The sequence below is a fragment of the Tamandua tetradactyla genome, chromosome 8 (assembly GCF_023851605.1).
Source record: "Tamandua tetradactyla isolate mTamTet1 chromosome 8, mTamTet1.pri, whole genome shotgun sequence".
NCBI classification, from domain to species: domain Eukaryota; kingdom Metazoa; phylum Chordata; class Mammalia; order Pilosa; family Myrmecophagidae; genus Tamandua; species Tamandua tetradactyla.
In genome coordinates this window covers 13,829,197-13,901,285 of record NC_135334.1, presented here as the reverse complement: position 1 = coordinate 13,901,285, position 72,089 = coordinate 13,829,197, and the positions used below count along the sequence as shown (strand labels likewise).

The following is a 72,089-nucleotide window of genomic DNA, read 5'->3' as shown; positions in this document are numbered from 1 at the left end:
AGAAAATTGTCCTCTCCCATATGATTTTGTCAAAGATGGATGAACTTCTTGAGGGTAGAAATTACTGAGCCTGGGTTTACATCCTGTATCATAGAGCAGGCTCCTCTAGGACTCAGCATGCTGCTCAGCTTTTTCTTCACTTGAGGAATTTCTAATCACCAGTGCAAAGAATGAATTGTCCTCTTGGTCTCTCTCCTCCATATGCCCTAGTTCATAAGCATAGCTCTAAAGAAGGTCCTGGGGTATAATCACTGCCATTTCTAGTTCTTTCTTGCAAGTTGCTGGGATTACATGAATAAAATATTAGATTGAGGACAATGCAACGGTGGCTTAGTGGCAGAATTCTTACCTGCCATACTGTAGACCCGGGTTCAATTCCCATTGCCTGCCCATGCAAAAAAAAAAAATGTATATATATATATATATCATTTACGTATATATAAAATATATATATTAGATTATTTCAACACCATATATGGTTGGGGATTTCAACTCATTAAAGTGATATAATGAAATTGTTAATCAGACTGAATTTAATGCACACTTCTCCACCCTCTGACTGTGGGATTTTGATGAGTTTTGGAACTCCCCTGAACTTTTCATCACCATCTGCAAAAAGAGGCTGAAAAAGAGCTGTCTAATAGGGTTATGTGGGTATTAAATGAGGTATTTACATAAAGTATTTGAACCAATTCTGGCAAATTAAAAGAGCCTGATAAGTCTTAGCTCCCCTTTCCTTTCTCCTCTGACACATTCATATATATAAAAAGATTCTGAACCATGATATATATGCATTTTGGACATGAAAAATCTCTGTTGTAGTGGGCTGTCTTCATATTTTATGAAGCACAGATTCTTGCTTCTATCCATTAGATGTCAGTATTCTACCCCTTACCTCATAGGGAAAACTCTGTAATATCTTTGTAAAATCTTTGCTAGGCAAAGATTTCTAATATAAAATACCAAAATCACAAAACATCCCAAAAAAGACCATTTTAAATGCTTAAATTAGACGTTATCAAAATGTAAACATTTTCCTCCAAGATAACATTAAAGAATGAAAAAAAACAGCAACAAATTGGCAGATAATATGTCCCAATCATATATCTGATAAAGAACTTGTAACCATAAAATATAAAAAACACTTAAAACTCATGAATAAAAAAAAATCAACTGCCCACAAATTAAATGAGCAGGGGATGTGAGCACATTAACTGACAAAGATATATGGGAAGGAGATGGAAAAAAAACACACACACGAAGAGCTGTTCAACATCATTATTCATTAGGCAAATGCAAATTGAAACCTCAATGAAATCTTATTGCAAACCTATTAGGCTGAGTATTGGTATGTCCCAATTTGAGGTTGGCATGGGAAACAAGGTAGCCATGCAAATTTTAGGTCCCTGCAAATTTCAGGAGGCAGGGGATGATGGTCTGTGCCCCACCTCTGTTGGCCCCAAGTTTTCTCCTAATAGCCCATTCGTGACTGTGCCTTAGGTTGTTCCTGAGGAATCCAACCTGTCTTTGGCTAACCAGCCATCCTCCAGGGCCAAGTAGGGTGATGTGAGGGAGGGGCAACACTCCCTGAGAGGGTCCAATCTGTTCCTCAACAGCCTATGCCCCCTGACTTCCATGCCCAGCACCTACCTTGGGATTTCCTTACCTGCTGATAAGGCCCCCACTCTGGTCACATGTTTTGGGGAACCCAGGCTTTTTTCCTCCAGTGAGGGTCCAGCTCATAGCTTTGGGCAAGACAAACTGCATGGCACCAGCTCCAGGAGGCCTCCACCTCAGCACAGCCAAGAGCTCCCCACTGATTTCATATGCATTGTATTACCAGGAGGACTGCACCAGGAAAAGTGTCAGATTCAGTGGGGGGTAAAGCTGCACATGTGTTGAAGGCCAGGTGGACTTGGGAAATGTTTCCCTTTCTAGGAGTTATGGTGATAGACTTGACATCCCAGAGTAGCAAAAACAGCACTACTAAACCTGGCGAGGTGGGATTATAGCATATTGGGGGACCTTGCTTTAGGGTACATACAGAATAATGCAGGTCTGAGAACTGCTCTGGCATGAATACTGGTTATGGTTTTCACCTTTTCCCCAACATAGGTGGTCTTGAGGCATGCTGGCAGGTGTCATTCCCCTTGGAAGGGTTTATGGCCATGCCAAGCAGAAACAGAGGAGTGAGGTACATGGTGCTGGCTATGGGGAGTGCTACCACGTGAATGTTAGATTAGCCCCAGGGAAGGAATGGAGACACACACACACTCTGGACAGCAGCTAGGAAGGGGGGAGTTACCTGGGTAAGAGGGATCCCACCAAATTAGAATAAAGTTGGTTTTAGGGAAGAATGCCAGCCAACCTATTTCCAGGAGAACTAAAACTGCTAAATGAAAGACAAATGCAAAAAGCAAAAAAAGACAATTAGTCCACAGGCTGCAAGCTGGCAAGTCCATGCATCGATTCCTTAATCTTCGGCCATGTGTTGACTAGCTGCATCTGGTGAGCTAGAGCAGGGCAACGACGGTCATTTACTCCTCAGGTGCAGGTTGGTCAGCTGATATCAGCTGGGATGGAGAAGGGTGTAGTGGCTTCTGGGGAATGATGTGACAGGTGTTCAGGATCAGGGGTGCACTCCCAGGGGTCATCTGCGGTGGCTGTCCTGACCCGAGAGTGGTGAATATTCAGGATGACCTCCGTGACTCTGACAGCTGTTGGGGTTACTAAAGCAACACAGCAAGGACTTTCCATCTGAGGCTAGAGGGAGCCTTTTTTTCCAGTCTTTTGCCCACGCCAAGTTCCCTGGCTTAAACTCATATAAGGGAGGGTAGATGTTAAAGGGTTTGGATACTGCTTTCAACTCCTTCCCATTTAGTTCACCTAAAACTTTTCCTAACTTTGACCATAATTTCCTTTTCCACAAACTTGCAGCAACTTACTATATTTGTTCAGGCTTCATCTTACATTTTCCTTATTCTGTAATAGCCATTTATTTCATCTTAGGACAAAACTACTTTTTTCTTTCAGTACAAACACATTCTTTATATCCTTCATACTCAAGTTACTACTTCAAACAAACATTTCACTACATATAATTACCATCAAAATTGAATTTGTCAGAATTATGCTAAATACTTAAAAATGCTTTAGTCAATGCATATTTGAAACATCAATATACATTTTTTTAATAAGAATTAATGGCACATATCAAGACTTACTCAAAAAACTGTTAGGATAAAACTTGCAAGCAAGAAGCTTCTCAATATTAAACAGTTCCCCAATTTAAAAATATGAAATATAAAACCAAAGGGGAGCCACAAATTTAGAGTCAATGATAATGGGATTTGGCCTAATCCCTTTGTCTTGAAGAAAGGGATTAAATGAGGGCACAGCAGTGCCAAGGGAGTTGGACGCAGGTCTCCTGCCTTGCCAAGAATAGGAGCACTATTCACTTTTGATTATAATTTGGTTTAAATTTTTCTTCATATAGTCTCTTCATCTCATTATTTGACAAAACGTTAATACTTTTTCTGTTGACCCCAGCTTCCAGTAGGGCTTAGAACATGTCTCTGTGGGAAATCCTTCACTGGTATTGGAGAACCTTTTCCCATTATATCTTCTGGCCTTTCCTTCCCCTGTATTTCAGTCTCCCAGATCTATCATTTAATTAAGATACTGTTAAGTGGATTGCCTTGTTTCTCCTAATAACAAAGTCATTATTAAGTGTTTATATGCTGGGGTGCTGCCTTAATGAGAGCATTTCTCTGTGAAGCATTGACAGGGAGGAGTTGGTATGTGTCGGCCTCTCCCAACACAATTGCTGACTTTATAGCTTCCTTTTATTAATTTTTTGCATAGCATCTTGCAAAGTATACCAAGGTTGATTAATAAAGCGTTACATATTCAGAAGAATACAGTCCATATCTTCTGCACAAATATTCTGAAGTTCGTTTTACTGACCTTTACCATTATGAAACCACGCTGAAATGTGAATCCTGTTCACAGTGCCAATTTCATCACATGAAAGACAACATGATATTTGTGGCCATTTGATTTATAGGTTCAGATTTGTGGACAACAAAGACTTCAGTGATATAAAAACAGATTTTTTTAGGAAAGTAATTGAAGAAAATAATTAAAAGATAGTAATTAAAAGAGTCTTCAAAAATAAAGCGTAGTTGCATCACCAGATAAGATGGCACCAACGCCTGAAGAGAAGAGCTGAAGCAGCATTGTAACTCTCATTAATGAAAATCCACAGCAGTCTTGGGGACAGCATTCAGAGTCTCCTTAGTTAAAATCCACAGCAGAGCATAAGATTCTGATGCAGTGCTCTTCCTCTCTCATAAGATTCTTTTCTCTCTTCTCTTAAGTTTTTCCTCTTTCTTTCTCTGGCTGCTTGCGTGCAGTTTTTTTTTTAATTTCCTCTTTTTATGATATCTTCACATAATAGTGGCCAAATTCCAATTAGCTTATGTGACCGGGTCCAATTTGGTCCTCTGGGAACTGGCTAGGGACCAAGAGGAGCTTCCTGGGACATAGATATTTTTATTAAAGTACACCTCCTTCTAGGAGGATAGTCAATCCTCCCAGCTAGAGTGCAAATTTCAACTGTTTTCTTCTAAAGTCACACAACAGCAACATCAGTTGTACAGAACAGACTTTCTTAATGAGATAAATTTTAAAACTCATACACAGATGTTCTTCTCTTACTCTGAAATGTGAAAATTTTCATTTATAAAACAAATTAATGATAAACTGTAATATAAGAGAATTTATTTTTATCCTCCCCAAAAGTGGTCCACTTTAACTCACTCAGTTTCCTAAGTTGGCCAGGGATCAGCCTGACTCCCCAATCAAGTTTTCTTAAAGTGAGACACCATGCACCACAACAGTGTCCTACTGATTTCCCCTCCCATTTTGGTGGCACCACTGATGAGGGAGAGGGCTTACAGACAAACAGCAAAGGGTTTTGAACAAACTGTCACTGCATTCGGTCTGGCCCTCCCCTAGCTGGATGTTGGGCATGTCTTGGCTTTGGTGGTCTGGTATAACCCCCCAGCTGCCCCCCCTCTTTCAAAATTGCCCACCCTGAGCCATATGAGGATCACCATGAACTCACAGAATCCATACTCACTCGTGGCCTGATGCACGGGCTTCTGTGGCCTAGGACTTCCTTTCACTCATACAATCACACACATGGGCTCCAACACCCCTTCTGCTCTGCCCTTCCCAAAACCAGACGTGAAGACTTCCATTTCCCCTGGTCCTCCCACAGGACACTGGTACTTGGAGAGTTTCTGGGAGGTCATCAGGCTCCCCTTCCACTCAGGCTACTAGCCTTTTACAAATGGGCTGAAACTGATGCACTTGGGTGCTTATGAGTCAGACAGGTGGTGCTGCCAGGAACCTGATTCCAGAAACTGTTCCAGATCCATTGCTGCCCTGGGAGTGATGAGTTCCCTGGCCAGGGAGGTCAAGAATCTGAAAGATGAGGAAAAGTCCCATAGCTGGCACTGGACTCCATTGGGTCTCTGGTTCAGACACCGCAACTGCTGCCACAGGCAAGGGAGGTGAAAATATCACCAGCCTCTTGATTCAGATGAGCCCCCAAAAATGTTGTGTGAAACCAGGAACAAGGCTGCAAGCTTCCAAGAACATTAAGCGGAAAGAGAACAAACCAGGGCCGAGGCTCTGAAGTTTCAGGTAGTAGGTTTTATTCATCCATGGCCATAGGGCTCAGCCGAGTAGCCTCTGAAAGTCTGAGTGCCGAACCAGGGCTGACACAAGATTTTATAGACAAAATGGCTCATTTGGGAGAGGATTTTTCCCAATATGATGACTGGTGATGCTCGAGGGAGATGATTGGCTGTGTGCCAGTGATCAGACCCAGAAGGATTGCAAAGCTGGGTTTACAAAAGCAGGTGAGTGGTTATAGGGGAGGGGGCTTCACAGGGACTTCTCTTGTCCTGCCTATTGACCGTCCTCAAGGTCTGGGAGATTTTTAAAACAGGGAATGGCCCAAGTAAATAGGGTTCTGTCTGCTGCAACAAGAAGTGGCTTTAACAAATGGGGACTGCGTGTGAATGTAAGAGTCTAGAATAGGCAGAAACAAATATATTGATATAAGCTGTATTAATGTTTACTCAAGGATAGATTGTAAGGATTCACTGCCAAAGGAGGAAGTTTTGTAGTATGATGGAAGGACTCTACAACATATTCTTAGTAGAAACTGGATGGATGTTTATTTGAAAGTGTACATTTTACTACATGTAAATTACAAAAAAAAAAATTAAATTTACCAGCTTAAAATTTTTTCAGCTCAATGGTTTGAACAGCTTATTGTTCAAAAGAGCTATTGGGAAACACTATGAAAAATTAATATGTTTTTGAAAACACATCTCTAATTTCTAATATTGACATCACAGGGATACCTACACCCTCAGATGCCATCATCAGAGCACAACACTGGGATAAATGGATCAGGAGTTTTATGTAGGATAGGATTCTGGCATTTCCAAACCAAGAAAAAAAAACCTTTCTGTCTTTTATTAAGTCCACTTCTAAAACCTGAGAAAACCAGCAAGCTGAGGGAAACACAGAGAAGGAATTCAAAAAAGAGTCAAATAAATTTCAGGCACTCATATCTTCCCATCTATGCATTTGGCCCATGTATACCACCAATTTCTACCAACAACTAAGAATAAGTATACATTTTTAGAAAGACAAGGGCTAAAAATTATAATTACCCCTATTCCATGAACAAAATGTAGGAGCCAAGAAATGGAATGCTTTTCATTGTATCCAGGATCAAATATTTTAAAATTCTGAGGTAGTATAATATAAATAACTGAATTTTATATTCCTTATATATAGCAAAACTGTAACTCTGAAAGAAGTGTAAAGGGTAGAACATATTAGTGCCTTCAAGTAGCCATCTACATAGAATACCACAGGAAGATGTACCCTTAAAATTATAAAGCATGTTTTCCTTTTAACATTCTAAATTTGCTTTTTCATTTTTTCAATGGATTTAAATAAGAATTCTTGTTTATCTTCTTTTTTCAAGCAAAAGATAACTTGTAAATGTAAGCCATTGTTTTTACTGATTCATGCTACATAATGCAAGCAAATACATACATGTCAAAAGTGCACATCAAAGCCACAATTAGAGAAAAGACATACTGTGAATAAAATCGGCACTTAGAAAAAGCTGCTTAAATAAAGTGTTTTCTTAAGATAACAACCCAAATTATTTCCCTGGATTCAACTGAAGTCCTACCCAGATTTCAGATGATGTGATCAATAACTCAATTGTCTTGCTCCTTTCTGGCCCTGCTTTCTCAGTGCAGCTTCCGTTTAATCAGTTGTCCATGATGCTCATTTGATGACCATCCACTTCCTTGCCAGCTTCTCTCAAACAAAGGGAAAAGACTGAAAATCCTTAGATTTGGGGCCTGTTAACCAGGGTCAGGTAGAGACATTCCACTCACTAGGATTCAAGAAGCATAACTCTCCTTTTTGAAAAATTCCATCAGGTGGAATCTTTGGAAGAGAAACAGCAGATAGATTCAGTTCAGAAATTAGAAAATTTCCATTTAGAAGGAGGGATAACTGGAATATGTGACAAAATAGACAAGCTAAAATTATTAATTCTAAGCAAATATGGAACATGCATGAGATAGCAATAAGACAAATTCAGAGTACTTGGGTAGAAAAGAACCTTTCTAGCATTGGCTAATATTTCTCCAGGTTTCTTTTGGAAAGTGCAACATGAAAATGTTGCTGTAAAGTGAAAAAAACAATAATAAAAGTTGGGTCCTGGACAGCCAAAGATGGGTAACAAGGTATTCTGTGTGAGCAGGTTAGTGGTTCGGGTATAGAAATCAAAGGCAGATAAATCCAAGTACGTGAGGAAATTCATAGTGAAAGAATATGGACTATCTCTACCACTCTCTCATCACATCTAGGTATCTTCTCCCAAAAGATATCATACACAAAATTAAATGATTTTGGGTAAAGTTAAAATAAGGTTATGAAAAATTTAGTGGTAGAAAACCTGTGAAAGTGGACAAATATTCAGAATCTTATTACTAACATTGTAAAAATCTGCTCAAAGAAATATTTCTTCAACCATTAAGACAGTCACCAAAATTTGAACTATATATTGAGTGTACCTACACCACTTACCACAGTTTGGGACAAAAAGGCTATTTAACAGCTTACTTATCTGGTATAATTGGGCTAGGCTATTGGTACCTAAACATACAAACACACACAAAAAAAAACAGATGAAGATATTGAATTAAATATTTTATCGATATATTACTCTGTGACCTGGCTGAAGAGTATATTGAATTTTGTGTTACTTTTTGAAATATAGAAATATGTTTTGTGAAATTTTCAATGTTTCTATTATATTGTGATGGCAAAATATAAAATTCAATATTTTCACTATACAGCATATTAATGTAAATTAATCAAAATTTAGGATTATATGCCACTTGTACTTAATTTTATTTCTTTTTAAGTGATTAATACTTATTGATTAGATTTCAAAATAATGCATCTTCATAATCTTAAATTTGCATTTGTGTCTTGAACTTAATTTTTACATCAGACTTTGTGAATTAAAAAGTCTATTGCCTTCCCAGATCATGCACTTCCCAAAAATATATATATTGCCACTCCTAATCAAGAATTCTTAATGATTACAATTGCAATTTTTAAAATATCACCAACAAGAAGCATCGAATGCAAAAGTATTGAAAATCAAATTGAAAATCCACAAGTTTACAACAATTGAAATTATATTTAAGTAAGTTAAGAATACTTTTTTCCATTCACAAATTTAATGTTGACCCAATTTATAACCAAAATCAATTTTCTTTTTTAAATATTTCAAAACAACAAAGAAGCCCTAATTTGAAGACTGGCTTGTGCATTATGGAACTGTCATGCAGCAGCTGGTTCAGATGCCATTACAAGGACACATCAGCATGAAAAGGACAGAAGGCCTGATACGGGGAGACAGAGATGGGAACTTCCACCTGGAGCAGAAATAATAAGGATCCTTGGCCTGGCTCCACCACCACAGCCAGCAGGACTAAGACTGTGAACTCTGCTCCCTGGGCATCTGAAACACTCTAATCCTGCAGCCCCACTGAATTGAATCATGCACCCCACAGAGTCATGTTCAAGTCCTGTGGATCAGAACTCATTTGTAAATAGGATCTCCAAAAAGCCTATCAAAAAGTGACCAAACTGAATCAGGGTGGGTCTTAATCCAATAGGATTTGAGTCTTTATAAGCAGGGAAATTTTGAACAATAGTAGACTTTAGAAGCTGACAGAAGTACACGGATGGCCAAGGGTAGAAGGAGAGAATGTGTCATAGAATGCTGGCAGTCAGCACCAGGATGCTGCAAGCTTCAGAGAAAGCATGTCCCCAGGACAGTTTCATTTTGGACTTTTTCTGGCCTCCAAACCTTGAGACATTACATTTCTGTGGTTTTATTCACCTAGTATGTGGTATTGGTTAAAATAACACCAGTAAACAAACGCAATTTTGTGTACTAAGTAGTAGGGTGCTGCTTTGATAAATACCTGGAAATATGAAATAGATTTGGAATTCAGAAATGGGTACAAGTTAGAAGAATTTTGAGTCACCTGATAGAAAAAGTTTAGACTGTCTGGCAGAGACTGTCACAGAGACATAAACTATAAAGCAACTCTGATGAAGGCTTAGGGAGAAGTAAGGAAAGCTACAGAGAAAATGTCTATTGTTTTAAAGGATACATGTAACACCATAAAAAGAATGGTAGAAATATGAATGGCAAAGGTGCTCCTGGTGAGACTGTAGAAGGAAAGAATGAATGTGTGATTGGAAACTGGAGGAGAGGGAATAGATTGTCCTCTGGCTCTGATGCAGATCTCAAATCTTCAGGTCTCAGTTTACCATCAATTTGGGGAATATGCCTCTCTCTCTCATCCTCTATTTCCTGGATCACATTTGCCCCAGTTTTTTAATTTTCTTACTCATTTTGATGTAACGTGTCACCTTGATTCTTGAGAAAATGTGCCTGAAATGCATACTTTAGTGACCATGTTTGTCTGAAACTTCCTTAATTGTACCTTTGTATTTATTGGATCTTTGCATGGGAATAGATTACTAACTTGTAAGTAATTTTCACCTCAATATTTTGAAAGCGTTGATCCAATAATGATAAGGTCAAAGTCAGTGCATAAAATAAATTAAGAATGGCTATATTGGACTTCCGGAGAAGATGGCGGCTTAGTAAGGTGCACGCGTCTTAGTTCCTCCTCCAGAACAACTACTAGATAACTAGAAACAGTACAGAATAGCTCCCAGAGCTGCAACAGAGACCAGACACACAGTGTACCCCAGTCTGGGACAGCTGGACTGGCTAGGAAACTCCATTGCAGTGAGGTCCCCGAGCGATGCGCACTTCCCTGGGCCCCGGAGGCTGGTGGCCGAAGTCCCTCCCTCCCTCCTTCCCAGGCTGGCTGGGAACTTCAGATCAGCTGTTCCCCAAGCTGCGGTGCCCAGTGCCCCTCCCCCACGAGCGGCTTCCTGGGCCGGATGGGAGCCTCGGATCAGTAGTTCCACCAGGCCATGGCGGCCGGCGACCAGAGCCCCTCCCACACACGTGGCTTCCCGGGCCGGCTGGAAGCCTTGGATCAGCAGTTCCCCAAGCCACGGCGGCTGGCGCCCTTCCCCCACAGGTGACTTCCTGGAGGGAAAGGAAAGAGTCTCCAACAGTAGTAGAGACTGAGCCCAACCTAACACCAATAGTGGCATTAATGAACAACTTCTGACTACTAAAAACAGGCCCTCAGCTCAGGTGAAACTGATCAAGGCAGAAGTCGCCTATTGGGCTAACTGAAAAAGAGGAAAGGGGGTGAAACAGAGCCTTCTGTGGCTGTTCCTATGGAGGCTTGGTTGCCTCTGGGCTCAGCGCTGGGATTACACAGGTTGCAACTGGCCCAAACGCAGAAACAGGCTGCTTTCAGGGCTCTCTACCACCTGAATCTTCCCCGCGGGAGAGGTGAAATGTAACTCAGGTGGAATTCCTCTCTCAAGGAATTCAGATCCCAGGACTTCACAATTTGAAGCCATTAAAACCAGCCTACAATCTTTCCTCTGTCTCCACCATACACCCAGCAGCGAGAGTCTTCCAAAGTTAAAGGAGCCACAACATCATTTGCTGGTGGGACCCACAGACAGACAAGCACCACATACTGGGCAGGATAAGAAAAACAGAGCCCAGAGACTTCACAGGAAAGTCTTTCAACCTGCTGGGTCCAACACTCAGGGAAATCTGAATAAATGCCCAGACACCAGCAAAAAATAACAAATCACACTAGGAAAATTGAAGATATGGCCCAATCAAAGGAACAAACCAATAGCTCAAATGAGATACAGGAGCTGAGAAAACTAATAATGAATATACGAACAGAAATGAAAAACCTCTTCAAAAACCAAATCAATAAATTGAGGGAGGACATGAAGAAGGCATGGGATGAACAAAAAGAAGAAATAGAAAGTCCGAAAAAACAAATCACAGAACTTATGGGAATGAAAGTTGCAGTAGAAGAGATGAAAAAAACAATGAAAACCTACAATGGTAGATTTCAAGAGACAGAGGCAAAATTAGTGATCTGGAGGATGGAACATCTGAAATCCAAAAAGAAACAGAAACTATAGGGAAAAGAATGGAAAAATTTGAGCAGGGGCTCAGGGAATTGAATGATAATATGAAGCACACAAATATACGTGTTGTGGGTGTCCCAGAAGGAGAAGAGAAGGGAAAAGGAGGAGAAAAACTAATGGAAGAAATTATCACTGAAAATTTCCCAACTCTTATGAAAGATCTAAAATTACAGATCTAAGAAGTGCAGCACACCACAAAGAGAATAAATCCAAATAAGCATTCTCCAAGACACTTACTAGTTAGAATGTCAGAGGTCAAAGAGAAAGAGAGGATCTTGAAAGCAGCAAGAGAAAAACAATCCATCACATACAAGGGAAACCGAATAAGACTATGTGTAGATTTCTCAGCAGAAACCATGGAAGCTAGAAGACAGTGGGATAATATATTTAAATTACTAAAAGAGAAAAACTGCCAACCAAGACTTCTATATCCAGCAAAATTGTCCTTCAAAAATGAGGGAGAAATTAAAGCATTTTCAGACAAAAAGTCACTGAGAGAATTTGTGACCAAGAGACCAGCTCTGCAAGAAATACTAAAGGGAGCACTAGAGTCAGATACGAAAAGACAGAAGAGAGAGGTATGGAGAAGAGTGTAGAAAGAAGGAAAATCAGATATGATATACATAATACAAAAGGCAAAATGGTAGAGGAAAGTAATACCCAAACAGTATTAACACTAAATGTTAATGGACTGAATTCCCCAATCAAAAGACATAGACTGGCAGAATGGAATAAAAAACAGGATCCTTCTATATGCTGTCTACAGGAAACACATCTTAGACCCAAAGATAAACATAGGCTGAAAGTGAAAGGTTGGGAAAAGATATTTCATGCAAATAACAACCAGAAAAGAGCAGGAGTAGCTATACTAATATCCAACAAATTAGACTTCAAATATAAAACAGTTAAAAGAGACAAAGAAGGAGAATATCTACTAATAAAAGAAGCAATTAAACAAGAAGACATAACAATCATAAATATTTACGCACCGAATCAGAATGCCCCCAAATACGTGAGGAATACACTGCAAACACTGAAAAGGGAAATAGACACATCTACCATAAGAGTTGGAGACTTCAATTCGCCACTCTCATCAATGGACAGAACATCTAGACAGAGGATCAATAAAAAAACTGAGAATTTGAATATTACAATAAATGAGCTAGACTTAACAGACATTTATAGGACATTACACCCCACAACAGCAGGATACACCTTTTTCTCAAGTGCTCATGGATCATTCTCAAAGATAGACCATATGCTGGGTCACAAAGCAAGTATTGACAAATTTAAAAAGATTGAAATCATACACAACACTTTCAAGGATCATAAAGGAATGAAGTTGGAAATCAATAATAGGCAGAATGCCAGAAAATTCACAAATACGTGGAGGCTCAACAACACACTCTTAAACAATGAGTGGGTCAAGGAAGAAATTACAAGAGAAATTAGTAAATATCTCAAGGCGAATGAAAATGAAAACATAACATATCAAAACCTATGGGATGCAGCAAAGGCAGTGCTAAGAGGGAAATTTATTGCCCTAAATGCCTATATTAGAAAAGAAGAAAGGGCAAATAATCGAGAATTAACTGTCCACTTGGAAGAACTGGAGAAACAGCAGCAAACTAACCCCAAAGCAACCAAAAGGAAAGAAATAACAAAGATTAGAGCAGAAATAAATGAAATTGAGAACATGAAAACAATAGAGAAAATCAATAAGACCAGAAGTTGGTTCTATGAGAAAATCAACAGGATTGATGGGCCCTTAGCAAGATTGACAAAAAGAAGAAGAGAGAGGACGCAAATAAATAAGATCAGAAATGGAAGAGGAGACATAACCACTGAACTCACAGAATTAAAGGAGGTAATAACAGGATACTATGAATAACTTTACGCTAATAAATACAACAATGTAGATGAAATGGACAAGTTCCTAGAAAGGCATGAACAACCAACTTTGACTCAAGAAGAAATAGATGACCTCAACAAACCAATCACAAGTAAAGAAATTGAATCAGTCATTCAAAAGCTTCCCAAAAAGAAAAGTCCAGGACCAGACGGCTTCACATGTGAGTTCTAACAAACATTCCAGAAAGAATTAGTACCAACTCTGCTCAAACACTTCAAAAAAATTGAAGTGGAGGGAAAGCTACCTAATTCATTCTATGAAGTCAACATCACCCTCATACCAAAACCAGGCAAAGATATTACAAAAAAAGAAAACTACAGACCAATCTCCCTAATGAATATAGATGCAAAAATCCTCAACAAAATTCTAGCAAATCGTATCCAGCAACACATTAAAAGAATTATACATCATGACCAAGTAGGATTCATCCCAGGTATGCAAGGATGGTTCAACATAAGAAAATCAATTAATGTAATACACCATATCAACAAATCAAAGCTGAAAAATCACATGATCATCTCAATTGATACAGAGAAGGCATTTGACAAGATTCAACATCCTTTCCTGTTGAAAACACTTCAAAGTATAGGAATACAAGGGAACTTCATAAAAATGATAGAGGGAATATATGAAAAACCCACAGCTAATATCATCCTCAATGGGGAAAAATTGAAAACTTTCCCCCTAAGATCATGAACAAGACAAGGATGTCCACTATCACCACTATTATTCAACATTGTGTTGGAGGTTCTAGCCAGAGCAATTAGACAAGAAAAAGAAATACAAGGCATCAAAATAGGAAAGGAAGAAGTAAAACTATCACTGTTTGCAGACGATATGATACTATACGTCGAAAACCCGGAAAATTCCACAACAAAACTACTAGAGCTAATAAATGAGTACAGCAAAGTAGCAGATTATAAGATCAACATTCAAAATTCTGTAGTGTTTCTATACACTAGCAATGAACAAGCTGAGGGGGAAATCAAGAAACAAATTCCATTTACAATTGAAACTAAAAGAATAAAGTACTTAGGAATAAATTTAACTAAAGAGACAAAAGACCTATACAAAGAAAACTACAAAAAACTGTTAAAAGAAATCACAGAAGACCTAAATAGATGGAAGGGCATACCATGTTCATGGATTGGAAGACTAAATATAGTTAAGATGTCAATTCTACCTAAATTAATTTACAGATTCAATGCAATACCAATCAAAATCCCAACAACTTATTTTTCAGAAATAGAAAAACCAATAAGCAAATTTATCTGGAAGGGCAGGGTGCCCCGAATTGCTAAAAACATCTTGAGGAAAAAAAACGAAGCTGGAGGTCTTGCACTGCCTGACTTTAAGGCATATTATGAAGCCACAGTGGTCAAAACAGCATGGTATTGGCATAAAGATAGATATATCGACCAATGGAATCGAATAGAGTGCTCAGATATAGACCCTCTCAGCTATGGACATTTGATCTTTGATAAGGCAGTCAAGCCAACTCACCTGGGACAGAACAGTCTCTTCTATAAATGGTGCCTAGAGAACTGGATATCCATATGTAAAAGAATGAAAGGGGACCCGTATCTCACACCCTATACAAAAGTTAACTCAAAATGGATCAAAGATCTAAACATTAGGTCTAAGACCATAAAACAGTTAGAGGAAAATGTAGGGAGATATCTTATGAATCTTACAATTGGAGGTGGTTTTATGGACCTTAAACCTAAAGCAAGAGCACTGAAGAAATAAATAAATAAACGGGAGCTCCTCAAAATTAAATACTGTTGTGCATCATAGAACTTCATCAAGAAAGTAGAAAGACAGCCTACACAATGGGAGACAATATTTGGAAACGACATATCAGATAAAGGTCTAGTATCCAGAATTTATAAAGAGATTGTTCAACTCAACAACAAAAAGACAGCCAACCCAATTACAAAATGGGAAAAAGACTTGAACAGACACCTCTCAGAAGAGGAAATACAAATGACCAAAAGACACATGAAGAGATGCTCAATGTCCCTGGCCATTAGAGAAATGCAAATTAAAACCACAATGAGATATCATCTCACACCCACCAGAATGGCCATTATCAACAAAACAAAAAATGACAAGGGCTGGATAGGATGTGGAGAAAGAGGCACACTTATTCACTGTTGGTGGGAATGTCAAATGGTGCAACCACTGTGGAAAGCAGTTTGGCGATTCCTCAAAAAACTGAATATAGAATTGCCATACGACCCAGCAATACCATTGCTAGGTATCTACTCAAAGGACTTAAGGGCAAAGACACAAATGGACATTTGCACACCAATGTTTATAGCAGCGTTATTTACAATTGCAAAGAGATGGAAACAGCCAAAATGTCCATCAACAGACGAGTGGCTAAACAAACTGTGGTATATACATACGATGGAATATTATGCAGCTTTAAGACAGAATAAACTTATGCAGCACGTAATAACATGGATGGACCTAGAGAACATTATGCTGAGTGAGACTAGCCAAAAACTGAAGGACAAATACTGTATGGTCCCACTGATGTGAACTGACATTAGAGGATAAACTTGGAATATGTCATTGGCAACAGAGACCATCAGGAGTTTGAAATAGGGTAAGATAATGGGTAATTGGACCTGAAGGGATACAGACTGTGCAAGGGGACTGGATACAAAAACTCAGAAATGGACAGCACAATACTGCCTAATTGTAATGTAATTATGTCAAAACACTGAATGAAGCTGCATCTGAGCTATAGTTTTTTTGTGTGTGTTTTTTTATATATTTTTATTTTTATTTTTTTCTCTATATTATCATTTTATTTCTTTTTCTGTTGTCTTGCCATTTCTTTTTCTGAATTGATGCAAATGTACTAAGAAATGATGATCATACATCTATGTGATAATATTAAGAATTACTGATTGCATATGTAGAATGTAATGATTTCCAAATGTTGTATTAGTTAATTTTTTCTTAATTAATAAAAAAATAAAAAAATAAAAAAAGTAAAACTGCAATGCAATGATGACCAAGGGACAAAAAAAAAAAAAGAATGGCTATATTTTGGCAACTTATTGGATAGTATAAATATTAACCCTCCCAAATTGCTTATCTTTCATTCATTATTGATGTAGTCATTTATTTATTATTTTATGTTACTAATAATTATTTGAAACTATAAATCTTTCTATGTTATTAAAATAAGATAACAAAATTCAACAAGTATGTCTTGCCCATGCAGTATCTCTGACACTCTAAATATTCAAACTGCAAAACACATTAGAGAAATAAAATAGTCCTTATCATCTAGAGGTAAGGACTTGTTAAGATTGAGTTTAAGAAAGATCACAAAGTTTTCTAGGAACATAGCTTATTATCATTAATATATATCTTTGTTTCATGATAAATCTCATTTAAAAGAAAAACAATGGCTAAAATATTTCTTCTAACTTAATGTGAGCTATTTCTTTTTAAATGCCAAAAAATTCACAGTAAACAGTATATGCTCTTTTTCAAAAATTTAATGTTATTTTAGATTACAATTTTTATAATGTAAACCATCCTCCACACTTATTGGGAACATGAGATACATGTGATGTCTCCACAGATACATGCTATTATTATTTACAATGTAATATCTTATTGTTGTTATTGAAATGAGATTACACAATTAAACAAGTGTTTCTTGACCACCCTGTGTTCTAAATATACAAATGAGCAAAGCATCAGTCAACTAAAAGTATAGCTTCAACTCTAAAGATGTCTATTGTAGTATTGGTGAGACAGAAGTTAAGTAAGTTCACAAAGTGTTTCTAAGAACATTGTTAATTATCATTAATATACACTAATATAAACATACATTAATATACACATTAATATTTGTTTCATGATAAGTGTAAACAAGTAAAACTTTGAATCAAGTAAGTCAATGGCTAAAATGATTTATCTACCTTATTGTACAATATTTTTCTTATTTAGAGACAGTTTTTTTTAATAGGTAAACAATTTTATCAAAAGAGACAGAAAGGAAAAGAAAACTCCAGACTAGGCGAGCCATTTTCTAAAAATAGAGGTTATATAAATATATGTAAATACATATTTTAAAATATATAAAAGGAAGGCATGTTGTCAATGGGGATGGGAAAAGGGGAATGAAATGAAATGTTTGCCCATTTGTCATATTTATCGAAATAAAATTAACAAGATAAAGTGGAAGCAAAATATAATAGAAGCAGCAATAAACATAAAATGGGGAGGCTATGTCCAGGCTTTTTCATTGAGAAGCTGTGTGACTAACTCATTAATACACTGGGCTCTAGTTTCCCCTCCAGGAAATAATCTAATATTGACTATTTATTATGCACTTGTTTGGGTGTTCAAAGATGAATAGGCAGTAGATTAGTTCACTCATTTACACCTCCTAAGTGGGATATAGCTGATATACAAGTGTCCTAGCCCCTCCCTCCAATGACAAAGTTTTATCCTAGACATAGTTTACTTGATTATTTGGAGAATCATTCATTTTTTCAAGGAGAAATAAAAAGTTCAAGCTGACGAGGAAAAAAATAGTGGTAATGAATTCTTTCCTTGATGTTGTGTTTAAGAGGACAAAAGTTATGTCCTCTTAAGAAATGTGTGTATATATTGAGGAAAGGAGAAATACCTATTTACTTTTTTTCCATAAAGTAATAATATTTTTGCATAGTTTTAAGTGCCACCAGCAGTCATAAATGTGATATATTTTTTTAAAAAGTCTTACATTCATTTCATAGTTACTTTCTTTAAAAGGAAAACATACAGGACTCCAAATATTATATATTCTTGGATATGATATATATTTAAGTAAGCCATGATCATAATTCTAAACATTTGGGAGAGCCAACTCAAAGTATATAATTTAGTACCAGTTTCCTCAAATATTTATGTACTACTATGTATTTGCTTGCATCACAAACTACTATTCATTCATTCAGAAATCTGTATTGAAATATTATACATGTATCTTCTTATAAAAGTCAAGCACATACTCAGGAAATAAACCTGATACAATGAAAGCCTATTATAGTATTAAAGAATTTGAGTAAATCTACCTGCCATAAATAGAATTTTCTTTTAGTTTTACAAGCAATGCTTTAAACTAATGCATAGAAGAGAATATATCCTGTAGCTCAAATAAATCACAACATGAATTATTAGTCATGTTGGTTACTATGAAAGTAAAACGCAATTCCATGACTTAAAGTTATATAACTCAATCTACTTACATTTTATTCTTTTTTGTGAAAAGTAACATTACAAACAAGCAATAAATCTCAAAGCACATCACAACAATTAGTGGTAGAACCGATTTCAGAGTTTGGTATGGTTTACAATGAAACAATTTTAGGTTTTTACTTCTAGCTTCTTTAACATATTAGAGGCTAAAAGAAATATGAATATAATGATTCAACAATCATATTATTTCCTGAGTATGTGCTTGACTTTTATAAGAAGAGATAATATTTGTATAGTATTTCAATACAGATTTCTGAATGAATTAATAGCCTACCTTCTTTGTATAACTCCACCATCACCTTTCATCTTTCTCCAAACTCTTTAGGGGTATTTGGGCTATGTTCATTTTAACTTTTTCATGTTGGAAGGGGCTGTTGATAATATAGCACAGAGGCATGGAACTAGTTGATGTTCTGGAGGCTGTCCCCTCTGCATTTCAGGACTTACCTGGTCCAGGGGCAGATCTAGAGGTTGCAGGTTTCTGGAAAGTTACCCTAGTGCATGGAACCTTTGTAGAATCTTATATAATGTCCTAGGTGTTCTTTAGGATTGGCTGGAAAGGTTTTGGTTGGGGATTGGCAAGTTATGATAGGTAGCAATGTCTAACTGAAGCTTGCATAAGGGTGACCTCCAGAGTAGCCTCTCAAATCTATTTGAACTCTCTCAGTCACTGACACATTATTTGTTACACTTCTTTTCCCCCTTTTGGTCAGGAAGAGAAAGACTTGTTTATAAAAGTGGAAATAAATCTCCCTTGTCATGATAAGAAATAAAGAGGATGTAAAAGGTGGCACAAAAAGTGTTGTAATTATAAACATACTATTTCCCTGTCTTGAAACTACCTGGATAAAGAAAAAACAGATTCTGATTAAATCATTCTTCTTTTCAGGGTTTTCCTTAGGGCAAGAATTACATCTTTATTTCTCAAGCTGTAGATTAAGGGGTTCATCATAGGAACAACAGTGGTGTAAAACACAGAAGAGATTTTTCCCTCATTCATAGACCTGGCAGAAGATGGTTGGAGATACATAAATGCACAGGATCCAAAGAACAGAGAAACAGCCATTATGTGGGAACTGCAGGTGCTGAAAGCTTTGAACTTGCCCTCAATGGAATTGATGCGGAGGATGCTGCAGAGAATGAAACCATAAGAGATAAAGATGGTGAGACTGGGTATGATGATGCTGATAACTGACACAATGTAGACCACCAGCTCATTGACAAAGGTGCTCGTGCAGGAGAGCTGGAGCACAGGAAGGATGTAACAGAAATAATGGTTGATGGTGTTACTATCACAGAAGGTTAGTCTCTGCATGCATACAGTGTCAGCCATCGAACTAGAAAATGCCATCAGGTATGAACCAAACATAAGATTGCAGCACACTTTAGGGGACATGGCTATGTTATATAAAAGTGGGTTAGTGATGGCCACATAGCGATCATAGGCCATGGATGTCAGCACGTGGCACTCCGAGATGCCAAAAGAACAGAAAAAATAGAGCTGGATCATGCATGAAATATAGGAGATAATATTCTTCCTTGATATAAAGTTGATCAGCATTTTGGGAGTAATAACAGAAGAATAACAGAGGTCTATGAAGGACAAGTTAAGGAGGAAAAAGTACATGGGGGTGTGAAGGTGGGAATTCAGCCCAATCAGAGTTATCAAACCCAAGTTTCCAAACACGGTGACCATATACATTGCTAGAAACAGGAAAAACAGGGGGAGTTGGAGATCTGGGTTGTCTGTTAATCCCACCAGAATGAATTCAGACACGAAAGAGCCATTTCCAATAGCCATTCTGGTGTGGGGGATCTGTGGGCACAAAGAAAAGAGTTACTTTAGAGGGAAACACAGATCTTCCCACAATATCTCCTCCCACAGGAGTGGGCTCCGTAGTGGGAATATCTGAGACTAGCCCAATGTGAACGCAGAGAATCTCCCTTCACATTGCCATGACATTGAGTGACACTGACTTCTCCTTAATAAAATCTGAAACTAGGGTTCACAGGTGGTTCAGTGATAGAATGCTTGCCTTCCATGCAGGACACCCAGGTTCAATTCCTGGACCATGCATCCAAAAAAAGAAAAAAAAATCAAAAACTAACCAAGAGCATTGCCTACATAGCCTATAGTGCAAAAGACACTGCTGACATAGGAAACCTGACTGCCAGAAAATGAAGGAAGAAGGGATAAGTTGGATCAGGAGAGAACCTTCTCTACTGGTTCACCTGAGCCCTCCGTTCATCGGTAAAACTGGAGACAGAGGACCTAGATATTGGAGCTGGCCTCCAGTGCACTTAGTCCCTGATAGGGTGAGAACCATAGACATGGTTTCCAGATCAAAACTAAGGGATCAGAGCCAAGGAGAGGTTCAGCAGCTTCCCCAAGCCACAGAATAAAGCTGTAAGTCTACAAGAGCGAGTTTCTCAAAGGACAGGGAACTTACACCCTGAGACAGAGCAAGGTTGAGGCTCCTATTAACTATGAAGATTCTATGCTGCCCCTCAAACAGATTATTCCACCTAATTCACTGGAATGGCAAGGCTACACACAAAATGTCAGAGAAAGCCACATGGCTAAATACCTAAACTTTTATCCAAAGATATGGAGGACATAATATGAATGGAATTCAGAAACTCACCCTCTTTAAGCCAGAATCCTCTCAACTTCTTGGTCACTCTTATTTATCGCTGTGGTCCTTGAAATACAATTTTGAACTCGTGATTTCATTTCCTTTTGACTCCAAGAGGTTGCAGAACCAGACTTAATTTCCAGTATGCGGTGAAATTGTTATGAGCTACAGATCATAATTTCTGATTTTAACTCTGAGTCCTCTTACACATTAGAAATCAAAATCTGCTTTATTATTATCATATTTATTGCTTGTTAAGCTCAGAAGATTTAATATGGGTTTAATGATGCAATGCAATTGGTTATAAACAGGTGAGAAGTTTGCTCAGTCTCTTCCCCAGGGGACAAATTTCGTGTATAATAGGGAAGTAAGTGAATGTATTTACAACCTGGATCACATTATGTTCTTAGCCCTTTAGGGACCAAAGTTTTCCTCAAGTTTTCACTTATCTCTTGGGATTATAAATCCACCATTGCAGAGATAAAAAGAAAATTCCCATCTTCCTTCCATCTTCAACTCTGAAGATTGGTTGCCACAAGGCACCAACAATACATTTCAGTGACTCATGGCCTAGGACACCTTTATTTTGAACATCTAGCTTAAAAACTGTGAGCCAAAAACTATTGTTGTTTAAGCCAATTCATTTCTGGTATTTTTCATAGCAGCCCTGGGAAATTAAGGCCATGCTATAATAATTAAAACAGTGCTGTTAAAAATAGGAGGTATACAAGAGTTCAAAATTTTATACATGATTGTTCTGTTAACACACAACTTTTCTAATAAAATAGAAAAAATACAGTGTGATATCAACAAAGGGAAAAACAGATTTAAAAGTTAGAATATAGTCTAGTAATAAATGCAAACATAGATGATTTATTGATTTTGACAGAAGTGCAAACACAATTCAATGTGGAAAATAGAAAGATTTTTTAAAAGTGAGACTGGAACAATATATCTATCACAAAAAAAAGGAGAAGAGCCCCCACTGACATTTGATACCATTCACAAAAGTGAACCATACATCTAAAGATAAAACTGGAAGAGATACAGATGAGGACAAAAAGGAAAAATATCTATAACCAGGTTAAGCAAGGATTTCTAACATATAACACTAAAAACAGTCCATAAAGGAAGAAAAAGTTAAACTGCATGTTTTCAAAATGAAGACTTTAACTTCTGAGAAAGAGAATATAAAAAAAAGAAAAAAGCTACAGACTGGAAGAAAAATATTTACAAAACGTGAAAGAAAGCACTTGTGTCTAGAATATATAAAGAACAATTAGAACTCAACAATAAGAAAATAAAAAATGAGCAGATGTGAAAAGATATTTTATCTGAAAAGATAAATGGATTGCAAATAAGTACAGGAAAAGATGCGCAACATGATTATTCATTAGGGAAATGTAAATTCATACCACAATGAGATACCTTTGCCAATCTATTAAAAGTAATACGATTAAAAATTAAATTGACTATACCTAGTACTGATAAGGTGAGGAGCAACTGGAAACATTATGGTGAGAAGGCCAAACGGTACAGCCATTTGGAAAACAATTCGGCAGTGTGTTATGAAGTTGTCCCACCCCAAGGTAATTACCAAAGTAAATGAAAACTTATGTAAACAAAAACTGTATACTTATTTTTATACTCACTTTATTATTTTTCAACTGATTAATGGATAATTAAACTTTAGAACATCCAGACAACGAATCGAACTCCTCAGTCAAGGAGAATGAATTGTTGATGTATGTAACAGCATGGATGAATCTCAAATTAATTATGTTAAGAGAAAGTCAGACTAAAAATTACAAACTATATTTTTATATTTATATAATATGTTAGAAAAGGCAAAATGGTGGCAACTGACAGAAGATCCATGGCTTTCAATGGATGGGGCTTTAAAGGAGGTTTGATTATAGTGGGACATGGTTATATCTCTCAATTCTGTTGTTGATTTCTCTACTACATGGGTTTAAAACAACTTGCACAATTTTCACATGTTCACACTAAAAGTTAAAATTAGAAACTTAAAGCACCATGTGTTGGTGAATATTTTAAACACTTTCAACTTACATACATTCGTGATGGGTATGTAAAATAGTAAATCATTTTGTGAAACAGTTTGTAAATTTCTTCTAAATGCAAACATATGCTAATGATATCATCTAACAATTCAAATCTTAGATATTTCTTAAGGAAAATATAACCATATAATTCAAAAGAATTTACACATACATATTGATAACAGCTTATGTTCAAAATCTAAAATAACCCAAATGTCCATCAGCTAGAAAAATGGATAAACAAATCATGATATATTCATTCAATGGGTTGTAACATGGCAATAATGAAGAAAAAACTACTGAAACCCACAAAATATCATGCTAAGTAAAGAAAAACATGAAAGAATAAACATGGTATGATTTTATTTGCATGAAGTTTGAAAAGAAGAAAAAATGAATACATAGTGAGCCAAAGTTCATCAATGTTTTCCTAAAGCTAGGTGTGAGGATTGACCACAGAAGAGTAAGAAAAAAATATTCTCCTATGATGGAAGGAGTCTCAACAATATTCTTGGTGGAAACCTGTATAAATACAACCTGCAAATTTTGCTATATGTAAATTATACTTCTACATTAAATTTAAAATCTGACTACATATCCACCAGCAAAAAAAAAAAAAAAAAACCCACTGAGAAATAGGGAAAACTAGTGTTTTTTGTTGACAACATAGCTCTATAATTTTGACATCTGTGGGGAAATCTATACTCTTCCTTCTGTGCAGAACAAACATGGCAAAAATCTCCAAAGTTTATTTTCATCAAATTGTGCAAACCCAGTGACAAAGAGAAAATCTTAATAGAAGTCAGAGGATATAAAGACACTTTACATGCAGAAGAAAGAAAATATGACAAAAGACTTTTCTTGCAAGCAATGGAAGTCAGTGGACCGATGAGCAACACCCTTAAAATACTCCAAACAAAACAAAACAAAAATCGGAAAAAAAAAAAACCCAAAACTGTAAATCTACAGGTTTCTATACCCAGCAAAATTATCTTTCATCGGTAAAGAAGAAATAAACATTTAAGGTATATATAAAAACAGAAAATTAGAATATCTAACACATATAGCATATGCAAAATACAATGGTTAGAAGAATTCCAACATTTTAAAAAATTCAAAGGAGAGAGTCTGAATCAGTGAAGTGTCATATTACCTAGTTATGTTAGAGTAAATTTGAAAAAATTATGATGAGTGCAATACACCAGTGTCCTCAAGTAGTCTTGCAATTAACAGAGCAAAAGAAGAGGTAGCTTTAAAATTGTAAATCATGTTTTAATGTTAACAAATTAAATTTATTTCTTTAAATTTTTCCACTTGAAAATAAGATTTTGTTTGTTATATTTCCAGTCAAAAGATATTTTTAAGAATAAGCATTGTTTTTGTCAAGTAATACTATATAACATAAGGAAATAATTTCATATTGGCATACATTTCATACTGACAGTGGAAGAACCAGTCAAATTATCATGACTAAATCTGCTGTTTCAGGGAAAATTTGCTTAAAGAATAAAATTAAAGTTGTTGTTTTGTTTAATAGGAATTTTGACTGTTTGCCTGGATTCTGGGGGAGCCTGACGCAGCATTTCAGATGATTTGACCACGGTCTACTCCCTAGGGTCCTTTTCTTGCCCTGCTCCCTCCAATGCTGGTTCCATTCTACAAGGTTTTCCACATGTGGTCACAAGATGGCCACAGCCAGGACCAAGGGCTGAGCTTCTCTCAGACATGGGTTAAAAGGGAAACCATCATCACTAAAAGCCCCAGATTCATTGGCCTGATCACCAATGTCAAAAAAGGACACTTCACTCAAGAAGTACCAGCACAACTATCCTTCAAAAACACTAGTTAACTAGAGAATCCTGTTAGGCAAAACGTTAGAATGAAAGGCCGATGGTAGTCACTTTAGAAAAAGGAAATTTTCAGTTTAGAAAAGAGGGATAACAGGAGTATGCCTCTAAATACAGAAGCTGAGAAAACCAATGGATTAATTCTAGGCAAATAAAATGGAACCAGCTCAGGGCACAGACAGAAACTATAGGACACATTGAAAGAAGGTAAGAAATGAATCTACATGCATTCAAAGTTGTATGAATTCATTATGGGCTGGAGAAACATTTTTCAATTTCATAAACTTTTAAAATATTGCTCATATTTTCTTTGTATTTCCTTATTTCTGCAAAGTTTTTCTTGTAAATCCTGTGCAGAAAAGCCTTTGTAACCTGAAAAAGAATAAGAAAAGTATGGTCCTAGAGATACAAAAACGGTTAACATTATATTCTGGGTTCAGGTGTAGGAATCAAAGGGAAGTACATACACAGGCCACAAGGAAGTTCAGTACAGACTATACACATAGCCATCTGATCTCATCTCATCTACTCTCACGGAGGCATTTCATTGCACACTATTTTGGGTACATTATTTAAATAATGCCATGACATGTTAAAGTAAGCCTATCAAATATAATTTTTTTAATCAAAGAAATTATAGGTTTACAGAAAATCATGCAGAGAATAGAGTTCCCATATGCCCTCTCTCATTATTAAGACCTTGGATTAATATTTAATAACTGATGAAAGAATGTTGTGATAATTGTACTAATAAGTATAGTCATGTCTACATTAGGGTTCCCAGTTTGTGTTGTACAATCCTATGTTTTTGTTTTTTAATTTTTATTTTTATTCTAGTAACATATACACCAACTAAATTTTCCCCTTTTAATCACTTGAAAAGACTGAAATATTTCATGGAAGCAAACCTGAAAAAGCTAGCAAAACTATAATATGTAGGATCTCACTTTTTTAACGATTTTAATAATTTGTTTACTCAAATGTTTCTCCATTTATTTAGACCTTCGCCATAGTTAAACTACATGTATGTGTATATATATATATATATATATATATATATATATATATATATATATATATATATATATAATGTACATATAATGAGCACACCTACCTTACCTAAGGTAATTTAGGGACAAATTTGACTGTATAAGCTATGTAATGACTTACCTATCTGGAATTGTTTGGCTAGGATATTGGGACCTAAAAAAAAAAACACTGAAAACACCACAACCACCACCAAAAAAAACAACTAAATACTCAATGCAATATTTTGACAATATCTTATTTTCTGACCTGGGTGGGGATTCCAATGATTTTTACTTTATTTATTAACATGTATATGAATGATCGGTGAACATTCTATACGTATATTATGTTTGAGAGTATAATAAGAAAAATAAGTATTTCATTTCATACCATATTATTGTGAATTATTCAAAACTAAAAATTAATCATTTTGTACTAAAAACAGAATTGTGATTGTTTTATTTCTTCTCACATAATATTTCCAAATAAAACATCTCTGTAATTCTTAATGAAAAGCTGTTCTAGCTTCCGGAAACTCTCAGATTTGTGAATGAAACATGTACTTGTAATTCCAGATCAAGAGTTTGTAATAACTACAACCACAATGTATTTACAATCATCAACAATAAGAAATATTAAATGCAAAAGCAATACCTTAAAATATTTTTTAATTATTTCAAATTTTACAGTAATGAAATAATATTTAAATAATATAGCTCTTTTCTTTCATTGACAAATTTATTACTGAATCAATTTGGAACCAAATTTCACATTGTAATTTCAAAAAGTTCAAAATCATAAAGAAGCCCTAATTTGCACCCAGCAGCTAGTTTAGGTCCCACTACAAGGGCCTATCAACTAGAAATGGACAGAAGTTCCATTAATGTCAGCCTGCAAGTTATGTCATTTTGATGGCCTGAAAGTATGTCAATTCCTTTAGGTGATGGAATGAACATTAATCCATGAGCACAACATAATAGGATTCTGACATTTCTAACTTGGTGTTTTCCATGAGAATTGGAATATTGCCTTTCATGGTACTTAAACAGCTTAAAACAAAGATGTATTTAATTTAATTAAAATTTATGCATAAAAACATGTAATATAGTGTTAACATATGTTAATAAGGGGGTGAATGTAAATAAAATAAAGTATTTCCAATTAAATTTGCCTTTATGGAGCAGCCAAAATAAGAGGACGAGAAAGACACATATGACAATATCCACGCCTTTAAGGACGTCACCAGTTTACAAACACAAAACCTCTAAAATCTAAATAGTTGCAAAATAAGCTTATATTCTGAAAATATTTCACATCAGATTTTCCTATTATAATAATTTTGAAAGCACTAAGTTTGAGTTTATACAATTTTAGTTAAAAATACCATAAAATGTGATTATCATAAAAATTTATTGTTTTGTAGTAATATAGAAATATATATTGAACTCGGTTATGCCTTGAATCCTGGTGACTCCACACAAATGAGCCAGGCTGTTGGCTGACCACACCTCACCAGGATGTGCTGGTGAATATGTTATAGTACTGGAACACAAGGTGTGTGCCATGTTGACAAGTCACATTTTATTTTTGTTAAGTACCAAGGGTTTATGGACATGGGTGGTATATACTTTATGTCTTATTAAAACTTGGACATTAAAATATGTGTCTTAGAGCAGAACTCAAACCAAACAATTTTAAGCCATATCTTTATCAGGTACTTCAATGGATATGGCCAGAGAAAGGGTAAAAGTAGTTATAAGCTATTTAGATTCTGCTTGGGGAATAAGGCTTGTAAACAAAATTATGTCCATGTGATGAATATTATAATAAAGGTGTATATCTGATGCTCTTATCTCATAGTAATAATTTAATTAAATTAAGTAACATCCTTAAGTGCCATTATTTTACTCTAAGACTGTTACTTATGAGATATGATGCATTTTGATCAGCATAAAAATCACAGCTATACTAACTACATCCCCAGGGAGCTATGTCCTCTCAGGTACAGCTCTCCCTAATCTCAAAACAAAAAAAAAAACCAAACAAGGTTGTACAGGGCCAGGTTTTCTTTTGCTTTTCTTATGAATAGACATTATTTTATTCTGATTCCAAATATGCAATGATAATGTAATATCTACTAAGCTTTTGAAAGTAGTACTATCCTGGATATTGTACCATACCTCACCAAGGAGGCTGGTTCCAAACTCCTCAACTTCCCCATCACAGGAAATTATGCCTATTATAAAAAATATTGTGATTGAATCCTTCTCTGTAGCAAACCCTGTTTGGTCCACTGTAGAATCAAACCTCTGTGAGGTCATGTGCATATTTTGAGTTGGATATCAAAGATTTATCAGTCTCCTCTGCCCTATAAACTTCATAGTTAGGGTCTTGTTCCCATGACAACCCCCACACTCAGGCTATTCTGAAACAAGTCTCCAGAGTTTCTCTCTTCCTTCACAAATCTCATTTTTTTTCCCCACCATTCCTTCCTGGGATGAATGTTAGGTTCAAAAACTGAGCCCTGAAATATTAGTTTGTGCCTTTGAGCAAGTCCTGTAGACTCTTCCTCATCTACAGAACAAGATAAAAAGACTTGGTATTTAATAGAGTTTATGGCACACAATACAGACCAAAGGTTAAACTTTTTCTTGCTGGAGACAAAAGGAAGAAATCAAGTTTAAACATTGCAAGAACAAGCCACCATAAGAAAAAGGTTTGCCATGATATACATGTTTGTTTTCTTAAAAGGAGTACACAAAGCTTTTTCCTTTGCAAAGAGCACTTGTCACACAACTTGGCAAACAAAGAACCTTGACATCATCTGTAACCCTGTAGTGTGTAGCCAAGTATGTCATTGTGTAATTTTTAATCACAATCCCTATGAAATCCAGAACTTTTGTAGAGAAAAAAGAAAATGTAATCTGAAAAATAACATCTCTTCCACATCTTCAAAGACAATCAGAGAGTTTCAATTCCATTTGTGGCAACACATTGGTTGATCAATGCAATAACATGGAGGCATTAACAAGAACTGCCTAAAATATTTATTACTGAGGAAGCTTGAGGGATGTAGACACATTGGGGATTCTCATTAGAATGTGTCTAATGAAAATGACCAAGAGACACATGACCTGCACATGACCAAGAGAAAAAGAATGAACCCTAGTGAGATATGTTGTTCAGTTCCATTATAGTTTGATGCCAAAAATTCAGAACAAGGTCTTTTAGTAAAAGAACTCTACAAATTTCTTGAATTATTTGTTACTTTACTATGACCACAATTTTTGTCAACCCTTCCCCCACTTCTCTCTTAATGCAGTAAGTACTTACAAAGGAAAGGGCCCTGTTGTAATTGTTTCACAGAAAGCCAGAAAAGAAAAAATGGTCAGACAATATTCTACTACACAGCTCACCATGGATGGGAAAGAAAAAAAAAGCAATCTAGTGGGTAATGTTCTATCTGGATAGAAATGAAATTAGCCCAATGTCTCTGTATGATAACAAAAACAAACAAAAGGTTCACTCCACCTTGAGACAGAGGATGACAATGAAGTAAAAAACTAGGTCCTCTATTTACATGGCAAATTGAAAGAATAAAAGACATTAGTATAAAAATTCCTCCAGGAATACATTAGAAAGAAAGATCGAGAGAAGGAAAAGAAGAATAGGAAGAAGAAGATGAGGTGGCTCAAGAAGGCAAGAAAAACACAGCAATGAAGCCAGGGACTGAAAGAATCAATACCTCCAATCAGTTCATATTCTTTTCAGGATTTTCTTCACACCAAGTTTGACATCTTTGTTTCTGAGGCTATAGACAAGGGGGTTCAGCATGGGTACCACATTGGTATAAAACACTGAAAAATGTTTCCACTGACCCAAAGACTCAGCAGATGATGGCTTGACATGAGTGAGCAGCCCAAATCCATAGAAAAAGTCAACAGTTATTAAGTGGGAGCCACAGGTATTGAAGGCTTTGGACCAGCCCTTAGCAGATGGCATGTGAAGGACATTGAAAAGAATAAGAGCATATGAGATAAAGATAACAACACTCGATACTATGATGACTGAGCCCACAATAATAGAAGCCACAAGCTCATTGGCATAGGTGCTGCTGCAGGAGAGCTGGAGCAGGGGGAAGATGTCACACATGTAGTGGTCGATGATGTTGGAATCACAAAACGTCAGCCTGATCATGCACCCAGTGTGAGCCATCGCACCAGCAAACCCCAACACATATGAAGCAGACATTAGCAGGAAGCACACCTGAGGGGACATGGTCACAGTGTACAGCAGGGGCTTACAGATGGCCACGTAGCGATCGTAGGCCATGGCTGTCAGCACATAGCACTCAGAGTTGACAAAGAAGCAGAAGAAAAATAGCTGAGCCATGCATCCTGCAAAGGAGATGATGTTCCTCTCTGAATTAAAACTCGTGAGCATTTTGGGGGTAAAGACAAATGAATAGCAGAGATCAATGAAGGACAGGTTGAAGAGGAAAAAGTACATGGGAGTGTGAAGGTGGGAATTGAGGCAAATAAGAATAATTAAGCACAAATTCCCCACCACAGTGGCCACATAGTTCACCAAGAACAGAAAAAACAGGAGCAGCTGGAGTTGAGGTTGGTCTGTTAATCCCATTAGGATAAACCCAGTCACTGAAGAGTCATTGTCCAGAGCCATTCACTTCTCCCAGGAACAGTAGGAGTAGGGACGAAGGTGATATTAGCAATGTACTCTAAGGGTTTATCTTCAGTAGGAGTTCAGGATCTGCTAGTTTTAAAGATGAAGTTTGTCTCATGACACACAGCAAGACATCCAGGAACCTGAACTCCTGAGGTGATTCCTCAGGCCCAAGAGTCCAGATTAACTTTCCCCATTTTCTCTCCCTTGCTCAGCTTGTCACTGAGCAGAGGAGAGTGCTGGTAGACCTCCTGCTGACAGCATTTCCTCCCTCTGATATGGTCTTCTTCCAGGCTTATATCAAGTGTTCCCCCAGAATCCTTGGCATATGTAATTGAGGGTTTTGATGCAAATTAGTAAGTCAGGAATGATAGCTTTTCCTCTATACTTTGATGCTGGTCCTTGTGGACCCTTTGATCCACTGTCCTGAGGGGGTAACATCTGTAATGAGAAGGAGGCCCTCGCTCAATCTTCAATTGCTTGAAGAACAGTCCTCAGTCTTCAATGTACTTCAAGATGCATTCTGGGGAATAAGTCGTGATTTCTACTTGAGAATCTGCCCAGAAGATCCTCTTCACTTGTATGGAGGAAAGCATCACTGTTGCATGAGCTTTCCAAACAGCAAGCTAGTTTGAATGGGAATGAACTTCACATAATGTATATATGGGGAAATTGATTAGAAGTACAGAAAAATATCCTCTCCCATGTGATTTCCTCAAATGTTCAATGAGTCTCTTGAGGGAAGAATTAATGAGCCTGTGTCTACATTCGGTATCACAGACCTATCATTAGATCCTTTTGGACTCAATGTTCTTCTCAGCTTATTTTTTAAGTGAAGAATTCCTAATTCCCTGTGCAATGGGCTGATGGCCCCCCTTGGTCTTTCACTTCAGTATCCCCTGGATCCTAAGCACAGATCTAAGCAAGGTCTAGAGACAGAATCAGTTGCCATTTCTAGTAGTTTCTAGGAAATTCTGGGATTGCATTAATAAAATATTAGATCATTGGCTTAATACTATTTATGCTCGTGTATTTCAACTCAATAAGTGCTGTAATGAAATTGCTAGGAGAGTGGCCCCTTAAGTCAAACTGAGTCTAATGAACACTTTTCCACTTCCTATTTGTGAGATTTTAGACAAGTTAGGGACCCTCTCTGAACCTTGTATCCCTATGCAAAATGAGGCTAAAAATGAGCTCTCTTTTGGACTGACTAAAGGATTAAAGGAATTACTTCACCTAAAATACCAGGACCATGCCTGGCACATACAAGGAGCCTGATCGATATTAGCACCACTTCCCTTTCTCTTCTTCCTTATTCATATAGATCAGAGACTCTGAGCCACGGCCCTACCATCATATTGGACATGAAGTATCTTTGTTGTGTTGAGATGTCTGTGTATTAACAATGCACAGCATGCCTGGCTTCCACCTGTTAGACACCAGTACTACTGCCCATTCCCCATTACCTCTCAAAACTAAAATGAAATTATCTGCTCCTAAAGGGCCACATATTTTAAATGTCCCCTGAGAGTCAACTATTGGCCAAGTTTAGGAAGCTTGGGTCTGTATGCATAGCTAGATTTCTTCCCTGCCTCCTGGAGTTCTATTTTATTTCTTACAGATGCCTCAAATTGAGCATTTTCTTATGATTCTGAGCATGGCTTCTTCTAAAGTCATCATTGTTTAAATTCTTTTCACCAAGATCCAGGCAACTCATCCACAAACTATGTTTTCATCCTTTATTCAACTTACTCACTATTTTCATCCAGTTTCCAATTCTTGCAGAATCTATCTCCTGTCAAGTCTTCTGTGGCTCTTCATCTCACTTGACAGCTTTGGTAGTTTCTTTTCAACTTAGATTTGTATTACCCTATTGGTTTTCCAACTTGGTATCCAATGAAAGATGAGAATTTGGCCCTTTTCACCCCCTTCTCTGACTACACACACACACACACACACACACACACATCACTTTTCTTTCTTCCCCCCTCCCTATTCCTAACAATATGTTATGATCCTCACAAATTACTTTAGATCAGTATTTCTGTTTTTCTTTATTAAGACTATTTTAAATGTTGCTCGCAGCTCATCCATCATATATTTTATTGAATTTATTTCAAAATTAATTTTTATACTGAATTAAATGTCATTCTTTATCTTATTATTCTGGATATTTTCCCAGATTCCTCTCAGCATTTTCCCCATTTTTTATAAAGCTCCTTTCAGTACTTTCAGTCACTGTTATTTGATCAAATATATGTTCTGACACAAGTCTTTTCAGGAGATTTCTACCAACTTTGGGCTTGTTCTCTTGTCTATAATTGTAACACAATGTGGTTTCTTGAGATCTTTCTTCAACATTATCCTAGGGATTCCTTTTCACTCACTTTTTGGCTGGGTACTCTGTTGCCTGGATCACACTTCTTCCTATTTTTCGATTTCTTATTCTTTTTTTTTTTTGTATAACACATAACACCTTGGTTTCTTCAGAAAAGTTACATGATATTCAAATCTTATGACCATGCATTATCTGAAATTGCTTTTATCATAACTTCATATTTATTAGACATTTCTGTGGAAATAGACTACTGATTCCAAAGTCATTTTTCCTCAATGTTTGAAGACATTCAATCAGTCTTAAAATATTCAATTTTTTTCAAACACAATACTTTTTATGTAAAACAGTTACATTTGCCCACACAAAACGCTTTCAAAATCTTATTTTTGCTTCCATTGTTCAGAATACTCACAATGCTGTCTTGTGATATATGTATTTTCATACATTAAAGAGAATATGAATTAGGTCTATTCTTTAAACTCAAGTCTTTCAGTTCTGAAAATTATTCTCAAAATATATAAATTATATTTTCCTACTCATTGCACTTCTTGCTTTGTATCTGGAACTTTCGTTATTCAATTATTGGATCCTGGAATTTCCTCTGTTTAAATTTTATTTTTCCATTTATTTTCCGTTCATTAATATCCTCTCAGGACATAATCTGAATGTGGTCTTCATATATACATTTTGATTTTTATCTTCTTGCCATGATTTTTTATGCTCAATAGTCTTTTTGTCCCATAGTGATACTTTGTCTTGAAGCTTTTTCTCTTTACACTGTGTGTTCCTTTCAAACTATTTTTGTAAGTTCAAGTTTGTGTAAGGTTCTATTTAAGTGTCTCAGCAGAGTTGTCCATGCATTAACATTTAGGAACGGGTTCAAACATCTGACGGCATCTCCCTGTGGGTGCTTAGTGCTTGTGAAATGTCAGCCTAAGATAGAAAGCTTTTCGGGGCAATGCCATTAGGTTATATCATAGGCTGGTTTGACGACCCATGAAACTGTCTTCCCAGGATAAGCCTGGCTTTCTGCATACTCTGAACTGAGATGAATGGAGGAAAAAAGGCTGAGAGTGCCAATATGTATTAGGCAAAATTTCTACTGAATAGCCATGTTTCATGTGGGAAACCCAACCCCAAATATGCACATATACACATAATTAACAGTTTTAGGGTTTTATTTTTTTGTATATTATAAACCTCTAGACTTTTCCTGACTGCATGGAATGAAAGAGGAGATCTGGAGGTCTAATTATGATTTAAACAGACTCTAAAACATTCCTCTTCTTTTTTTCCCATCCTCATCTCTACTTCCATAGTGTCCTTTTATCAACAAATCCTGAGTAATGAGAGACTGTATGACATAAAACAGGTGTTAACTTGATTTTCTCCCGTTCTTTCTTAATGTCTTTTGTCTTGAGTATGCCAAGTCAACACCTGGTCATTTATTTCCTTTCCAGCTTAGAACATTATATTACTTGTGAATCTTCTTTTTTCTCATGAGTTAATAATATTTTAATCCCAGTTCCATAGTGTTAGTGAGTTTAGGAAGGACTAGAGACAAGACATCTACATGAAGTCTGATAACTACAACCAGAGTCCTCTGACTGCACCCATAAAGTGGCATAGAGAGCATGCTACAACAGCGTTTTCTAGAGGTGAGAAATTGAAGGTCTTATGTCAAGAGTGGTTCTAAAATCCTGAGAATAAAATGCACATGTAGCCTAAAATCCTCACTATTTAACTCAGAGTATGACAATTCATTTTCTTCCACGACCATTTTTTGAGCATTTAGGCTATGAAGAATGGTAAATACCCAAAAATGCAGGCTTTGGCACTTGGATTTCTCAGACTAATTACATTGATATTTTGATATTCAAGGATACTTTGCCTGGCACCACTCTTAGCTACTGAGTACCAATCACAGTGCTAAACTCTTTATTTGAATTCTTCATCACACCCTCATGACCATCCTCTGAACAAGGAATCCCTGTCTTAAGTATAAGCATCCCAAAGCTGGAAGGGAGTAATTCACTGTTCAAACCTCAAAACAGCAGAGATTAAAAAAATTCATACTTCAGTCAGTTTGAATACAAAATTGATTTCTTTGGTCATTACACTATACAGAATTATATGGTATATGCTCTCAGGGTTTTGCATAAGGTACCATTTCTATTTAAGTGAGAGAACCAACCTGTTCAAACCAGTCTACACAAAAAGGTGTAAGTTTGATAGGGTGAGGAGGTATGTGGCTTCATGTATGGCTGTATATGGTCATGTCATGTCGTGATCTTGTGTCTCCTTTCCCACTTTTTTCTCTGCTTGGTTTTGTAGGCTTTATTCTGATGTAAACAAAGAGGACCATCTGAATGCTTGATGACAATCTGGAGTTCCTTAAATTATATGTCTGCCTCTGACACATGGCCCTCTCCCTTATTTTCTGACTTCTGGTTTCTGTCAATGACTGATTTCTGGGTTTTGAATGAATGAATCTAAATTCCCTCTGCTTATAAGGACACCATATGGGGTAACACATGGAAGCAACAAAAACCAATGTAACTTAGTAGTTCTCAGTTCCTCCAACCCTTTTGGCTTTACCTTCCCACAACATCAAATGGCCAACACCCTCAATCTACCCAGAGAAATCCTATGATCTCCATGATATTTCTAGGTTCTCCCTTGAAGGAAACAGCAGGAGGTGGTATGGGCTTTCACATTCCCATCTCTATAATCCAAATTCTGAGTTTCATTTACCACTCACTGTTTATCCCTGAAGTTCTTCCTGATTTCCCCAAAATGTGATCAGAGTTTTTCCTCCTTCATACCACAAAACTTAACAAATGATGTGCTGTCATTGCAAAGTGTAAGTTATCTCGATAAGTTATGTGCCCTAGAAGATAATGACAACATGCTAAGAGGTCAGTAAAATTTCATGATGAAATGCAGTTTCTAAACCCTTTCTAAATCCACCCAAGGATGTCTTGCTATTGACCATCTGTCTCTTTGGTCCCGGCCTAAGTACACATTGCCGATCTATACTCTTTCAATCCCCATAATCTCTAAAATGCAAACACCAGCAAACATCCCCAATTCTTTTATTTCATTGTACAAAATTAACTTTGTATTTGAGTTGATCATCTCTAAATTATACTAACCCTGCAAACCTCCTCTTTCCCAAAAAAGGAACCACCAAACTGTTTACATGTACAAAAGAACAAAACTCATGAGAAAAATCCATGTAGTCTCATGGAACAAAGCATATTCAATTTCAAATTGAAATGTTTTCTCATATGTCATGTTTACTGGAAAAAAGAGAATAAATTAATGTGGAAGCAATTATACTAGAAAGAATAATAGTGAAATTACCTGCAAAAGAAATCCTACGTAAAATCAAAACATTCGGCAAAGTGCAACAGTGGCTCAGTGGCAGAGTTCTCACCCGCCATGCCGGAGACCAGGTTCGATTCCCAGTGCCTGCCCATGGAAAAAAATAAAATAATAATAATAATAATAAAGACATTCTCCTATTTGGGGGTTTTTTCAGGGCAAGTTTAACATCTTTTGTTTCTCAGGCTGTAGACTAAGGGGTTCATCATGGGAACCACAGCAGTATAAAATACCAAGTAAATTTTTTCCCTCATTCATATATCTGGCAGAAGATGGTTGAAGATACACATAAATGCACTGTTCCGAAGAACAGCATAATAGCCATCATGTGGAAACTGTAGGTGGAGTTGATGTAGAAGATACTGCAGAGAATGAAGTCATGAGAGGTGAAAATGTTGTGAACCAGGTAACAGTGTTGTTAATGCCACCCACAATGAACACCACCAACCTATTACCATAGGTACTCTTGCAAGAGAGCTAGAACATGGGGTAGATGTCACAGAAATAAGGGTTGACACTGTTGGTGACACTGAAGGTGAGAATAGTCTCAGCATATATCTAGTATGAGCCAAAGCACCAGAAAATACCATCAATATAAATCAAACATAGGGCTGGAGCACACTTTAGGAGACATGGCAATGCTATACAAAAGTGAATTACAGGAGTGTTTCCTTCTTCCAGCAGTCCAGGACTCTGACATCCTCTGACTTTAAATGGAAAAGATGTCAGCAGAAAGTGGTGAGCTCAGCAGTGCCAGCGCTGCTACCCGCATCACTTCGTTCAAGGGCACAAGCCCCAGCACCCCGTACTCGAAGCTGAATTTGGGCAGCACCTTCTACAACACCACCAGGCAGATGCTGACCAAGCAGGACACCAAGCTGAAGGAAAGCTGTGTGTACAGACGCATGGAAGTCTCACTGACAGTGAAGGCTGGGCACTCATTGGCCTATGTGGAAAGCACTTCAGGACTACCTTGGAGACACAATGGTCCCCTTGCCTGAGAGCCTCCGGGAGATTGAGGAGCTGCTGGCGGAAACCACATCTTACCTGGTCCAAGGCCTGGTGGAAGACTGACCAGGCAACCCCACAAAACAAAGACACTTATGAGCCTTTCTGCAAAGTTCCTGGCATCACCTCATCCAAGTAAGAACAAAAACTTTAGAGCAACTTTAAATAAGACATTCATAAAATTGCTCTACGACAAAAGTAACGGCAAATATTCATATACCAGTAATTCTGACAACAATATGTTAAAAAAAAACATTGAACCATTTGATAAGCTCTCTTTGTGTTTTAATGGAGGGTTCCTATTCATAAAGGATGCCATTGGAAATGAAATCTGCTGCTGTTCCTTTTCAGTCAGGGATGCAAGATCACTAGTCTGTTGTACCACCAACGATTATGCTACTGAGAAAGAAACAGGCAAAGGTCAAGTTTCCCGAACTTTGCTGTATGAGCCCCAGGACAGACCTGAAAATGTACTGGAAGCCACAGGCAGAATAGCCAGGTGCTGGCATAATCTGGAGGAGGACGTGGAGGCAGAGCCAGAGCGTATCAAGCAGGTGTGTCCGATCCACATCAAGCGCCTGGACGACCAGAATCAGCTCCACCAGTGAGCTGGCAAGTGGACGTGAGCCGTCCTCCTCCTGTCCGCCTGCCATCCCTCCCTGCAGGCTCCAGAGTACCTCCTACTTCCCTTGGAGTCTGGGGATTCTTTTGTAACAAGCCAGAGTATTTTGGTAACTTTTGACAAGGTGAAGTGATTCTGTGAACCAACTCAGGTGAATGCACTCCTTTTGTTGAACAAGCTGTATCTAAGGTATCCACTTTCTGTGAGAACCTGAGAATCCTTAGAGCCAAGATTTCTTGGTTTTGGGGGAGAAAAATATGAGTGGGTGTGAAATGTATATGAGAACTTTGGTTTGCAGTATTTATTTTCATGAGTATTGACTACCAATTTGGGCTTGTTAGAGGATGCTTCTATAGGAGTTCAGTATGACTGTTCTGAGAGGGTTTTCCAGTTGGTGGTTTCAAAGGGGTTCTGCAAGCTACAGATTTCATAACCACCTAGCCTCAGTGAACAGGCTCCTGACCTGTATGCTGTGATGAGGCATAATCTTCATTACTTTCCTAAAAGCCCATACTGCAAAATGGTTTTGACCTAGAGCTTGTTAATAATAGTTACAACTTGTAGTGGTAGAGATGTGAACAGACCAGCTGGAGCTATTCCTGTCTCTGAATAATTGTTACTAGAGCAGCTTTGGAAGCATAGTTTTGGATGATGAATGTGGTGCTACCAACTGGAAGAAAGGCAATCCTTTAAAGTGGTACAAAATTTGGCAAAATTTAATCCTGTTGTTGGATGGAAGGCAGAATTTGAAATTGACAAGTTGGGATACTTAGCTGAAGAGATTTCCAGACTGTGTCAAAAATGAAGCCTGGCTTCTCCTTGCAACTTACAGTAAAATGCAACAGGAAAGGGATAAGCTGAGAATTGAACTCTAGGGTACAAATAAAACAGAAACTGATAGTTTGAGAAAATTCTGAGCTTTTGGAAAATGAGTCCCCAGAGAATACTGCCCTACATGAGTATTAACAAAAAAAAAAAAGTGGAGCCAACCAGCCATTTCAGAAGAAGTCAAGATAAGAGATGGAGCTATCCATAAAGGATTTGTGGAAAGTCCTATTGTCTGATGGTTTTGACACCCGTAAGCTACAGGCTAAGTCAATAATTTTTTTTCTGAGATCTGAAAATGGAACCACTACAACTCTGGACTAAAAGGGGCAGAAAAGGGGAAGAATGAAGGAAAAATGACTTCAAAGGCAGAACTATGTAAGCTAAGGCTGGAGCCAGGAAAGTGGGTATATCCACTCATGTGGACAGAGTGAGTTTGCCCCATAAGCAGAGGGCAGGCCCTATGCTTCATTGCTTAGGAAGAGCATTGCCCCTCATACCTCAGAGACAGATGTTTGGAGATGCAGAACGAAATGCTCCAGGAGACACCAGCAGCTGAGAGAACAATTTGAAACCAGAAGCCAAGAGACAAGGACAGCGGATGTTGCCATGCACCTTCAATGTGACAGAGAAACCCCAGATGCAATTGACCTTTCTTGAGTGGAAGTATTCTCTTGTTGGTGCCTTAATTTTTGACAGATTTTGCTGACCTGGATTACTGAACTATGCTGGCTTCTGACCAGTCTTATAGAATTTCCTATACACTCTAATTCAGCCATCCACACTGCTGCTAGAATAATCTCCAAAACATAGCTTAGTTGCTTCCTAACTCAAGACATTTCAGTTTTTCTCCATTACTCCCAGGAAATTGAGGCTGTTAAGAAAGACTATGAGTTCCTAAAACAATGATTCCAGCTTGGTTAAAGTTAAAGGAGAACTTGAGTATGAGTTTTATTTGATGAGAAGCCATGAAAAATATATTCTGATCCATATGTATTTTTAATATATGAAGCTTATGCAGGATCTTAACTCTTTCAGAAAATGCAAAAATTAGAGAATGAATTCATTTCAGAGAAAGCATGTATATTAATGAATCACAAACATTAGGCAATTGAAATAGATTTTATTTTGCATTAAATTTAACACTGCATGAACTGTTCTTCTCATTATAATAAAGTTAAGATCTTCTTGTCAATGATCATTAAAAAGGACCAATAAATTTCCTAAGATATTTGCTTATTAAAATAATGTATTTATTTATTAAAATTTTATATACCATAATTACCCTTAACCCATTCTATCACTCTTAAACTTTCTAATTTCATGTTACTGAATACTCAGTTAAGAATCCAATCACGTAGCATCTTATTTTTCTCACATAACAACAAATCTGGAGGTGAAAAGTCATAGTGTTGGTTCAACAGCTCAATGTTTTCATTATGGTACCATTCTACTGTGCTCCATTCTACTGTGCTCCATCTGTTGGCTTATTCCTCAGATTTGTCACCTCATGATCACAAAATGTCAGCCATTGCTCCAAGAATCGTATCTTCACACAGCAACATCCAAAGAAGAGAGCAAGAGAATAAGAAAAAAGAATTTCCCTTGCATGTCTCTCCCTTTATATGATTCAGCAAATTTTCCACAAAAGCCAACAAATGACTTCCTTTTGTTTCTTCAATCAGCATTAGGTCAGCTGGCCAGCACTTGCACAAGGAAAACTGGCAAAATGAGTATCTCCCAGGTATAGCCTCTGTCAATGAAAGCAGATTCGGACATAATGCAGCAATGGGAGACACAAGCATGGTCTAGCACAATACAGATTCCTCTGAAATACATTTATAAAAAGAAATTTTATTTACTCATTTTAGATGTAAAATATATGTATTTTTTTATAATGTGAATTTGCTTTTCTAAGCTTTAAATCAACTAACCTGACTTCAGATAATCAACTCATCATAGAAATATGTATGTACTTGCATACTTAAGAAATCAACTTCCAGGAAGATGGTGACATAAAAAGAGGCAGAACTCACTTCCTCAACAAGACACATAAAGAACAACCAGAAATTGTCCAAATGGTGGTTCTGGGACTCAGACTAGGGAAGAACATTTGCAACATACAAGGAGGAATAAACAGAAAAACTATGACTGAGAAACTGAGGTCAGTGAAATCAACCATAACACCCACCACCCATCCTCCACACCTGGGGTATGCAGCTATAGGTCAGCCTGGTTCTCCCCTGGCTGGTGAGGTACAGCAAAGTTTGGATGCAATTGTTGGTCGGCAAAGTCAACCCTCTGTATCCCACAGCCTTGAGCCTTTCCAAGCAGGAGCCTAGTACACCAGTAGCTACATTATTCCACAAACAATGAATGACTGATCTCAATCATGGCTCCTGGTGCCAATCCTCAACCGACAAAGCTGAAGCTTCTGGTTAGCCTGGTTCTCACCCAGCTGGCTGCTGCAGTCTGGAAGACTCAGGGAGGATCTTCACTCAGGAAAAGAGGGGGAAGTGGAACAATCCTGTTTTAACTATTGACTTGCAAGGGTGACCCTCTGGGTGCCTCAGCCTTGACCCTTTCCTACATAAGAACTATGAGTGCTCATGGCTCCACCACTCCCACAAACAGAGAAGGTACAGCAAGTGACTGAGCTACACCATGGCTCCCGGAATGCATCCTTCATCCCTGAGGCACATAGTTTCCAATCAGCCCATACCCTGTCCAACTGGCTGCTGTCATCTGGGAGAGTTTGCTCCCTCAGGAGCAAAAAGGATTCAGCACAGTGCTGATATAAGTGTTGGTCATTGAAATTGGATCACAGGGTCTGACAGTCTTGGTGGAACCTTTATTCCCATCTGCCTCAGAAACAGAGGTGCAAGATGCTAAAAACAACTTACCTTCTTAGGGCTGTGGGGAATAGGTGGTCAAAGAATACCCTATGCTGGGAAGGCTGGAGAAGTGCAGTACTGGGAGGCTGGTTTCAAGGCCCTCTCTCTAGGGCATCTATTATGGGTCTGCACCTCTTGCATGGGACACTGGCCCTATTTTGTCTGGGAAATACTGATGTAATGGGTGCCAAAGAATACTGTTAATACAAACCTGTTCAACAACAAAATCTTAGATACCAGCAAAAAATAACAAGGTACATTAAGAAACAAGAAAATATTGGCATATTAAATGATCAAATTAAAAATTTAGGAGATAAAGAATTGAGAAAAACTAATCAAAGGTGTTCAAACAAATCTCCTAAATAACTTCAACAAAATGAATAAAGAAATAAAGAATATTAGGAAATTAGGAAAATATAAAGAAGAATTTGAAAGAGTACATAAAAACATAATAAAAATAGCAGATGTTATGGAAATGAAAGATGCTGCAGATGAAATTTAAAATATACTAGGGACACGCAAAAGAAGATCTGAAGAGGAAAAAGAAAAGATCGGCAAACTAGAAGACAATGCAATTGAGTTAGAATACATAAAGGAGAAAAAAATGGAGAACTTTGAACTGTTTCTCAGAGAAATGACTGACAACATGAAATGGACTAAGATATGCGTCATAGGTTTCCCAGAAGAAAAAGAGAAGGGGAAAGGGTCAGAAATAATACTTGAGTAAACAATGGCTGAAAATTTCCCAACTATTATAAAAGACCTAAGTATGCAAATCAAAGAAACCCAGCATACTGCACATAAATTAAATCTAAATAGACCCACTCCAAGACACATACTAATCACACCCACACTGTCAAATGACAAAGAGAAGTCTAAAGGCAGCAAGAGGAACGCAATTCACCACATACAAGAGAAGCCACATAAGGCTGATACTGACTTCACATCAGATACCAGGGAAGCAAAAAGGTGATATATTTGAGAAATATATGTAAGTACAACATACTTAAGATACTGAAAGGTAAAAATTTCTTGCCAAGAATTCTTTATCCAGTGAAGCTATTCTTCAAAAATGAAGGAGAGTTCACAATATTAATAGATAAGCAAAAGCTGAGTTTGTTAACAAGAGATTTGACCTGCAAGAAATACCAAAGGGAAACTTCCTGGCTGGAAAAAAAAGAAAGAAGACAGAAGCCAGGAAGAGAGCATAGAAATGAAAATTTTCAGAAAGTGTAGCTAAAAGGATAAAAAAGAGAAAAAATATATCTGACAAAAAAATTCAAATGATAAAATGGCCAAGGTATGGAATACCTTTATGGTAATAACCTTGAATATTAATGGATTACATTCCTCAATCAAAAGACACAGATTGGCAGAATGGATAAAATATATGACCCATCTATATGCTGTCTACAATAGATTCATTTTAGACCCTAAAGATAAAAATAGATTGAAAGTGAAAGGATGGAAGAAGCTATTCCATTAAAGCAGTAACCAAAAAGAAAAAAAAAAAAGCAAGGGAAACTACACCAATATCAGAAAAAATAGATTTTAAATGTAAAAATGTTATGAGACAAAGAAAGATAATATATATTAATAAAAGCAAACAAATCACCAAGAAGAAAGAATAATCATAAATATTTATGCACTTAATCAAAGTGCCTCAAAATACTTGAGACAAACAGTAGCAAAACTGAAGGAAGTAATAGACATATCTGTAACAAAACAGTGGGAGCCTACAACACACACTGCTCTCTTCAATAGATAGAACATCTAAACAGAGGATCAATAAGGCAACAGAGAACCTAAATAATATGATAAATGAACTAAAATACAGATGTATATAGAACATTGCAACTCAATAAGGTGTATATACATTCTTATCAAGTGCTCTTGGAACATTCTCCAGGATAGAAGACTTGCCTGGGCCAAAAACAGGTCTTAATAAATTTTAAAATATTGAAACTATACAACTCACTTTCTCTCATCATAACAGAATGAAGCTCAAAATTAAAAACAGCCAGAGAGCTAGAAGTCTCAAAAATATATGGAGATTAAACAACATGCTATTAAACAACCAAAAGGTCAAAGGAAAAGGTGAAAGAGAAATAAGTATATATCTTGAAATGAATGAAACAAGAACACAACAAATCAAAACTTATGAGATGCAGTGAAGGCAGCGCAGAGAGGGAAATTTATAGTGCTAAATGCCTACATTAAGAAGGAGGAAACAACAAAACCCAAGACCAATCTGAACACCTGGAGAAAGTACAAAATGAACAGCAAACTAATCCCAAAACAGGTTTCGAAAGAAATAACAAAGATCAGAGTGGAAATAAAGGAAATGGAGAACAACAAAAACAATAAAATCAATAAAACCAAAGGTTTGTTTTTTGAGAATATTAATAAAATTGACAAGCACTTATTTAGATGGACAAAGAAAAAAGAGAAAAAATACAAATATATCAGAAACGAGGGGAGAGTAATTACCACAGACCACGAAGAAATAGAAAATATGATTAGAGGATACTATGAATAACTGTATGCCAACAAACTAGACAATTTAGATGAAAAGGACAATTACCTAGAAACACATGAACAACATACTCTGATTTGAGAAGAAATAGAAGACTTCAACAAACTAATCATGAGAGATTGAATCAGTTATCAAAACCACCCAACAAAGGACATCCAAGGACCAGATAACTCCACAGGTGAACTTTACCAAGCATTCTATGAAGAATTAATATGAATTCTGCACAAATGCTTCCAAAAATATTGAAGCAGAGGGAACACTACCTAACTCATTCTGTGAAGCCAATATCACTTTAATAGCAAAGCATGATAAAGACACAAGAAAAGAAAATCATAGACCAATGTCTCTAATGAGGATAGATGAAGAAACCTTTAACAAAATCCCTGCAAATTGAATTCTAAAGCACATTAAAAGAATTATACACCTTTACTACATGAGTTTTATCCTAGGTATGCTAAGGTGATTCAACATAAGAAAATCAATTAATTCATTACACCACATTTACAAAAAAGGGGAGAAATCACATGATCATCTTGATTGATACAGAAAAGGCATTTGACCAAATCCAGCATCTTTTCTTTTAAAACATTTTGAAAGGTAGAAATAGAAGGAAATTTCCCCAACAAGATAAAGGGCATGGATGAAACACCCGCAGCTAACATTGTACTTAACAGTGAGAGACTGAAAGACTTCTCTTTAAGATTCAGGACAAGACAGGGATTCCCACTTTCACCACTGTTATCCAATATTGTGCTAGAAATCCTAGCTAGAGCAATTAAGCAAGAAAAATAAATAAAATGCATCTGAATTGGAAAGGTAGAATTAAAACTTTCACTATTTTCAAACATCATGATCATATATTTAGGAACCTCTAAGAAAACTATGACAAAGCTACTAGAGACAATAAATGAATTCAGCAAAGTGGCAGTATATAAGGTTAGCATGCAAAAAAATCAATAGTGGTATGAACAACTGAGTAAAAAATATGGATAAGAAATAAACAAATAATAAGGAGAACAAAGTTTAAAATAATTGAGTATATTGAAATACTAGTGGTCAATGAGAGGGAGGGGTAAAGGTATGGTATGTATGAGTTTTTTTCTTTTTTCTTTCTTTTGCTGGAGAGATGCAAATGTTAAAAAAATGATCATGGTGTTGAATAAACAACTATGTGATGACATTGTGAGCCATTGATTGAAACCTTATCAAGAATTTCTATGTCAAGAATGTTTGCATATCTATTTGTAGTTTACAATAAAAAAAATTTAAAAACCAGTATGAGTAGTGTTTCTCTACTGTAGTAATGAGCAAGCTGATCAGGCATCAAGAAAAAAATTCCATTCACAATATCATAAAAGATAAAAAAATTCCATTCACAATAAAAGAATAAATATCTAGGAATAAACTTAACCAAGGATGTAAAGGATCCGTACACAAACTACTACAATACATTATTAAAAGAAATCTAAGGCCTAAACAAATTGAAAGATATTCCATGTTCATGGATTGGAAGGCAAAACGTCATTAAGATGTAAAATCTGCCCAAATCGATCTACAGATTCAAATGCAATACCTTTCAAAATTCCAACAGCCCAATTTGCTGCAAAGGAAAAGCTAATCATCACATTTATTTGGAAGGGAATGGGACCTCAAATAACCAAAACTATCTTGAAAAGGAGGAATGAAGTGTGATGACTCATGCTTCCAGACTGAAAGCATATTGTAAGACCACAGAGGTTAAACAGCATGGTACCAACATAAAGATAAATATATTGCTCAATGGAATTGAATTTGAAGTTCAGAAATAGATACTCACATCTATGGTCAGTTGAATTTTGACAAGGTTCCAAATTCCACTTAACTGGAACAGAGCAGTCCCTGTGATAAATAGTGCTGGAAGAACTGGATATCCATATCTAAAAGAATAAAAGAGGACCACTATCTCATACCTGATACAAAAATTCATTCAAAATTGATCAAAGAACTAAATATAACAGTAGCACCATAAAACTCCTAGAGGAAAATGTAGGGATACATCTTTAAATCTACTAATAAGGCAGAAGTTTCTTAGTCCCTACGTCCAAAACAAAGAAGAAACAAAAGGAGAAATAAATAAATGGGACCTCCTCAAAACTGAATACTTCTCTGCTTCATAGGACTTTGTCAAAAGGTAAGAAGGGAGCTGACTTAATGGAAGCAAGCATTTGGAACCATATATCAGGTATGGGTTGGATATCCAGAAAACACAAAGAAGTCCTATAACTCAATTATAAAAGGGCAATAACCCAATTTAAACTGTGGGCAAAAGAAATGAGGTCAATTTTTCCAATGAGGACATAGAAATGACTGAAGAGTTCATGAAAGATGTCCATCTCCCTAGTTATTAGGGAAATACAAATCAAAACCGAAATGAGATATCATTTCACACCTATTACAATGGCCACTATTAAACAAACAGAAACCTACAAGTGGTGTAGAGGAGGTGGAGAAACAGGAACACTTATTCACTGCTGGTTGGAATGTAAAATGGTACGGCTGCTATGGAATACATTTTGGCAGTTCCTCAGAAAGCCAAATCCTAGGACAATCCTAGAATCCAGAAATCCTGCTGCTTCGTATATGCCCAAGAAATGAAAGTGAGGTGATGAACAGACATTTGCACACCAATGTTCATAGCAGATTTGTTCAAAATTGCCAAAAAGATGGAAACAACTCACACATCCATTAGCTTCTGAATGGATGAACAACATGTGGTTTATACATGTGATGGAATATTATTCAGCAGCAAGAAGGAATGAAATTCTGAAGCATGTGACCACCTGGATGAACCTTGAAGACATTATGTTCAGTGAAATAAGACACAAAACTATACATATTGCATGATCTCACTAATATGAACCAATTACATTATGTAATTTCATGGACAGAGAAACTAGAATATAGGTTACCAAGAAATAGAATGAGTCTAGACAATGGGGAGTAGTTGCTTAAGATGTACAGAATTTTTAACTAGGTTGAATTTTTGAATGAGGGGAAATGGACAGAAGTGATGGGAGCACATTATTGTGAGTATAATGAACAGTGATGAACCGTGTGTTCGTGGTTAATAGGGGAAGTTTAGAGTCACATGTCCAAAGAAGGAAATCCATAAATTCATATTTGGGGATGTGTAATTTGGTAAATCTTGGGGTGGATGACTGTGATTAACAGTACAAGTGTTAAAAATTTCCCCCATGATCTGAGACAAAAATATGAACCTATGACAAGGTGTTAATAGTAGAGATATATATGGGGGCAAATGCTCCTACTCCAAACTACAGGAGTTAGGAGTAGGGGCAAACTATACAGGCTATAGTTAACAGCCGTTATCTTAATATCTTTCATCACAGTAACAAATGTACTGTACCAATGCCAGGGATCAATAATAGGGAGTGAGGTAAGAGTTGGTTTGGGTGTTCTTTTTTTTTCTTTCTAGAGTAATGAAAAAGTTCTAAAATTGATTTTGGTGATAAATGCACAAATAGTTGATGATGTTGTGAACCATTTATTGTGTACTTTGGGTGGATTGTAAGGTGTATGTATAAACTGCAATAAAATTGTATTAAAGGACAAAAATTAATAAATGAATATACACATATATGTGTATATATGCATACACACTACTTATATATAGTGAGGAGGAGGCATCAAGCTAGTCTTACATAAAGAGGGTTTCCTTGTTAGTGAAGAAGCATTAGATTTAGTAGAAGGACAGGACAATGGCAGCATAGGCAGGTGAGGAATTCAGTTTGTCCTCTAGGGCAGCTAGTAAATAGCCAGAAACTGCCTGGAACAACTCTTTGGGGGACACCTGTGGCCGGACATACCTTGTACACCAGTCAAAACAGGTGGAAGGGCCAAGATCAGAGTGCAGAGCTGTAAGTCTCCCAAACAGTGTGGAGGCTGGTGCCCCTCCCCTGCTGGCACAGCAGACTGTTTTGGAGACACTTGCCTGTGTAAGAAAGAAATAGTCTCTACTAGGAGTAAGGGAAGGCAGCTGAACCAAGCTCCAATTGTGGTTTTAACTAACAAATTCAGACAGCTGAATAGTAGCTCTGAGCACAGATAAACCCAAAGCAAGCATGAAAGGGACTCTGAGGTTTGTCCTGGAAGAGAGGAGGTGGGGCTGTTGGGAAAGAAAACAAAACAAAACAAAACAAAAAAACAGAGGATTTTAGAGTTGGTTGAGCTCAGAATACTGGTAAAAGGCTTTTCCCAAGAAAAAGGGGCAGATAGAGCTGGGTACCAACTCTGGTACCCAATTGGTGAATCCATGAGTCTGGCGACCAGTTCTGAAAGGGAACTTTTAAACTTTTCTAGACAGCCCATTAAAGAAAGCTTTAGGTATTTGCAATTGTGAGCACTGAGCCAGGCACAGTGGAGTGAAGGCATGTCTGAAAGACAAAGTAACTAGTCAGGCAAAGGAGACAATTCCCTACAAGATGAATCTTCTCCAGGAAAAGGGGGGTTAGGGGGGCAAGGCCAAGTACAAATGGCAACTCACATTCAGATAACTCAGATGTTAGGGGCTGGAAAACAGAAAAACCTGTCTTCTACCTAAGATAGGACCCTGGTATTTCCAGGTAAAAAAAAAAAAAAAAAAAAAATTGTGACTTCTATCAAATCCATTTCTAAAACTTGGAGAAAGTAAAGCCTATGAAGCTGAACAACATATATGATACAAATCAGAAAAAAACATAGACAAATGAACTTCAGACATTCATTCCTTCCCATCTAAGATTTTGGCCTATGAGTTTATATCGAGTTTATACAAAATTTAAATTTCTATTACCAACAGTAATGGCGAAGCAGCAATTTATATGCTTTATTCAATAGAAAATTTTTAAATGAGCAATTTCAGTTTCAAAGTTTTGCAAATTTTTTATTTCAATTAATAGAAAACACAACTCAAAGCCACATATCTGATAAGGGTTTAATATCTAGAATATATAAAGAAATTATGCAATTCAAGAATAAAATGATAAACAATGCAATTATAAAATGGGCAAAAGATTTGAATAGATATTTCTCCAAAGAAGATATATGATACACAAATGGCTAGAGAGCATGCGAAAATATTTGCAAATTGAATACAAAAGCACATCAAAAGAGTTATACACCATGACCAAGTTGGTTTTCTACCACATATGCAAAGGTTGTTTAGCATAACAAAATTGATTAATGCCATACACCACATTAACCAAAAGAAGGAAAAAGGCACATGATTATTTCAATTGACAGAGAAAAGGCATTTGATAAAACCCAGCAACCTTTCTTTTACAAAATCTAGAAAAATAAGAATAGAAACAAACTCCATCAACATGATAAAGACGATATATGAAAATCACACAGCTAGCATAATACTCAATGGTGAAAGACTGAAAGCTCTTTCTCTAAGATCTGGAACAAGACAAGGATACCCACTGTCACCACTGTTATTCAGCATTGTACTGGAAGTTCTAGCCAGAGAAGGTAGGCATGAAAAAGAAATAAAAGTAAACCAAAGTAGAAAGAAAGGAATAAAACTTACACTATTTGCAGAAGACCTGATCTTATTTATATATGGAAACAAAGTCCCTAATAATCTACAAAAAGCTACTAATAAATTAATTCATTAAAGTGACAGGGCAAAATATCAACATGCAAAAAAATGAGCAGTATTTCTATAAACTAGTAAAGAGCCATCAGAGGAAGAAATCAGGTGGGAAAAAGTCCATTTACAGTAGCAACTGAAAGAACCAAATATCTAAGAATAAATTTAACCAATGATGTAAAGGATTTGTACACAGAAAACTACAAAACATTGCTATAAAAAAATCAAAGAAGACATAAATACATGTAAGGATATCCTGTGGTCATGGATTGGAATACTAAATATCATTAAGATGTCAATTATACCAGAAATAATTTACAGATTCAATGCAGTCCCAATGCAAATTTCAAAAGCTTACATCTCAGAAATGGATAAGCCAACTATGAAATTTATTTGGAGGGCTCAGGGGTCTGTATACCCAAGAATTTCATGAAAAAGAAAAAAGTTGGAGGACTTACACTTCCAGATTTAAAGCTTTTTACAAAGTTACAGTGATCAAAAGAGCATGGTTCTGGCACAAGTTTATATAGAGAGATATGAATGGAATCAAATTGAGAATTCAGTAAAAGACCCTCACATCATTAGCCTGTTGAGTTTTGACAAGGTTAGCCGAGTCCACTCAATTCGGAAAGAACACTCTCTTCAACAAACAATACTGGGAGAAATGACTATCCATAAGCAAAAAGAAAAAGAAAAGAAAAGAGGACCTTAACCTCATCATACCTTATACGAAAATTAACTCAAAACGGATCAAAGACGTGAAAACAAGAACCATGGCTATGAAACCTCAGCACAAAATGTAGACAATCATCTTCATGATCATGCGTTAAGCAATGGTTTCTTAGACTTTACACCCAAAGCACAAGCAACAAAAGAAAAAATCGATAATTGGGACCCCCTCAAAATTAAAAAAAAAAAAAAAGACAACTAAGGACTTAGTTACTATAATGAAAAAACAACCAACTCAATGGGAGAAAATATTTGAAAACCACACATCTCATAAGGGTTTAATAACCAAAATATATAAAGAAATCCTACAATTCAAGAATAAAGTGAATAACAACACAATTTAAAAATGGCCAAAAGACTTGAATAGACATTTCTCCAAAGAGAATATACAAATGGCTAAAGAGGACATGAAAAGATGGTAGATATCCCTAGCTATTAAGGAAATGCACATCAAAACCACGTGATATCTTTTCATACCTATTAGAATGGCCGCTACTAAAACATACACACACACGTACAGAAAATAAAACAGAAAATACAAGTACTAGAGAGGATGTTGACAAAAGGGAACACCCATTCATTGTTGGTGGGGGTGTAAAATTGTGCACTGTGGAAGACAGTTTGAGAGTTCCTCAGAAAAGTATAGAACTACCATATGACCTGGCAATCCCACTACTAGGTATATACCAAAAAGAATTGAAAAGCATGAAGAGACAGCACCATACCGATGTTCACAGTGACATTATTTACAATCACCAAAAGATGGAAACAATGTAATTCATCAATCCATGAGTGGACAAACAAAATGTGTTATATACATACAAAGGAATATTGTTCAACACAAAAGGAATAAAGTCCTGATACACACAACATAGATGAACCTTGAAGACATTATGTGAAGGAAATAAACCAGATATAAAGGGCAAATATTGTATGATCTCACTGATATGAGCTAATTGGAAAAGCAAACTCACAAGAGAATCTAGAATATAGGTTACCAGGTGTTGAATTTGGAGTAGAAATTGGGTAGTTAATACTTAATTTGTGCAGAATTTCTTTTTAAGTTTATTGTAAAGTTGTGGAAATTAATTGTGGTGATAGCACATTATTATGAGTATGATCAACAGCACTGAATTATATATGTGAATGTGATTAAAATGGGAAATTTTACTACTTATGTATACTACTAGATTAAAAAGGAAAATATAGCACTTTGTATAACACAGTGACGCTATTATAAAAAATGGAATAGAGTTAATGGTTCAAGTATAAACATGTTCTTTCATGAATTATAACAAAGTACTCCACTACTATAAGGTATTAATAATTGATCAGTATATGGGGAAAAAATACAACTAATGTAAAGAATGGACTGTAGTTAACAGTACAATTTTAATATTCCTTCATCAGTTAGCAAAATTACAACATTAATGCAAAGTGTCAACAATAGGAGAATATATAGGAATGTTGTATTTTTCACATGGTTTTTCTGGAAATCTACAACTTCTTTAGTAAGAAAATAAACAGCAAACAAAAACAAAAAAAAGCTGAAAATTATTACTAGCCTTTATATCATACACAAAGGATAATAGCTAAGAGAGAAATGAAATGTTTTTCATTGCACCTGCTCTCAAATTTTCAAAATGTCTGCAATAAAAAAATATTTGAGTGAATTTCATGTTACTTAAATATGTTAAAACTGTAAATCTGAAAGAGCAGTAAAGAATGAAATGAACTAATGCCTCAAATAGAAATTCAATTAGAATACTGAAAGGTGTAGTATTACAGTTAAAAGCAATATTTTAAATTATAATTTAAATTTTCTTCTCTGACTTTTTCACAAATTTAAATAAGAATTTTTGCTTACAATCTTTTTCCAATCAAAAGGTAATTTGTAAGTGTAAGTCATCAATTTTGCTGACTAATTCTATATAATATAAGCAAATATATACATTTAGAAACATGTTTCATAGCTACAGAGAACCAATTACTGTGAAGAAAGTTGACATTTGTGAAAAAAAATCTTAAATAATAAAAAGCAAATTCTTTTGTTTAGAAGAAATTTCAAATGCTTTGCTGGACTCAGGTGAAGGACCAGCATTTTGGATGATGTGACTAAGACCTGATCTCTTATGATCCTTTTCTGTCCCTGCTTCCTCAACGCAGGGTCCATTATAACCAGATTTTCTACTTGCGGTCACAAGATGATCACTGCCAGGACCACTGGCCACCAGCTTCTCTCAGGAAAGTGAGTACAAGTGAAAAGCATCATCACTAAAAGCCCCAGATCTGGTGGGCTTGGTTACCAAGGTCAGAAAGGGACTCTTCACCAAGACTCAAGAATTACCAGCACAACTACCCTTCATAATTGGTGGGGAACCAGAACATGAGAAATGAGAGTCAGTGGGTAGATCACTTCAGAAATAGGGACATTTCTCTTTAGAATAGAAGGATAAGAGGATCATTGCAGTAAATACACAGGCTGAAAAGATGAGTGGATGAATTCTAGGCAAATAAGATGGAATAACTTCAGCACTCAGAGATAGAGAAAAAATAGGACACATTGAAAGCAGAGAAGTGCCTGATAGGAAGAGACTGAGATTGGGGTCCTGCCTGTAGCAGGCACCATCAGGATCCCCAGCCTGACTCCCATCACTAAGACTGCAGCCCCTAAGGCCGTACACTGTGCTCCTGGGGCCCCTCAGCAGCCCCAAAGGCACATGTCTGCAATGGGTGCTGCCCCCTATGCTTGTGCCTGCTATAGCTGGTCTTCAGGTGATGGAGCTGCTTCCTGGTTTGGCTGTTGAATAGGACATTGAGTGTGTTGTGAACTCATGATTAATCTAGACTTCAAAAGACAATGTATCCTGTTATATCAGGCACCCACAATATCTTATGGAATATGTATGATATATGAGAAGATAAGGAAGATATATTTAACAAAATCCATGAGTTTAAGAAAGTCTCCAATTAACAAATGCAAAGCTTCCAAGTATTAAATAGCTATAAATAGCAAAGCTATAAATTAAATAGCTTTTATATTCTAAAATATTGTATCTAGTTTTCCTATTACATAAAATCCAAAAAAGTGAATTTTGAATTTAGACAACTTAGTTATAAATATTATTAAATGTGCTTTTAATTTTAAAAATTAAAGTGATTAGATTTTGAAGGTCAATACAAGAATATAAGTTCAACTGTGAATTAAACTTGTTGACTTCCCAGAACTGACCCATGCTGTTGCTTACTCAGAATCCACCAGCGAAAACACATCAGTATGATTCAGTCCTCAGATCACAAGTGTGCTATGCTAGTGATTCACTTGATATTTTCAGTTAAGTACCAAAAATTTAAACATTAATAAGCTATGCCTTATTTTACATCTTTATTAAAATGTGAAATTTTGAAATATGTGCATCAGCTGAAAGATTCAAACCAGGTAATTGAATGGGCATAGCCAAAAGAATGATAGAAGCAGATAGTATGCCTTCAGATTCTTCTTGAGAAGTCAGAATTTTCAAAAGGATTACAATGATGAGACAAATATTATAATACGTATAAATATTGCATGCTTTGTTCTCATAGTAATTTAATCAGGCTTAAGCAATTTTTTAACAAGCATTATTATATTTCAAGCCTATTTTTAAATACCAATGTTTTCAAATGTTTCAAAACTCATAATACTTGTAACAACTTGTAGGCATACTTAACCACATTCCATGAAATACACACTGTGAGGGGCTTTGTATCTTAATTCTTAATTACACTGAAGAAAATAGTGATGGACAGTTTTTTTGTTTGTTTGTTTGTTTGTTTGGCATGTATCACATCAAACAAGCAGATTTTGTGGAGCTGTATTTCCTACCATTGTCAATTATCATGAGTAACTCTAAGGTTTGGTTCCAACAAGACAAAATAACAGGATAATATCTAATAAACCTGTTAAAAGCCACATACAAGTATGAAAGTGTTGACATGCCTCAATAGGGAGGATTGTTCCCAAACTCCTCAGTCTCACCATCTCAGGAAATAATCTCTATTATTTTTTTTTAATTTGTGATTAAAACTTATTTTGTGGCTGACCCTGTATGACCACCTTGAAAACAAAACCTCTCTAGGAACATGTGCATATTTCCAGTTTGACAATACTCTCTCTGCTCAGTCACTTTGGCTGAAGGCATCTTTCCCATGATGACCCCTCCTTCAGATCTGAAACAACTCCAGAATCTCTCTCCCTTCTTTCACAATCTCCTTTCTTTCCTTTCATACCTTCACTGGGTTGTGCAACATTAGCTGTGTGATCTTGATCTAGAGACATCTATTTCTTCAACTAGGAAACAGGATGATGAGACTTTTCTTTCAGCAGTATTTGTAAGGAATGTGATGCATATTATGAATACAATTAACTTTTTCTTTAAGAAATAAAATGGATAACTCTACATATTGAAAGAGTGAAGGGTTAACTGAAAAGTGAGAAAATATGTTTGACTGAAACTCTTCAAAGAAGACTTTAGAAGGAAAGAAGAAGAGATGTAAAACAAGAATAGGAGGAAGATGAGATGTGGCACAAAGAGGAGAAAATAGACACAGCAATGGAGGCAGGGACTAAGAACACACTAAGGTTCTGTTCTGTGTGTTATTCTCTTCAGGAATTTCTTCAGAGCAAGTTTGACGTCCTTATTCCTCAGGCTATAGATAAGGGGATTCAGCATGGGGACCACATTGGTATAAAGCACTGAGAAAAATTTCTCCTGACCCAAAGACCCAGCAGATATTGGTCTGACATAAGTGAGCAGCCCAAATCCATAGAAAATGCCAACAGTAATTAAGTGGGAGCCACAGGTGCTGAAGGCTTTAGACCAGCCCTTAGCTGATGACAGGTGAAGGACATTGAAAAGAATAAGACCATAAGATATGCATATAATGAGACTAGATACTATGACAACTATGCCCACACCAATTGAAGACACAAGCTCATTAGCATAGGTGCTACTACAGGAGAGCTGAAGCAGAGGGTAGATGTCACACATGTAGTGGTTGATGATGTTGGAATCACAAAAGGTCAGCCTGATCATGCACCCAGTGTGAGCCATGCCACCTGCAAACCCCAACATATATGAAGCAGACATCAGAAGAGAACACACCTGAGGGGACATGGTGGCAGTATACTGTAGGGGCTTGCAGACAGCCACATAGCGATCATAGGCCATGGCTGTCAGCACATAGCACTCAGAGCCAACAAAGAAGGAAAAGAAAAATAGCTGTGTCATGCATCCTGCAAAAGAGATGATGTTCCTCTCTGAATTAAAACTCATGAGCATTTTGGGGGTAAAGACGAATGAATAGCAGAGATCAATGAAGGACAGATTGAAGAGGAAAAAGTACATGGGGGTATGAAGGTGAGAATTCAGGCAAATGAGATTTATCAAGCTCAAATTCCCCACCATGGTGACCACACAGTTCACCAAAAACAGAAAAAATAGAGGCAGCTGAAGCTCAGGTTGGTCTGTTAATCCCATCAGGATAAACTCAGTCACCAAAGAGTCATTTTCCACAGCCATAAATCTCAGAGAAATGAGCTGTAAGAACAAGGGTAAAGGTGACAACAGCCGTGTACCCTCAAACTTTGTCTGCAGAAGGAGTTCTGGATATGCTTGTTTCCAAGATGAAGGCACAAAGCAAGGTATCCACGAGCTTGAACTCCTAACAAGATTCCCCAGGCCTGAAAGTCTAGACTGTCATACCTTCTTCCCCTTGCCTTGCTCAGCTTGAGTTTAACTGTGCAGAGGATGCTGGTAGACCTCCTAATGCCTCAGCATTTCCTCCCTCTGACATGGTTTACTTCAGGCTCACATCAAGGGCTGGACTTGAGTTATATAATTGTGGGTTTGGAAGGAAATTAGTAAGTCTGGGATGATTCCTTTGCCTTGAGACTTCACTTTGCTGGGTCTTGAGGGTCCTTTGTCCCCACTGAACTACAATAGACATAGTACCTAATGATGAAGGAATCACCAGCCATCAGCACCATCCTCATTCTTCAACAGGCTAGAAGCGATATTCTGGGAAATCAGCTGTGACTTCTACCTAAGAATTTGCCTAGAAGGTCCTCTTCTCTTGCAAAAAAGAAAACAACAACCTCAGATAAGCCTCCCAAACAGTCAGTTAGCTTCAATGGGAATGAACTTCAGGTCCTATATTTCTGGTGAGATTGATCAGAAATGCAGAGAATTATCCCCTCCCACATGATTTTCCCTCAAGTTAATAAGACTCTTGAGGGTAGAAATTAATGAGCCTGTGTTTATATCCCATATCATAGACCTACTATTGGATCCTCTCATACTCAGTGTTCTACTCAGCTTCTATTTCACAAGAAAAATTCCTAATTCCCAGTGCAAAGGATCATTTATTCCAGGCATGCAATGGTGGTTCAATGTAAGAATATCAGTTAATGTAATGCATTACATTGACAAATCAAAAGGAAAAAACATCACATGGTCATCTCGACTGATGCTGAAAAAGCATTTGACAAAATTCAGCATTCATTCTTGATAAAACAAACAACAACAACACTTCAAAAGGTAGGAATATAGGGAAATTTCTGCAATATGCTAAAGGGCATTTTATAAAAAACCCACAACTATAATCATACTCAATGGTGAGAGACTGAAAGCTTTCCCTCTAAGTTAGGGTACAAGACAAGAATGCCCCATGTCACCACTGTTACTCATCATTGTGCTAGAGGTTCTAGCAAGAGCAAATGGCAAGAAAAAGAAATAGAAGGTATTCAGATGTCAAAGAAAGAAGTAAAACTTTCATTATTTGCAGGTGATATGATCCAATACTTGGAAAATCCTGAGAAATCTACAACAAAGCTACTTAATTTAATAAACAAATTCAGCCAAGTAGTGGGACACAAGATCAACAACATGAAAATCAGTAGTGTTTCTATTCACTAGTAATGAGCTAACTGAGGAGGCTATTAAGAAAAAAAATTCCATTCACAAGCAACTGAAAGGATTAAATACCTATGAATAAACTTAACCAAGGATGTAAGGGACCTGTACTCAGAAGCTACAGAATATTGTTTAGAGAAATCAAAGAAATCCTTCATAGGTGGAAAGACATTAGTGTTCATGGATAGGGAGGTTAAATTCACAAAGATGTCAATTCTACCCAAACTTATCTACACACTCAATGCCATACCAACCAAAATTCCAACACCCTGCTTTTCAGAATTCAAAAAGTTAGTTATCAAATTTATTTGGAAGGGAATGGGATCTCAAATAGCCAAAAACATCCTTTAAAAGAAGAATGAAGTAGGAGAACTAACGCTTTCTGCCTTTAGCTTAATATAATCCCCCAGTGGTCAAAACAGCATGGTAGTGGCACAAAGATGGACATGTTGATCAATGGAATTGAGTTGAGAGTTCGGGAATAGACCCTCAGAGCTATGGTCACTTGCTTTTAAACAAAGCCCTGAATCTACTGAACTGGAACAGAATATCTCTTCAAAAATGGGGCTGGATATGGTTATCCATATCGAAAGAGATGAAAGAGGACCCCTACCTCACACTCTATACAAAAGTTAGCTCAAAGTGGGGAGACCTAAATAAAAGAGCCAATATCATTAAAACTCCTTGAAGAAATTATAGGAAAACCTCTTCAAGACCCAAGTGATAGGAGGTAGCGTCTTAGACTTTACATTCAAAGCATACGCAACTAAAGAAAAAGTAGATAAATGGGATCACCTCAAGACTGAATACTGCTGTGCTTTGAAGGACTTTGTCAAAATGTTTAAAAGGCTGTCAACACAATGGAGAGAATTTTTGCTAACCATATATCTGATAAAGGTCTGGTATCCATTATAAAAAAAAAAACAACTTACAACTCAACAATAAAAGGACAAACAACCCAATTATAAAATGGGAAAATGATATGAATAGACATTCCTCCAAAAAGAAAATAAAAATTATTTAAAAACACATGAAAATATGTTCATCTTCATTATCTATTAGGAAAATGAAAATCCATATCACAGTGAGATATCATCCCACACTTATAAGAATGAGTACTATGAAGCAAAGAGGAAGCTACAAGTGTTGGAGATGATATGGAGAAATAATAGGATTTATTCACTGCTGGTGAAAGTGTAAAATAGTACAGCTACTGTGGAAGACAGTTTGGTGCTTCCTCAGTATTCTGGTTTTAAAGGATTTATGTTCCCTAGAAAAGCCATGTTTTAATCCTTATCCCATTCTGTAAAGACAGTCATTTCTTCTGTATGTTGAAAACTTTAGATTATCTCCATGGATATGTGACTCAATCAAGTGTGGGCATTACATGATTAGGTGGAGATGTGTCTCCACCCATTCCAGGTGGGTCTTGATTACTTTACTGGAATCCCTTAAAAGAGGAAGTATTTTTAGAAAAGCCCTGAGATTCTGAGAGAGCAGAGAATGACGACAGAACAACAAGAGAGAAAGCCATGAGATTCCGAGAGAGACAGAGTCCACCAGCCAGCGACCTTTGGAGATGAAGGAGAATGCCCCTGGGGGAGATTCTTGAAACAAGAAGCCTGGAGAGGAAGCTAGCTGATTCCATGTTCACCATGTGCCTTTCCACTTGAGAGAAAAACCCTGAACTTGATTGGCCTTCTTGAATCAAAGTATCTTTTTCCGGATGCCTTAGATTGGACATTTCTATAGACTTGCTTTAATTGGGACATTTTCATGGCCTTAGAACTGTAAACTTGTAACTTATTAAATTCCCCTTTTTAAAAACCATTCCATTTCCAGTGTACTGCATTCCAGCAGCTAGCAAACTAGAATACTCAGAAAACTAAGTAATTGACCTCCCAATTCCACTATAAAGTACATACCCAGAAGATCTGAAAACAGGGACAGGAACAGACATTTGCATACAGATGTTTATAGCAGCACTATTTACAATTAGCAAAAGATGGAAACAATCCACATGCTCATCAACAGATTAGTGGATAAATAAAATGTGGTATACACATATGATGGAATATTATGCAGCAGTAAGAAGCATGCAATAAAATGGATGACTGCTGACATAATGCTGAGTGAAATAAGCCAGACACAAAATGACAGAAATTGTATGATTTCACTAATATGAACTAGAATATGTAAACTCAGAGTCTTAAAAGTAGAATATAGAATACCTAGAGATAGACAAATGCTAAAAAAGGGGGAGTAGTTACCTAATATGTTCAGAATGGATAACAAGGTTGAATTTAAAATGTTTGGAAATAGAAATGCGGTGAGGGTAGCTCATTCTTGGGAATATAAGTAATTGTTCTGTATTATAGGTTAATTTGGTTGAAAGGAGTACTAAATTTAATTAAGTTCTTGTATGAACTAATACAAATGTACAACACTGTTACAAAGAATTAATAACAGAGTGGTATATGGGAAAATATGTATTGTAAGCTACAGAGTATAGTTAACAATAATACTTTAAATTCTTTCATCAACAGTAACTGGTGTACTACCCCATTACTAGGGGTCAAAAATAGGGGGAAATAAGGCATATGGGTGTGTTGTATTCCTTGTTTGTGTCTATTTGATAATTTTCTTTTTGGAGCAATGAAAATGGTATAAAATATAATGTGATGATGATTGCACAACTAGGTGATGTACTGTGAGACATTAATCGTATCTTTGGATGGAATATATCAAATGTGAATACATCTCAATAAAATATGCAAAAAATAATATGTACATTGTGCTACATTTCACGTTTCAGCATGTGTGTTTAACTTTGCCAAAAGAATCACAGAAAAGATACACTAGAAACTAATAAGTTTATTTACTACGCAAAATAGGTGAAAATGAGGGGAGAAATTGGAGTGGAAACTAGATATACTCTGATCATTCCTCTCTCTATGGTTCTGACATTCACAACCATTTTAAAGTCCATATATTAAAAGAAAAAGAATAATTAAAGTCAACCATGGTGCTTGAAAACTTAAAATTAAATACCAGGTTTCACAGAGATCTGAGTTATCTATTTTGAAATTACTAGAACTGAGTAAATAAGTGATAATATTAAACATATATTGAGCAAGAAAATAGATGTAAACCACCTGTTAATAACAAAAAAGAAGGTTCTTACAAATAAGAAAAGAAAGGTGTAGTAGAATGAACATATTTGTCTTGGTCTGAAATTGATGATACCAATATACACTCATAATTTTTAATATATATATATACATAAATAGACATACAAATTCATGTATTATATATCTCTGCATACATGTGTTTGCAGAGATCCTTGAAGCATTACCTCTGCAATAAGTATAGGTATACCTAGTGCAGGAATCTAGGATTCAAAATACCATTTTCTGGTACAAAGACCAAGAAGTGGTAGAAGAAATGACAGAATTTGGGGCAAGGATGTCACTGAAATAACTTGTGTTGCCAGAAAATAAGGAAATACTCAAGCAATTAGAAGACTTGCCAAAAGGACATGAGTCAGTCTGAAGGGAGCCTAATGGCTAAATGTGAGAGTATTTGAACAATAAAAGAAATAGTGACCATAATGGATTATAACACAATATAAAATATTGCCTGTGAGCACACTATATATATATATATATATAAGAGGAATGAATAGATAGATGAATATGTAGATAGATGGTATGTTGGTCAGTCAGTAGGTTGGTAGGTAGATTAAAAGATAAATAACTGATAGATAAGGCAGATGTAAGTCTTCCTTACCCTAGAATTCCAATTAACTTATATGGAAGAAATGAAAATAAAAAAATCATGCTTTGACAAACATTTCACTAATAATTCTTTCAAGCGAGTATCACCATTGAATGCTAATATTCAGGAGCAAAGGCTGATGAGAAACAGGCAGTTAAATGGTGAAATATAAGGGTGTGTATATGGTAAGAGGATAAAGATTTTAAAAATAAAATTCATGGAAACACCCTATACAAACAATGAACCCTATGTCAAACCATGGACTACAGTTAATAGTACAAATAGAAAATGTGCTATCGTCAATTGTAACAAGTGTTCCACATCAATGCAATGTGTTAATAATAAAATGGTGTATGGGAATCCTGTATTTTATGTATGATTGTTCTGTAAACACACAACTTTCCTATAAACTAAAACTGTCTATGGCAATAAACTGTGAAGTGAATGTCATACATAAAAAGTAGAACTGATAAGCTGTCCCAAAATGAAGAAAACTAAAAAGAGGTAACAATTAAATGCAAAGTCTGGTTGGATCATGGACTGTAAAAAAAACAAAAGAAAAAATTGGAACAATTGTTTATGTTTGAATTAAGGACTGCATATTAAACAACATTAAATTTCGGGTCTTGATAATGCTACTGTAGTTATAACAAGAAGTGGTGGAAGAACATAGAAGCATTCTTTACATTATTTTGTCCAAAGCAATTGTAAATAAGATGCTAAAAATAAAAACAATAAATGCTATTATTTTTGATAACATACTACAGACCTCAAAAACATTACACTCTAAAATTATACTTATTATTGTTCTATTTACATTTGTTATATCTTACTATTATTTGTGATAATAAATATTTTATTATTGTTATTTAAACAACATAATCCAGTTCAACTATTTCTTATCCACCCAGAAAAGCTAATACATAAAGCAGGCAAAGTACTGGAAAATAAGGGACTATAGCCTGTAACCTAAAGATGTTTATTGTCTTGTTGGGGTAGAGTTAAGTTCAGAAATGTTTCTAGGAAAATAGCTTATTATCATTAATATACATCTCTTTTATGATAAACATCATTAATAATAGAAATGGCTAAAAAGTTTTCTCTGATTTAGTATGCAGTATTATTCTTTGTGAAAAATAAAATTCACATAAAGAAACATATGCTCTTTTGCAAAATATTAGATGCCACTGATAGAGTAATGAATGCAATTTTTATAACGTAAAGCACCTTCTGCCTTTATTATAACATGATATGTCATTTCTCCTGAGATACGTGATATTTCTCCTCTAATCATCCTCTGTAAATGCTATTTGGCAATAAAGTGTGGAACAATAAATGACTCCTTCATTACTGAATGCACTCTAAGGTTGGTGACTGTCTGCAGCAGGCAGCACGTGGTACAGTTTGGCCATACTCAAAAAGGAACAAGAAGAGTCAGAATAACAAGAGGTAGAGTGGTAAAAAAAAAAAAAATAGAAGAAAAAGACAAAACTGGGGAATACGATTGTACTTTAAGCCACATTGACAGCTTATAACAAAGGAATTTCATCAAATCCCACTGGTAATTCCTTTAAGGATATTGCTAAAATGGGACTGTTACTATTTTCCTTGGCACTCATCACCGGGGATGAGTGAGTGGTGGTGTTAATTCTACCCCGGGGGATAGAGATCTCACCACATTTGTCCAGAATAGGAATATGGCATTGTGCCTCTGCGATGTCTACAGAGAACCTAAATAGTTTATTTACTTATTTACTTATGTATATGTACACACACTTTTATCAATAGGTAAATAATTTTGCCAAAGATACTGCAAGGAAAAAAAATTAAAACACTCTAGCCTAGGTGAACATGATATATATATATATATATGTATATATGGAACTTTTGTGAAACCCAAGGAGATTAACAACTTGGTCCAGGAATGGACATTTAAACCAAAAGAGAAGTAACTAGCAACACTTAGCATCTAAAAAACAAACAGGTCAATTTTATCAAGGATAAAACTCATATATTTAAATCTTGAAGGGACATCAGACAAATGGTAAAATAGTAATTATTATAGAAAAATCATTTGAATTGTCCCTTGATAGAGCATGTCTTGGTCTTCCAGGGCTGCTATGGCAAATACCTCACAATGGACTAGCTAATACAGCAAGAATTTATCGTCTCATGGTTTGGGAAGCCAAAAGTCCAAAATCAAGGTCTCAACAGACCCTGATTTCTCCTGGAGTCTGAATCATTCTGGTGGCAGCATGTTGGCCATGACTTATGTGTCTACCTCTTACATATGGTTCTACCTTATTTTCTGACTTCACCTGGTTTCTCTCTTTGATGCACTTCTGGCTTCTTCTTAGTGAACCCAACTTTCCAATGCTTAAAGAACACCATATGCGATAACACACTGAAACCAACAAAACCGGTATGATTTCATTGTTCCCAGTTCCTCCAGCCCTGTTAACTTTACGTTTCCTCAACTTCATATAAACTAAACCATCAATATACACAGACAGATCCTGTGAGCTCCATGATATTTCTGGGATTTCTCATAATGGAGATGTCAGGAAGATATACAGCATTTCATCTTCCCATTATTTGACATTCTAAATGTTAACTCTAGTTTTGCTTACCTGTACCATTATATTCTGAATATTTCTATTCTCTTTCAATTTGATTCCCCCAAAATGTGGCCAGAGCTCTTCTTCCTTCATTCCCTGACAACTACTAATGGTGTAGTCATTACAAGATGTTAATTTTATTCATGTATTTATAGACATTGTAGTATAATGACAAAATGCCTCTCTCTGGTCATAAATTCAGGGTGAAATGCAGTTTCTGAATCCCTACTGACCACCTCCTACAGGGACCTCTCATTATTGACCAAGTGGCTTTTGGTTCCCAGCCTAATGGGCATTGCTGGTCTTCTAAAATAAAAATACTCTCTTAAAAAAAGTGCCAGCAAACATTCAAAATGCATTTTGTCTCATTTTGCAGAACTCAGTTTTGTATTTGAGACAATCACTTCTAAACTACACTAAACTTAAAAACCTTCCCTTTCCCACAAAAAGAACTATCAAACTATTTTCATACAAAAAAGAGCAAAACCATTCAAAGAAATCCATGTAGGCCTCTGGAACAAAGTGTAGTCAATTTCAAAACATAAATGTTTTCTCAAATGTCATGTCTACAAAAGGAATAAAAATAATAAAATAAAATAGAAGCAATGTATAACAGAAAAGAGCAATAGTCTTAAATTCAGGAACCTAGAATTCACTCAGGAATTAACAAATAGCTGTGTGATTTTAAATATATCATCTAACTTTCTAGGTTTAACTTTCTTATCCCAGAAATAAATGTATATTGACCATCTGTTTTGTACTTGTTTAGGTGTAAATAATAAAAACTTTTTATAAAGAAGCAACATGCAAAGTATCACTTCTGTGAATAGGATTTGTTATTGGTAGTCTTTATGGAACCTTCTATCTCTGTGATACACTAACATTTGCAAGAGACATATTCCTGCTTAGTAGAGGATAAAAAGACAGGAGTGGAGGCATATTGCTTGATTTATGCTCCCAATGGCACAGAACAACATGCACCAGCATCCCCGTTCCCTCCAAAGACAATATGTCACAGTATTATTACTTTATTCAATAATTGCAGAAACATTCACCATACTCCAGGAGAGAAAAAAAATGATCAAACTGACAATGTAAATAGAGATATAATAAATTCCTTCCTTAATGATATTTCCAAACAGAAAGAGAGGCAAGAAGGAGAAGAAATCGTGCAAATGATGAGGAAAACAATATCTACTCTAAAAAACTAGAAAGAAATTATTGAGAAAAGACTTAAATTTCTTCACCATGATAATAAAGAAACATGGCAGGAACGCTGCCACTAAATATATTGCAATTAAACACACTGAACCCTTTGTGAAAGCATACCAGCACAGGAGATCCTTTTGGTGATCAAAATATTCTATGTAGAGTTTTTCTCAGGGCAAGTTTAACATCTTTGTTCCTCAAACTGTAGGCTAAGGGGTTCAGCAGAGGAACCACATTGGTGTAAAAGACAGAAGAGACTTTTCCCTCATTCATAGACCTGGCTGAAGATGGCTGAAAGTATGTAAATGAACCTGATCCAAAGAACAGAGAAATGGCTATTATGTGAGAACTGCAGGTCCTGAAGGCTTTGGATCTGCCTTCAGTAGAACTGATGTGGAGGATGCTACAAACAATAAAACCATAAGAGATAAAGATGGTGAGACTGGGCACAAAGACATTGATGCTTCCCATAATGAAGACCACCAGCTCATTGACATGGGTGCTTGTGCAGGAGAGCTGGAGCACAGGGAGGATCTCACATAAATAATGGTTGATGGTGTTGGCATCACAGAAGGTCAGTCTTAGCATGCATCCAGTGTGGGCTATAGCATTTGAAAATGCTATGAAGTATGAACCAAATACAAGGTTGGAGCATACTTTAGGGGACATAACAATGTTATACAAGAGTGGATTACAGATGGCCACATAGCGATCATAGGCCATTGATGTCAGCACATAGCACTCAGAGATGACAAAAAAACAGAAAAAATAGAGCTGTGTCATGCACCCCTGGTAAGAGATAATATTCTTTGATAAGAAGCTGGTCAGCATTTTGGGTGTAAAAACAGAAGAATAGCAGAGGTCTATTAAGGACAAGTTGAAGAGGAAAAAGTACATGGGGGTTTGAAGGTGGGAATTCAGCCCAATTAGCATTATCAAGCCCAGGTTTCCCAACACAGTGATAATATACATTTCTAGAAACAAGAAGAACAAAGGGAGTTGGAGGTCCGGGCATTCTGTTAATCCCACAAGTATAAATTGAGTCACAAAAGAGCCATTTCCAGGAGCCATTATTCTATAGGGAATCTGTTGGGAATAAGAGAAGAAGCTTGCATTAGAGTATAATCTAGATCTTCCCAAAATATCTCCTACCACATAAGTGGGCTGGACAGTGTAAATGTCTTGGACCCAGAGAATCTGCCTTTACCCCTGATACCAAGTGATGCCTATTTCCCTTTATTAAAGCCCTTAAAGGTAGTTATAGTAATGAGTACTTAGAGCTTATGCCACATTGTGAAGACAAGTGCTTCCATGGGAAAATATGACAGCTAGAAAAATCAAAAGAAAAAGAGAGAAGAAATATGGACCTGGACAAAATCCCTCTCTCTCATCTCATCATCTGTTCTTTCAAATGAACCCTCCTGCCAACAGTAAAACCAGAGAAAGAGGGCCTGAAAACTTGGAGCTGGCCTCTCATGCAGTTTAGACATTGTTGCATGACCATGAACATGGTTTCAATATTAAAACTGAGGGGCCAGAATCTAGGAGAAGTCCAGTAGCTGCCCTAAGTCAAGTGTAAAAGCCATTCGTAGAGAAGTGAGAGTTCCCTCCCTGTACAGGGAACTTATACACTGAAATATGGGAACCCTGAGGGCCCTGTGTCGCTGAACAATCTCTGCTGCCCCATCAAACAGATTCCTCCATCTGATTAATTTATGTGTCAGGACTGAACACTATGAGGTAATAAAAGCAGCATTTCTTAATCCCTGGACTTCAACTTGAAATAAGAAGGAATTTCAAGCTGTATGAATAGAATTCAGAACTCACCCTCTTTAAGACAGAAAACTGCTGAGCTTCCTGATGCCTGTTTTTTACATCTGTGTTCCTGGAAATGCAATTTCAAACTTCAACATTATGGCTCCTTTGATTCTAAGAGAATGCAGGGCAGACTTAATTTCTAATACACCCTGGAAATCATTCAGAGCTACAGATAATTTGTGATTTTATCTGTGAGCTCCCTCAGGAAAAAAAAAAAAAAGGACATTCTTTAGCAAAACTGTAGAAGATTTAATGTTGGTTGAATAATACAATGCACTTGATTATAAAAACATTTTAAACTTGCTCAGTCTCTTCCCCACGGAATAGATACCCTGTGTAATGTGGAAATAAGGGGACTGTACTTACACACTAGAGAATGAATCTCTTTATTTCCTTGGGGATGCAGTATTTTCCTCAGGTTTTCACTTCAGGATAGGGATTGCACATACTTAAATGCAGAGCTGTATTAGAACTCCCATATCCTTACCATCTGCATCTCTGAAGGGAAATCTGTCTTTTGTATTACTTTCTTTCTTTCTTCCCATAACATAGGATTATTTCCACATGGGTTCTGCTTACAGGCTTTATCATTTCTTTATCAAAAAATCCCTCAAAGATTACAGTAACTGACTTCAGTTACTGTCTTTTCCAGGATATCTCAAAATAATTTTTAATGCCTTGCTTTCCTCCAAATACTTTTATTTAGGAAAAGCTACTGAAGTTTTTCCTGAATGTCTCATGAGTCCTAAATCACACCATTATAATAACAGATGTCATCAATTTATTCTCATCATAATAGTTAAGAATCTGGGATCTGGAGTTAAAGGGCATATATTTGACTCCTACCTATAATGACTAACTCTAACTCCGTAGTATCTCTTTCATTATGTGATTATGACATCTGCTTGAGCTAATATAAGTCAAGTGCTTAGATAATGAACAGCATATGGCAATAGGGAATAAAAATCACATATCATGGATATAGGTTTTCATAGCTTCCAGTAGATGCTCTCTCATAATACTCATCAAACATTAGTCTTTTACTTTTAATTTCTGTGCTCTTATATAAAATATAAGGTGTATAATAACAAAATTCACTTCTGTTTGTGTGCTACTTTGCTCCTGGTGCTAAGTACAGTAAAGAGTACATGGTAGCAATTCAATGATATTTGTGGAAATTAAGTTTGTTTTTGGCTGAAAACCTTCCAAATTTTTTCACACATCACATGCTTAATAATATAATCTAACTCCAGAATGTCTTCCATCCAAACCCACAGCCACCACCCAAATTCAAGGTATTTATAGGATTTAGCTGACCTGTATTATTGAACTGTAATAGCTCCTAACCATTATTTTAGAATTTCCTACATATTTGCTCTAATTCAGCCATTTACATGGCTGCTAGAATAATCTCTGACAATACAGCTATATCTCTCCCTAGCTATAGACCTTTCAGTTACTTCATTACCCCGAGCATGTTTATACAAGATATCAACTCTTTCAGAAAATATGAGAAAGAGAATATTGGAGAATGTTTTAATTTCTGAGAAAATATGAGCATAATAAACAACAAACACTAGCAAATTGAAATAGCTTATATTTCACATAGAAGTTGAAATGTGCACAAACTGCTCTTCTCATCATGACAGACGTTTTCATCAATGGTTATCAAAACAGAACAGGAAATTTACAAAGAGTTTTTTATTTTTATTTATTTATATTTTGCATGGGCAGTCACTGGGAATCGATCCCGGGTCTCCGGCAGGCAGGTGAGAACTCTGCTTGCTGAGACACTGTGACCCGCCCTATCAAGAATTTTATTTGTTAAAAGTATATAATTTTAAAGCATTTTGCATCTCATGCATTACCCCATGCTATCACTTATAAAATGTCTTTCTTAAGGTTACCTAATGTTCAACTTAAAGCCCAATTAAACAGGAGCCAATTTTTCTCAAAAAAAAAAATAATAAATTTGGGACTTCTGCAAAGAAGGTCGAATAGAGTAGCTTGAGATTAGCTCTGCTCCATGTAAAAGTTAGAGAAGGGACAGGAAGGTGACTGAGGGGGTGATTCAGAAGTGCAACTGACCTGGGAGAGCCTTCTGCACCACATAGGGCAGTCCTGTTTTCAGAAGCCAAGGAACTGAGAAGAAGAAAGCTGGAGCCTGGTGTGGAAGTGTGGACCTCACCGGAGTGCACGGGTGGGAGCCCAGGACGAAGTAAGTCAGGCCACTTTCTTTGGGTGTACTACTCTCATCAGCACAGCCCTATGACCAGCAACTCATCCCACATCCCTCTTACCCAAACTCCATCACCCACTCCCATTCCCCACACTCCAGGTGCCCCCACCCCACCAGCCCCCAGTGCACATACCTGCCCCACACCCTCACCCCAAGTGCAGCCCAACCCACCTCTTCTACACCCCCCACCCCGTTCTCTGCAGGCTGTTGCCAGCACATAAAGCTTGTGGACACTAACCTCCACACCTAGGCTACCCCCTACCCCACTCATAGCGTCACACAGCCTGACTTCACGCCCCCTCAGTTTTGCACATCTGTTTACAGCACTTGCAGGCCCGTGCATATGCACGGGCCCCTAATTATATCATTCAGCTCTGGGAACCACACTTTACAGCAATCCTAGAACTTTGGATGCACATAGCCTTCAGCCTCAATTCCCAGCTCTGAGAAAGTGCCGACCTGTGCAGCTGGGTCATATCTGCCCCCAATCCATGAAAGCATGACACTGACTGGATGCCACAGCTCTACACATGCACACAAAGGGCCTCATGCCTTAGACCAGAACATACCAGGGTAACGGCCCCCAGACCAGTGCACCTGCACAGCTACATCCTCCCTGGCCTCTGAGTGCCCATGTTCACAAACATCAGCATAATATCCACAATCTGCACACATACCTGCCCTGAAACAAATCACTGCACTGAGTGCCCCACCCCATGCCCTGCTCTCTACTGTACAACCACTCCACAAACACAAGGCCTTAGACTACTGAAAGAAATCAACTGCCAAAGTAAATTAATTAATAAACATGCCACAAAGACAGTAAAAGATCACTAAGCATATCACAATGAAGACAGATATAACTGCCTAATGACCAAATTAAAATACCAGAGGAGACACAGCGATTGGAACAATTAATCAAAGATATTCATACAACTCTACTTAATAAACAAGTGGGATACCAAATGACATAAAGCAGATCAAGAAGACAATAGAAAAGCAAAAAAAGGAATTTGAAAGAATAAATTGAATAGAAAAATAGCAGATATGACAGAGATTAAAGAGTCTGTTCACCAAATAAAAAACATACTAGTGGCACACAACACCAAATTTGAAGCGACAGAAGAAAGAATAAGTGATATAAAGGACAGGATAATTGACTTCAAAGACTCAAAACAGCAAATGACAAAAAAGATGGGAAAAATGGAATGGGAACTCAGGGAAATGACAGACAAAACAAAGTGCACAAATAGCAGAATCACTGGTGTCCCAGAAGGAGAAGAGAGGAGTAAAGGGCTAGGAAGAGTAGTTGAGGATATAATGGGGGAAAACTTCCCAACCTTCACAAAGGACATAAATATACAAGTCAAAGAAGCCCAACAAACTCCAAACAGAATAAATCCAAATAGGCCTTCACCAAGGCACATACTAATCAGTCTGCCAAATTTTGAAGTGAGGCAGAAAATTCTGAAAGCAGCAAGAGAAAAACAATCTACTACATACAAGAGAAACCAAATAAAACTAAGTTCAGACTATTCAACTAGCACCCTGGAGGTGAGAAGGCAGTGGTATGATATATTGAAGATCCTGAAAGAGAAAGACTTCCAGCCAAGAATTCTATACCCTGCCAAATTGTCCTCAAAAAAACTGAGGGAAGAATTAAAGTTTTCACAGACAAAGAAGTACTGAAAGAATTTTTCAACAAGAGACTGGACCTACAAGAAATACTAAAAGGAGTTCTGTCAGCTGAAAAAAAAAACAAGACAGGAGAAGGAGGTCAGGAAAAGGATGTTCTAGTTTGCCAGCTGCCAGAGTGCAATATACCAGGAATGGAATGGCTTTTTAAAAAAGGCAATTTAATAAGTTGCTAGTTTACAGTTCTAAGGCCAAGAAAATGTACCAATTAAATCAAGTCTATAGAAATGTCTTATCAAAGGCATCCAGAGAAAGGCACCTTGGTTCAAGAAGGCCGACGAAGTTCAGGGTTTTCTCTCAAATGAGAAGGCACATGGCAAACATAGGGCTTCTCTCTCAGGTGGAAGAACACATGGTGAACATGGCACCATCTGCTAGCTTTCTCTCCTGGCTTCCTGTTTCATGAAGTTCCCTGGGAGGTTTTTCCCTTCTTCATCTCTAAAGGTCACTGGCTGGTGGACGCTCTGCTTTGTGGTGCTGCAGCATTCTCTGCTCTCTCCGAATCTCTTGCTTTCTCCAAAATGCTCCTTTTTTTATAGGATTCCCATAAACTAATCAAGACCCGCCCGAATGGGTGGAGACATGCCTCCACCTAACCCAGAATAACAACCACTCTTGATTAAATC

The 72,089-nt window shown here is 36.6% G+C and overlaps 4 protein-coding genes and 1 pseudogene across 4 annotated transcripts; 1 reads left to right on the top strand and 4 right to left on the bottom strand.

Annotated features, from left to right (window-relative positions):
- Positions 1–19,793: 19,793 nt before the first annotated feature.
- LOC143644974 (olfactory receptor 8B8-like) lies at positions 19,794–20,726 on the bottom strand. Its single transcript, XM_077114659.1, has one exon. It carries the CDS (start codon positions 20,724–20,726, stop codon positions 19,794–19,796), a length of 933 nt encoding a protein of 310 aa, XP_076970774.1.
- Positions 20,727–30,256: 9,530 nt separating this feature from the next.
- LOC143643202 (olfactory receptor 8C8-like) lies at positions 30,257–31,183 on the bottom strand. The gene has a single exon (XM_077111960.1). It carries the CDS (start codon positions 31,181–31,183, stop codon positions 30,257–30,259), a length of 927 nt encoding a protein of 308 aa, XP_076968075.1.
- A 6,438-nt stretch (positions 31,184–37,621) lies between these two features.
- LOC143643201 (BTB/POZ domain-containing adapter for CUL3-mediated RhoA degradation protein 3-like) lies at positions 37,622–38,524 on the top strand (annotated as a pseudogene).
- Positions 38,525–55,770: 17,246 nt separating this feature from the next.
- Positions 55,771–56,739, bottom strand: LOC143643200 (olfactory receptor 8C8-like). Its single transcript, XM_077111959.1, has one exon. The coding sequence runs from the start codon at positions 56,713–56,715 to the stop codon at positions 55,771–55,773; it is 945 nt and encodes a 314-aa protein (XP_076968074.1). The 5' UTR covers positions 56,716–56,739.
- Positions 56,740–65,855: 9,116 nt separating this feature from the next.
- On the bottom strand, positions 65,856–66,791 carry LOC143643199 (olfactory receptor 8B3-like). Its single transcript, XM_077111958.1, has one exon. The coding sequence runs from the start codon at positions 66,780–66,782 to the stop codon at positions 65,856–65,858; it is 927 nt and encodes a 308-aa protein (XP_076968073.1). The 5' UTR covers positions 66,783–66,791.
- Positions 66,792–72,089: the final 5,298 nt, after the last annotated feature.

Coding starts and splice junctions, on each gene's coding strand:
- LOC143643199 (XM_077111958.1), bottom strand. CDS start 66,782: ATGGCTCCTGGAAATGGCTCTTTTGTGACTCAATTTATACTTGTGGGA.
- LOC143644974 (XM_077114659.1), bottom strand. CDS start 20,726: ATGGCTATTGGAAATGGCTCTTTCGTGTCTGAATTCATTCTGGTGGGA.
- LOC143643202 (XM_077111960.1), bottom strand. CDS start 31,183: ATGGCTCTGGACAATGACTCTTCAGTGACTGGGTTTATCCTAATGGGA.
- LOC143643200 (XM_077111959.1), bottom strand. CDS start 56,715: ATGGCTGTGGAAAATGACTCTTTGGTGACTGAGTTTATCCTGATGGGA.